At 40.4% G+C, this 72,089-nt stretch overlaps 1 protein-coding gene across 1 annotated transcript; it reads left to right on the top strand.

Moving 5' to 3' along the window:
• Positions 1–32,671: 32,671 nt before the first annotated feature.
• Positions 32,672–46,322, top strand: LOC147634132 (uncharacterized). Its single transcript, XM_086805626.1, has 8 exons — positions 32,672–32,879; positions 32,921–33,005; positions 33,092–33,316; positions 33,413–33,541; positions 45,574–45,682; positions 45,774–45,854; positions 45,996–46,097; positions 46,206–46,322. Exons 1-8 carry the CDS (start codon positions 32,672–32,674, stop codon positions 46,320–46,322), a joined length of 1,056 nt encoding a protein of 351 aa, XP_086661752.1.
• The last annotated feature ends 25,767 nt before the right edge of the window (positions 46,323–72,089 follow it).

Here is a 72,089-nt window from a genome sequence, read left to right on the forward strand (position 1 = left end):
GAGGGACGAGGTGGATGTCCTGGCCAAGAGGGTTGCTGAAAAGTTTGCTGCAGGCTTAGGCAAACACTCCTGCATATCAAACTACAGACTTGGTGTGTTTTGTCCGATGATCTGCAAAAATGAGGGGCATCTGAAAGACGAATGCAAGATGCTACCATCTGTCAGACTTTCACGCATCTCATAGAGAATTATAGATATAATAGAAGAAGTTGCGTGCAGTAGTAGCGGTGAATGCAGTTGATGGAGTGGATCCAATGGCTGCTATGTTGACACACTACAGAGGTCCTACTATGGCCGAGGTTTCGACAAAGGAAGGGGCGGTGGACAACAGCAGAATGCATTTCAGTGCTACTACTGTCGGAAGCCAGGACATAGGAAAACTGAATGTCCGTTGTACTTAAAACATCAGCAGGAGTTTCAGGGAAGCTCTAGAGATTTAGCAAAAGCGGCAGCACCTACCGTGAACATGGTGGAAATTAAACAATTGGATGATGAGTCAGCTCTGATTCAATATGCTAGGAATTCTCATCTAAATGATGGAATTCCAAATGTCATAGGAATTCCTCTTTTAACATTTAAATATTTCTCATAGATAAAATAAATTTATCTATATATAATTCTCAATAATTTTGAAAACATAACGTTTAGTAATATCATATGATAGAATAACCATTAATTGGATCAACATCCAATTATGGACTTGATTCCTAATTTTTCCATGAATTAAATAGCATAAAAGCATTAAAAAGCCACTTATTTGGCCTCAATTTGACAAGCATAGAAATTACTTTTAGATTAGAGAATTGCTTCATGAGAAGCTTCATTTGAATATAGAATAGGTCATAGGAATGAACATTCTTTGGGGGAGAGAGAGACATGCTTAAAAAAAATTTAATTTAAGCATAAATGGAAATTTTTGTGTTTTATCACTACAATTCATTAAAGAACTTGAATTGTATTAAAAAGCCATTCAATTGAATGCTTCTCAAGATTGAGAGGGGTTGAGAAGAGAGAAACATTTGGAGATTTAAAAAAAAGACCATAAACCACAGTTTACCTCCTAAATTGCTTGATTCTTTAATCAAAGTAGAGGCCCCAACCAATCAATTGGTTTGGTATGTTGATGAAGACTCCAAGGAAGATTAAAGAGAGAGAGAAGCTCCAATCTCTTCAATTTGTAGAATAACAGAAAATATCATTATTTCAGTATAATACTGGCATGGTATAGTTTTTATATTTTTTTACAAAGGGCTAAGGATCTATTTATAGGTGAGAGAGGCCTCTAACCAAGTCCAACTAGTTTCTAGAATTTTCTAGGTTCAGTTTGGTTGAATTTGGACAAGATTTGGACCTAGTTTGGCTCCCTTTTGATTTGGTTTGATCCAAGAGAGAGGAGGGATAAAAATATCACAATATTTTTGAGTTTAAAACTCCACCACACATGTGAAACAGGCACCACCTCGAAGAGCCCCTTTCTCCTTACCAAGGTGTCAAAATTGAATCATTATACCCAAAATATCTCATTTTTTTAGTAATATACATAGTTTTTTTACTAATAAACCTTGTACTTAGTCAACTCTTCATCTTAAGTGGGCATTTACTCATTTTTGGGTATTTTTCTTCTATAAATTGGATTTATCTCCTCCCCACACTTGGATTGATCCTATTGGCCCATAGGAACCTTAATTGGACCATAATCTAAAAATTTCTGAAAATCTAGAACCTTAGGCTAAGGTCCTTTATACTTATTTTCAATTAATTTCAAATGCACATTGGAAAGTTCTTTTTGAATTTCTGTTTCAAGGGAAACCATTTTAGACACTAGGAGGATTTTTATATCCAAAAATATCTCAATTTTGGATTATCTCTCTCTAGAAATTTTCTCTCTCTAAGTTAAAAGAAGGTAAAATAGAATCTTTCTTTTATTTCAAAGAGGGGAATAATTACAAGATCAGAAGGGGAGGTTCTTACACCTGTACACCTCAAAAACTAGAGGGAGGAATCTTACATCCTACCCCACTTAAAAAACACGAGATGTCCTCATCTTTTAGGTGGGGTATGATCTCTTTCATCTTCTTATTCTTCTTCAATCACTTCCAGCATTACTGCCTTGGAAGTGGACGGCCGATTTGGGAACATCTCTCTTTGACTTCCCCTATTCTGAGGCGGAGGTCTTGCATTACTTTGGATTAAAACTGCGAGTTGGTTAGAGGGTCTACCTCTGGGATTTCTGTGATTTTGGCGGAAAGAAACCTGATTACTCTGGAAGGAAGGAGCTGGAGTCTGGAATCTTGATCCCTGATCTTCCTGCCATGAAAATCTTGTTCCAAAAGGAGTTGGGCAATCCATACTGCGATGTCCAAATCCTTGTGACAGTTATAGCATTTCACTCTCTTGTTCAAGGGCTGAACTTCTGAAGTTGAATTCCAAGGGATTGAGTTCCGGGAAAAAGACATTTCTTCCATTTTGGAACTTCCCATATGCTGGGCTTGACCCTTATATCTCTTAGACAGTGGAAGGTTGGAAACACCTTCTGGAGCTAGAAACTTTTTGAAAGGTGACGATGCTGGCTTCGGCGGGACCTTGACATCAAAGGCCTTGGCGAAATCCTTTGCCATCCACACTGCTTCGGCCATGGAAACTGGCTTGGCATTCTTTACTAGGATATTCAAAGGTTCGTTCAGTCCCCGAATGAACCTGGCCACTAGTAGCTGTTCTTCATCCAGCGGTGGCGAGTATTTGAGGAGGAGAGCGAACACTTGGTGATATACTTCAATAGTTCTACTCCCCTGGGTTACCTCTAAGAATTTGTTCATCTTTGTTTCCAAAAATCGAGGAGGAATCCAGGAGGATAGAATCTCTTTCTTAGGTAAATTTTGAGATCATTCCATGTCTGAGTATTTCGATCCACATGGTTTGTCTTGCAAAGGTTTCTCCATGCTACTCTGGCTGTTTCTACTATCTTCAGCCTTGCAAGAGCCATTTTGCTCTTCTCATTGTACCCGATGACATATCGAAGTACTCTTCCATTGCTTCGATCCACTTCTCCATAGTCTCGCCCAAGTTCTCCCCTTCACCCTTGAAAGGTCCAGGCTGTGATCTATGAAGGGTTTTACGACGAACATCCAAGTCGAGCTCTTCCTCATCGAGTTGGGGTTATCATTCCTACCACGACGACCTCGATCCATTATCCTATCAATACAAAAATTCTTGTTAAGTCCTTTTATTTATAATTCAAATCCGCCTTTAGATCCAACTGATTCTAGGGTTCTTTAGATTGGTCAGCTCTCCACAGAATCATGGGATAAAGATCCCTTATTATTCTTAACACAATAATGGTCCATCAGACCAAAAATTCCATCTGAACGTTCCTCCATGGACATTTCAGTTATGCAGGTTTTTAATTTGTCATCCCTTAACTAGATCCACTAGGTCAAGTTTTAACAGTAGCAATTTATCAGCACAATCCACTAATCTCGTAGTAGTGATTTGCTGAAGTCATTATTGTCATTCCAATTACGAACATCATCACAGGGACTCGTCCCATTCATCCTCATTGTGGCTTTTTTCAACTGATCGCTTTTCAACCAAAATTCAGGAGATCTTTTTTCAATCAGAATCCAAATCAACTCATCAATTCTCAACCAGAATTTTAAAATCATATCAACCACATTCGAATTCATCATCAGGATAGCCATTTTATTTATAATTTCAAGGTCTTAGATTTACTCGTATATACTGCAAGTAAAGAGCAGTTATACCCTCAGTATATACCGGTAGTCACAATCCTTGGAATTTCAAGGTATTAGATTTACTCGTATATACTGCCAGTAAAGAGCTACAGTTATACCCTCGGTATATACGGGTAGTCACAATCCTTGGAATTATAAGATAAATACCATCATGACTAGGCCTCAAGCAAGTCAGGGATTTCCATACAATTGCGGTACTTCGTTTGAAGACCCACTTTCAATCTTATGAATCTTCATTTTTTGAATATAAATTTGTATGATTTTTATCACAAAATTACATCCTTTTACCGTTACTTCACAAATTTTTGACATTTTTGGCTTTTTAGTTGATCCACTTTAGTTAATTCGCTCTGATACTAGCTGAAAGATCCCTGCCCCCTCCGCGCAATGAACTCGGGGGTGCAGGCAGCAGCGGAAGTAGCACTTCTTGCACGGGGCAGGGCCTCTCACTCGGGGCCTCGCCCACAAATATCCGGACAAGAAACTAATCCCTCGGTTCTTCCAAAACCAAATTCGAAAAAACTTCCCTCGCCGCCCAAAAAGCACGGGCAATTCCTCTAGGATATTCTTACTCTAACGTAGTGAGGGTCATTACTGACCAAATTGATCCGACCAAACCTATGAGTCACATGGTCAGATGAAGGAAGAAACTTGTACTTGGATCATAGAAACCAACACTTTTTTTCCCATCGAGAGGCACAACCGTTGATTCTTTTTCCATAGAACAATTACTATCTGGGATTTACTTCATCTATCGTACTATAATAGAATTGAGTCTCATTTTACGGATCCATCAGTCCAACCTAATCCCATCGAGTCCAACCTAATCCCATCCAGTCCCATGGGTTAGCCAACCGCTGTAGTGATGGGATCCAATTAGGAATGTGGTTAGGTTTTGTCCCGGGTACCAGGGAAAAGAGTTCCCAGGCTCCTTAGCCGGATATTCATGCATATTTAACGCGAGTCATACCACTTACACACCCAATATGAAATTACCTTTTTCACAGATTCAGCTATCTTTAAAACAATCATTTAATGAAACCATAGTATCACTGATCATAATCCTCCAAAATATCCGGTTGAATCCTAATTTCCAATCATTCCTTCATCGGTAAACCTTTGGCATCATTGGTAAACCAGAACGCTCACCACCTGTCCCTCAGGGGCCTTTTCGATAGTTCCTAGTTCATAGTACCCGACAATATAATCACTTATAAAAATCAATATGGAATCTCTGTTGAAGATCAGCAAGATCAACCAACAGATTCATATAAAAGAGCCATGGACTCATCCGTTGAGGACCAGCAAGGTCAATCAACCAGATCCATGCCCGAATTCAGAAAACAACTCTTACTTCTTGTTCCAATATCTTCCTTGACACACGTGTGGGTATCTTCCGCGACCCAAAGCTCGAGCACCGTATGGTCAGCACCCTCTAGGATCCTTCGGAGGTCACCTAGCGCTTCACTCATAGGCTGCTTCCTTGGTCCCTCATCCACCGTACCGGAAGCTCACCATTTAAATCGAACCGAGGTTGGTCAAGACCTTGGCCGACCTTGCTACGCGAGACGTTTATCAGTTAGGTCTTCACGACCTCATTCTCAAGATGGTCAAAATGCTTTCCCAGCATTATTGACATAAAATAGTCACTTAAAAACAGGTCATAAATACAGTTTCTAAAATGAACTCTCCTCTTTCACATTGTTCCACATTTGTCCACATTACTTAATCCACATCCAATCATATGTATTACTATTCTCATCCAATCACATCATTTTTCATCTCATCACATTTTTCCTCATTTATCCTCATCACATCTCATCCACTCGTATCTACCCATATTCACATCCCATCACACCTCATTCATTTACATCACATATCATTCATTCACATCTATCTCAATTTACATCACATCTCATCACATTCATTTCACATCTCATCTCATTCATTCTTATCCTGATTCACATCTCATCCATTCACATCCCATATTTACATCCGATTTACATGACATCACATCTTATTCATTCACATCCTGATTCGCATCACATTACATCTTGCTCTCCATTCACTCACATCGACATCACATCCTTTCACATACACATCCACATCCATTCTTTCACATACACATCCACATCCATTCATCCACATACACATCCACATCCATTCTTTCACATACACATCCACATCCACATCCATTACATCACATCTTATCACATCTTATCACATCCATTCACATCCTATCACATCTCATATACACATCTTATCGCATCCCATTACATCTTATTGCATCCTATTTACATCCTTTCACATCTTATCGCATCCTATTTACATCTTATCACATCCATTTCACATGCTATTCCCATTTAGTAGCTTTTTCTAGTTTGATTTCGATAATGGGACTTTCTCTAAATTTTCACCAATTGCTTGGCCTAAATAAAGGTTCCTTTTCTCGAATGACTATTTCTATTTTCTTCTCAATTCCTCAATTAAATTATATTCAATATTCCTCTTTTGAATAAAAGAATTCATGGGATTTACAAAATTCAATTATACCCATATTTTTCCTTTTGATAAATAATCATAAATCAATTGATAACAGCAAATAACAGCACCCTTATGTAGCAAATATGTCAGATCATGATAGCTGGCCATGAACACAAGACCTATGTGCTCATCGGACAACACTGGATGTGAAGGATGCTCGGGGGAGAGGACTGTCTGTATCCATGCATCTACCATCCTCTCAATGCACAATGTGACCAATCACCATCCATACATGCCCCATAAAAGCATGCAAACCATCGTGTGTAAATTATGGGGGCCATCATGCATGTGCTTCTGATGGAATGTAAGCCCAAGGTGCCAAGTACTGTGTCACAATCATGGGAGGCTCTACGGTCAATCATGCCACCATCCACATGCCAAAAAGTTCTCCTGACAATCCGAGCATCACGTTTGGGATATGATGATGCTGCACTCCCACACAAATATTGGGAGCACCACTCGACCATGTGGCTCGCATCTCTGAACCACTCAGCATCCTGCCCGTAGAAGGTGATGATGCCTCAGGGCACGTTTCACACGCGCACCCGCACCATCATGCTCTCCCTTCTCGTGAGACCAGTCTCAAAGAATGACCAAATCACTGGGATACTAGACTGCACATGCCACCTATAAATCCATAAAACAAAGTCTTAGTTATTATTTTCTTTAAGATGTTCTAGTGAATTTAGTTTAATTGCGAATATAAGAGAACCATAAGTACTACCTGTAGAGCCAATAGAATTGTCATAATAACGACTTGAACTGTGCGCCACAACCATCCAACCAAACCCATCACTGGCCATGTGTGATCCCATAATCTTGTAAAAAATCATCATGGAGACGAAAACAGTGTTGCACAAAATGTGCATCATGTGAACGATCATCTCACTGATATAGAAATGGTACTCTCGAATAATGACACGGGCCTCGGGGGTACTCGTCGCTATCCCATCTACATGGGCCTCTACATGTCGATAGCTAATGTGGACCATAATAGCAACTTGGTGAGGTAAGCAAGAGAGAAGATTAGGACACAAAAAATAAAATAAGTAATATAGCTCAAACACAAAATAAATTTTATGAAATATAACCATTACCTGCTCCGAGAAGTAATACTTAGATTGTATCTCTTGAAAAGGTGTGAAGGTGTAGTTCTCTGCAAAATCAATCACAGAGATGACCACACCAATAGGAAACTCTACCAGGCATGCTCGAAATTGATGATCCTACCACTTGGCACAATGATTGTGCCATATATAGGGGTAGATCTGCTCCCTAAATGTGGCTGTGAAGTGACAACATGGTGTATGTTTGTCCACGAGTTGCAACTTCCTAGACTACCCATCACTCTAGAGCTGGTGTGTCACATACTCATAACATTGCCATGGCGCTATCTCTTGGTCACTTGCATCAAGATCTACCATCTATAGATGTGCAAGTGAACCACATGATGTGCAATTGCGCTCCACACAAGGCATCCTCCGTGCATGCACACAAAAGAGAGTGGATGAAATCACGAGGACTACGAGGCAACTCTATATGCCCACTAAGAGAACGAAATACATCATACAAAAGTTTGAACTCAACATGGTAGCGAGACAACAACATGTGTCATGTTGTTGTGAGAGTACCTCACAAACCAAGGCTTACACCCCCCTCAAATGACCTTTGCCCAATTTTAAGCTCTGGATATAATGCCACAAACTGAGAATACAACTCTGTTTGGGTCATTTCAAGAACGCAAGCACCGTGCTCAATGAACACTCCTCTTGTCACTCTCTTATGCAAAGCTTTCTTGAAAATTGGTGAGGCATGACAATTCTTCTCACAAAAACTTTCTATCAAGGCTCTAGTGGTTTCATAGTAGGCGATCATGCCTAGCTACCACTACTCGCCCACAAAGCACCAACCTCATTGGCATCTAAACTTTGTCGTCTAATAGACCCAAATCTAAGTGCGTATGGCTCTATGGAAAGGATGTGAGATATGGCACTCACGTTACCCTTCATTTGGGAGCCATTTATGGCTGCCTCACAATAGCCCATTGAGCAGCCACAATGTCCGTAGAGTTCCTCTTCTTGTTGTTAACTGTATAGAAATGACCAACACTTTGTAGCACTGCCATGCCATCTCTCCTCTCTCTTCGACCTCCAATGTCAGAAAGTGCCCTGCAGTTGGCCATGTTGGGCAAATTGATCAAAGCATCAAGCACGCATGCCTGTGACAAAGGCGTGAGGTCTTTGAAATAGGAATAGAAGAGAAGGGGGCTCATGAAGGATGGGTTCATGTGGATTATCTAAACTAAGGGCTAGTGGGGGGGAAGAGGGTGGAGGGAGAGGAAGTGGAAGAGGAGGAGCAAGGCTTGGATCATCGCCAACGGAAGGTGTTGCTCGTTGACGTTCTCTCCACTGTCTTTCTCTCACAAGCTACCCTTTTTCTCTCCTCCTCTTGAAGTCGGTGGACGGGGGAAGTCTAGTCCTATCACGTTTCCAACTCCTACTACTTTAAGAACCCATTCTCAAGGAAGCTAAGAGAGTAAAAATTATGAAGGCTTAATGATGGGATAATACTAGAGATAAGTGTGGGATAGTACTAGAGATGTGTGATTATATAGGAAAAATAGGTTATCCACTTCAAATCTCATTGGATTTCGAGAAAAATCTTTCATTTAGATTTCTATTAAGATAAGAGTTTTGTATATAATTTCTTTTAGGGTTAAGATTAGGATTACTAATACTTTTTTTCTTTATTTGGTTTGATTTTGTAGGTTATCCACACATACAAGCCCCATAAGGTAAGAGATCTCTCCCTTTTATGTTTCCTCTCTTATCCTTTTACAAGTTATAGGGTTTGTAAGTTTTAGGATTTGATATTTTTTCTCCCCTACATGGATAGCATAGCTTCTCTCTAGAGGTGGCCATATGCCTTAGCCTCATGTATGAGGCTAGTGCATAAGCTTATGCATAAGCCTCATACATAAGGGTATAAACCTTATGCACAAGACTTATGCATTACCAAATGTATAAGCCTCATGCATGAGGCTTATACATAAGGTTTATGCATGAGACTTTTGCATAAAGCCTCATGCATAAGCCTCATATATAAAGCTTATGCATTAGCAATAAGCCTCTATGTATAGCCTTATACATAAGCTTATGCATGAGGATTATGTATTAGCCGTATGCATAAGCATCATGTATAAAGCCATATGAATAAGCCATGTATAAAGCCATATGCATAAGTCTTATGTATAAACCTTTTCATATCACAAATTCAAATAACATAGAGCTTAACTTGATTTATCGAGTAATTTTTGATGTGTTCTACTATTTTCTATTATATTTAAAAGGCATTAGAATTGTTAAAAAACATACTATTTTGCCCTCCCACCACATCTACCATTTAAAATGCTCAATTTGTATGGATCTAGTGATTATTATATTGGGGAAGATTAGTAGAATGTGGGTATAAGGTAAAATTATAAATCTAACGGTTAGATGCTTATAGATTTACTTTGAAAATTTGTTATGATTGTTAGAGGCCCATTAAATCAATTATAATTTAATTCTAGAAAATCAAATATTGAATCTTTCAATCTAAAAACTCTAGGGATCAATATACTTGTTCCCATGAATTTATTAAAAAATATTTGGCTTAATTTGAGTATGGGAAGGTCCATTTTCAATCCTCCCAAGTGAAAATTTCCATATTGTGTCCACTCTCTTCTTTTCAAGTCTAAAACCAATCCTAGTTATGTTTGGAAATCTAGGCTTGGTAAAATTCAAAGCCTAGATATCATTCCATATGTGAGGCTTGGGTAGGCACAAATCTTATATATGCATGCCACCTTATGTCCACATCAGCTTTGAGAGGATCCACATAAGCAGCTTGCCACCTCCACTCTCCATGTCAACATGGTCAACCTAGTTGACTCCCCACCTCATCATCTTAGTCATCATTAATGCCATATCTTCTTGCCACCTCACACTTGGTGACATGGCATGCTACATCAACCATAATAGTGCCACATGTTAAGAAAATGCCACGTGTCATGCATGCATGTGACACATGGCACCTCCTTCTCACCTCTCCATTTTTTTAAAAAATATTTTTAAAAAAAAGTTAATTTAGTAATTTAGAGAAATAAAATATAAATTTTTAATAATAAAATATATATAATGTATTAATATAAAAGAATTTAAAATCACTAATTTTAAAGGATTATATTTTGAAATCAGATAAATAATATTATTTTTAAAGTTCATGTTATTTAATTTTAAAAAATTAATTTTTTAAATTTAATATTTCTTGAAAATATTTTATGTGTAGGATAAATCTTTGAATAAAATTTAAAAAAAATACATTATAAAAGATAATATAATTATATAATTATAAAATAAAAGATATATTTATATATCTAGTAATGATAAATATTTAGACTTGTTAATAAATATTATTAATAATATTTATTTTTAAGTGGATAATAGTTTATCTTTAATTATCTTTATGTTTATCTTAATTATCCAATCAATCTTAGATAGAACTTATTGAATCTTTCTCTTTCCCTTCTCATTATAGCTTAACCCTAACCCTAGCTTCTAAATAGAGAACATAATAGAGAGCTTTGATGGAGAGTTCTCCATCAAATCTCTTTATTAGGGTTTCTATGTAGAAACTAGGGTTAGGGTCAAGCTTCAATGAGAAGGAAAAAAGAAGAAAAGAAAAACTTAAAAGAGAAGAAAGAGAAGGGAAATACTCACACGAAAGCTTTAATGGAAAGCTTGTTTTGCAGAGGAAATGAAGGAAAACAGTAGACATACCTTACTTGAGCTTAAGCAGGATAGGATAAGAGAGGTAGAAGTGATAGACAAGGCAAAAACCTGCAAAAAAAAACTCAGAGTACAAGTTTATTGTATTCAAAAAAGATAAAACTACACGGGGCAAAACGTGTGGCAAAAAGTGGGATATTTTTACAGTGGAGCAGCATTTTTTCGCTGCTATAGACGTTGCTGAGCAAGGAAAAAGTGCTGCTAATAGTGTTGCACAGAGCAGTGATATATCGCTACTACTGAGCATTGTGAAAATCCCCAATATTTTCATTCCAAAAACGTTGCTATGCTCCCGATGTGTCATAGTGTTACCTTTTGCTAAGTAGAACCTTCTTATGGCTATCCTTCCACTTGACTAAACACTCCTATCATACAGAGTGTCGAGTCCTTTTCTCTTGGAAATCTTAGACTTTTTCTAGTTTGTGTGGTAAGGATGGGGGTTTAATAAGTTTTACTAGGATCTCTTGACTGACAAGATTATCGTCATCACCCAATTTCTTTTTCAATCTTCGCGAAAAATTGGATGAACTTTAGAGCTTTCTGGTAAAGCTATCTTATAAGCAACACTAGGCTACTTTTTTAAGTATTATGAATGGACCACAAAACCTTGGAGATAGCTTCGGACTTATCCCTATTTTCAAAGATTTGGAGTGTTTGGGAACCTTTAAAAATACTTTGTCACCTTCTTCAAAGATGATTTATCTATGATCTTTCTCTTCATAATGTTTAGCACGGCATGTGCTCTCTTAATATTATCTTTCTTGCGATTTTTTTCATCTCCTGGAGATCTTGAAGAAAATATTTAACCTTTTGTATCTTTTCTTTCTCGAGTCCAACGGCCACTAGGGCTGTTGAAAACCATACATCAACATGACTGGACTAAGTCTTGTTGTTGAATGTTTGGCACTATTATAAGAAAATTCCAATATGGGTAAATATTATTCTCAATTGGTTTGCTTTTTGCTTACATATGTAGCATGTCTTCTAGGACTTGGTTGAATCTCTTGGTTTTACTATCAGTTTGAGGATGATCAGCCATACTCATACTTAGCATGGTGTCCAATCTCTTGAACACAGCACACTAGAAATGACTATTAAACTTTGCATCTCTATCATTAACTTTATCGGTAGGTGACCCATATAGTCGATAGATATTGTCAATGAACATTCGTGCTAACCCATGTGTAGTCACTGTCATTTTTGTTGGAATAAACCCACACATTTTTGTCAACCTATCCACGACCACCCAAACCGAATTGTGGCCTTTTTGTTGGAATAAACTGACATATTTTTGTCAACCTATCCACAACCACCCAAACTGAATTGTGGCCTCTATTTGTTTTAGATAATCCAACTCTCCCACTTACCATTTTGGATCTCTAGTGGACTTAGTAAACCACCTACCTTTAGGCATTCTACATGCTTTGATTAACCTTTTTATTGTTAACATGCTTTTATTGAAAAGAAGTCATGTAATCACTGTGCTCACTCAAACGACTTATGTTTTCACATGCAGAAAAAAATGACATCATCAAGAATCATGCAACATAAAAAGATGTTTTCTACTTTATCTAAGCTATAGAAGGCGATTGAGTTCCATAGAGCTTATGAGCGGTGAGGAGGGTACATCATGTTCACCTTGCAAACACACTTTCTTACCATGTACTTCAAACTCAAAAAAATAATGCAAATAACTTCTAGACAAAGATGGACCAATGTTATATAACCACTCACGACCTAGAATAACATCTGCTTGAGTGATATGCATAACTTGAAAATCCAAATGAATCTCATGACCTTGAATGACTAATGGGATATCACAAACTACTATATCCCATACATCTTTATCATAACCCTTAATCAAAGAAACCACATACTTATAATCACTTGAGCTTTCTAGAAACTTTAATTTCTTGACTAAAGTATAGTTCAAGAAATTGTGTGTGGCACTATCATCAATCATAACTTGTACTTTGTGGCCCCCTTAACGTGACCATACATTCAAACCAACTCATGTGGTCCAAATGTTGACACCCACATCGATGACGTGACACAACACTCATGAGTAGAATGAGCATGGTAAACCTGAACCTCTTTAAACACACAAGAAGTCTCTAGAGGGAGTGACTTTCATGCTGCCCCCTTGGGTGGGAGCTACTAGCATCCCTCCCATTGAAGCACTTACAATGGTAGAAGCTTGCATATTATTCTTTAACTCTTGAATAAAGAAAAGTATCTTATCGTACTTGGCCTTAATGTCCAAAGTACGGGACTCTAAAGCCGTAAACTATTTAGTACTGACCAAATTATCATCAAGAAGGTCATCTTCTATCATCGTGACATTAGCTTGCATATTATTCTTTAACTCTTGAATAAAGAAAAGTATCTTATCGTACTTGGCCTTAATGTCCAAAGTACGGGACTCTAGCATCCCAAAAGTTGGTGGAAACTCATAGATACAGTCACCATTGTACTCCCTTGGCAGCTCATCGCTTCTTCTATCCTTTGAATTTGTCCAATGAGTTTTCTAATGACTGTAGATGAGTTCATCTTTCTAACAATAGGAAGGAAGCTTGAAGGAGGACAATAGTTTCTAGCAGGGCACTCCTGAGGTCTCAAAGGCACCTCTTCATCCACACCTTAGTACCATCATCATCTAGGTCAAAGTCAATATTGATTCCGTAATCTTTTTCTTTACCATCTTTCATTACTGTTTGATACTTTAAATCATCTTCTGATGCAGAATCCTCCACAACTATATGCTCAGAACCTTTCTTTGATGTGCTGGGATTGTCCCCATCTTGCAAATGGTAGGAAACAACGTTATATGCCAAGGATATGCTTGAGTCCAAGATGTATTGGATACTCCCGTCAATGTCTATGTGTTCACTTAAAGATGCTCTGAAGAGGCATTATCTATTACAGCACTCAAGTTTACAAAAACATGGCCATGTTGAAGCTTTCTCTCAAGGAACCTCCTACTAATAACTCCTTTCCCATCAACCAAAGGAACATAAAGGCTATGTCCAAAGGCATCTCCAAAGGCCACAGTGGCATTCATAGCAGCGAGGAGAGAAAATGTTACAAGGAATAGTAGAAAAGTACTTAAAGACTCATTCACTTACTATCTCTGTAAGCCTGAATGGACCTTGTGCCTAAGTGCTTCTCTCCAAGCCAAAATGAGCCTTGCGTTTGGTGCATATGTACATGATAACAGTGCATATGTGCATATGTACATGCATAATATTATCATGACATCAACCAACCTTGGATTAGTGGCCATGTAACCTTCTATGGAGGACATGATGCAGCTGGGACAATGGGTAGGGGCTAAGGAACTCTTGATTTGCACATAAAATTAATCATTCATTGATCTTGTGATTATATTATTACTTGTTGTTTTGTGTGGTAACTGCAAGAGGTGCTTGCGGATATGGCAACCTGTACAGTCAAGGCTACGGTGGTGTAGCAATGATGACAGTAAGCACTTCCGTGTTTGACAATGGGAAGAGTTGTGGTGCTTGCTGGAATGACCCCACAGGCTGTTTGGCAAGGGAGCCCTCCATCGTGGTGACTGCCACAAACTTATGCCCTCCAAACTACGCCGTGTCTGGTAGCAGCAACGACGGCGGCTGGGGCAACCCCCCCTTGCAACATTTTGACTTGGCGGAGCCCATATTCCTCAAGATCTCTTGTTCCTCCGCCGGCATTGTGCTCGTTCTATTCAGGAGGAACTTTGATCGCTCATCGCTCCCACGCCTCCCAGAAGCTCCGGGCCTGCAGGTTTGATCTTCGCCAAACCCTTAGGTTTGCCCTTGCACCGCTCGGCACAAGCTGCGCAAGGACAAGTGAGGTTGACCTTCAGAATATTTTTCAATTTGAGTCTCACTTGCCCTTGTTGATACGTGATGATATTTTTTGAAAGCCTCACTTGCCCTTGCGCAGCTTGCGCCCGACGCAAGCCCTTGATTGGTGCTCGTCCCTTGCACAGCTTGCGCCCGGTGCAACCTATCCTTCACTGGCCTTGCGCCTGACGCAAGCCCTTGATCGGTGCTTGTCCTCGTGTGCTGATTTTTCCCTTACGCCCGACGCAAGCCATTGATTGGGGTCCTCCAGGGTGTGTGTATCTGCATATTCTCTAGGGTGGGGTTGTTGAGCAAAAGGCACTTAGGCCTAGGCGATACTTGCCCGCACAGAATTCTCCATTAGGCTAAGCTAGCCACCTTAAGTTTTAACTCCTATACAAAAGGAGTTTAAATTTCTTCTAGGAGAAGCCTTCAATCTTTATGTTCTTCCCCGACCTTAGATTTTCAAAATAAACTGAACAAAACCTGGAATCAGATGTGTTTGGAGAGAAAAACTCCTCCCGGACAAAAAAAAAATTTGCCCCCCAGGGCGGTCCGGCACGCAAATCCAGGCGGGCGTCCCAAATTTGGGTACCCCGTCCCAAATTTGGGTCGTACACACTTACTAGGATGCCCGTACAATGGCCGTCCAAGAACCAAAGGACGACCACCCACTGTGTGATCCACACGTACCGTTACGTGGACACCCATGCTGCCCCAGACCAGATAAGGTACATGCGTACCACTCTTTTCCCTGACAACCGACACCGTACCTTTTCCCTAGACCCATGCAGGCCACTGATCCGTAGCCTTTGAAGGTACACCGTCCTTTCGTCCTTGCTTTGTGCAGCGCCCGTACCCATACCCCTCAGCTATATAAACCCCCGGGGTGCTCCACAGGCAACACGCATTTCTTGCCCTTAAGGACATCTCACAACCCCCCCCATTTGCGTAGACTTTAATAAGGGTTTTTTGCCTTAAGAAAGGGTTTGTGCGCCATACTCTTTTGCTCATACGGTGAGCAAACGAACTCAGAATTCAGATCCGAATGAAGCGTTTCGATCGCAGCAGCGAGCTCTACAAGGCGACGCCTAAGATGGCCTCTTCTCGAAGACGTCAAAATATTACCTCCAGAGGAGCGCGCAATAACGAGATTAGGGAAGGTGCTCCCAATGCGGCTCCAGCCCTCCCTTTTCAAGCTCCTCAAGGAAATGGTGGCCAGGTTAGCTTGGTTAATTTTTAAAAGAAGAGATTTTTCTTAAAGTAGTGTTAATGAATGGTATCTTTTCCTTTTAAAACGACGACATAAAAATTATATAAAGTTACGAATTATGTGATGCTGTATTCGATAAATTCCGTTGAAATTGTTATCTTCACGAATTGTGAATGCTATATTTAATAAATTGCATTGAAGTTGTTATCTTTAGAATTCAAGATTTTTTTTGGCTTCAACGCTAACTCCGTTCCGTGCTTGTGTACCCCGGCGACGTCGTTAGCAAAGCCCGGGAATGGCCCAAGGTATCCCTCATACCATTGGGAGAATAAGGATCGCCGATTGAGGCGAGAGATTATGAGGCTGCCTAGTTCTGAGGGCCCAGGCTAGTGCGGTAAATAAGCCCACCCTAGTGTGCAGACATCCCTCTGAGGGGCGGGAGGATCCAGCGATGGAGAGCCTGAGAGGGCGACAGGCCGGCTTGAGTCCTCGCGAGCGGCCAACGATGAGGTGTATGGTCCCGTAGGGTTTTGCCCAGCATGTAGAGGCTGGAAGGCCAAATTCTAGATCATCGGCAGTATAAGAATAAGAGAGCCGGTTTGGCTTGTATGGAATTGATTCATGTATAAACTTTTTATATAAATCTTGTCTTTGGCATGATTGTATTGTGAAAAAAGGCTGTTTTAACAAACCTTGTGAAAAAGGGCCTTAATTAAGGAATATGTTTATTTATGTCAAACAGTGTGGTAGGATTAATTAGAAAACAAATTGATGTGTGAGTAGGGTGGAAAGTGGGAAGATGGAATGCCCCGACGGCACCATTCTACGGACGGGTGGACCCGATTAGTCGGGTAGCTTTCCAACAGATTAAGTGAAAGCCCTATGCTAGATAATTAGGTTCTTGGGCAACTCTATTCTAGAAGACTAGGCCAGTGGCTGTGCCTTGCATAAGATGAGGAAAAAAGCGTTGTCTCTAGAAATCAAGTCTAGTAGTTGCCCAATTTATGATCAATTGCCCTATGGGTGATTTGATATTTAGAAAATCACGCTCCCCCTGCAAGATAGAGCTAGGTCATACCTATGAATCGTATCCTTGAATCTCTACAGGGTCAAGGTGTCGATGAATAGGAAATTTTTCCCAAGATAAGACTTACTGGACTATCTTAAGTGTTTCCCCCAAATTAGAAGGGAGGAACCTTACACGCAGACTGTCCTTTACTGTCCTTGTGATTGGTGCTTGTGCCCTTGATTGGTGCTCATGGTGGTCATGCTACTGATTTTTCACTTACGCTTGGCGCAAGCCATTGACTAGGGTCCATGTGGGCCATGGCTCGTATTAGAGAGTATGAAGTTCAGTCTTTGTGTTATGCCCAAAACTGCCCAGCCTACTTCTTTACCGCCGTGGTCTTCCAATCATAGAGCATCCCTCGCGCATGTGATTATTTGTTTCTCATGATTGATTTGTAAAACCCTCAATGATAGAAGAGGCATTTCCTATCACCATCGAATGCTTGCAATTATTCTCTGCTATTCTCTGCACACCTGCTATTCTTGCAAATAATCACACATGACCTTGAAGTAATTCTTCTAGCCACTATTGGGCTTATGCTATTGCTAATAATTTCAGTGGGCAACATGCGCAAGTAGCAACACAAAACTATCTTTGTGCAACCATTGAATTTTTGACTTTATTTTCACCATCTCCCGTGATGACTTGCATTTGTAATCGCTTATGTATGTCTAACAACATATCTATTTTATGTGTTTAATATTTAATGTATGTTTAACAGCATCTATTTTGATATACAATGTGCATGTCTCGGGCTTCAACACATTAAGATGAAAACATTGTAGTTGTGTAATGACAAGACTTGAGAGTGCGGCTAATGTTCAACAAGGTGAAGTAGGCCTCAATCCTGAAGTCGGTGCAAACAAGGATGATGATGTAGCTGCTGTAGGAAAAGATATGGATCTCAATAGGTATGGCAAAGAGATCAAACTTAACATTCTGCAAGATGTGTTGCAAACTGTGTCAATGAAGAAAAGAAGGGCTCCACCGCCGATCCCTCTTTGTAGGCTTCTTGTCAACCAATGAGGCAATAAGAACCGTGAGTGGTAATATCAATGAGCTTGCCACAAAGTTTGATACTATGGGCTATTGTGCTTCCACGGGAAACTTCTTGGTATCTATGAGTAGGCCTAGGGAGCTTGATCTTGAGGTGAATGATGCTGATCATGCATTGTGGGCCCAATGTGGAATCTGGTCAATAAAGAATTTGAGGCACATAGATTCAAGATGATCCAGAGTGGAGCATATTGAGCAATAAAAGGTTTCTTGTTTGGTATGGAAACCATAGATGTAAGGCATTAATGGAACGCATCAAGCAAGGTAATCTATCGACTCAACTTTGATCCCTCCCTCTACTCTAATTGATATCTCTCTGTATAATACATTGAGTAAACATTGTAGTGTACTCGGCATCTCGATCTCGACATGTTTGTGTTTATTGTTAGTTTTTGAAGTTTGAAAGATCTCAAGAAGGTGAAATATTGCTTGAACTTGCTGAAGTTAATAGGTAAGATACATGTGAGCACCCTTTTCTTCGTAGACTCTTGTGGAATAGAAATACATGAGTATTTGAATGTATTTTTCTTTTAGGCTTACCTGGGCCATGTGCCTCATACACTTGCACATGATATATTTCTTATGCTAAAGTTTGGAATGTCTGACAACGGTACTTTAATAAGGTAATTCTCCAATGATGAGCAAAAACTCCTTGCTCTCATGATGAGAAAAGAGATGAAGGGGAAAAATAAACCTTGGTATAATTGTCCCATGAATGGCAGTTCTCTGAGAGTTTATTTTCAAGGTATCTATGAGCTCATTCTTGCTTTTTCTTTTGCTCAATCATTGTTGTTTAGTCTTTGACTCTATTTTCCTTTATTGATTGAATAAGAATAAGTTTACAAATAAGTATGAGGAGGAGATGAATAAAGTAAGCCGAGATACCATGACACTTGAGGAGTCTGAGGAGGCACATGGACCAGCAATAAAGAAGGTAGAGGAATTGGTGAAAGGTAAAGGATATAAGCTTGCTGCCATTGAAAATCCTATACATGGTGAAGGATTCTTTCGAGTGTTTCTCTCCATTAACTTTGAGCAAAAGGGGAAACAAGTAACTGAAGACAAGTTTACTAGGGTACCTATGCGCAAGCAAAATTGGATCCGAGAAGTAAATGATCTTTTCCCTTACTCTTATGTAAATCACTTTCTTGCTTTTTGTTTTGCACATAGCATTGTCTTGTACATGCTATGATCATTGTTTTGCATGCAACAACATGTATCATTGTTTAATGGACTATATAGGAAGAAAGAGGTGTTGAAGCTCCTTGCTTCACATTCGGACACATGGGAAGCTCATGACATGAAGGCTGACAATAAGTCATTTCACAAGTACATCTCCAAGGAGACATATTGGAGTCAAATGATTGATCTTGCAACAGAGATGGTTTCTATTATGACTCTCAATCTTAGAGAGGATCAAGTACCGAGATGAACTTATCTATTTCTTAAGTTGTCGACAAATCCATTTCAAGGGTGCATTCTTTGACATTGAGGATGACATGAGACACCATGTTCTTCATGAAAAACAACCATTCATGACTATGTCTGTTCGTCATCTTGTTTACAGGTGACTTGTTAAGATGATAATTTAACAAGGTCAATAGTATGCATGTCTAATGCATACTTACGTAAAAGTAAACTTGGATATTTCAGGTGGGTTATGCACCCACTCCGAGGACAATATATCTCAAATATTCCCATGGAGTGTCATGATTGGGTGATTAAAGATGGAACCTCTACCATGTATCCACCAAGTCTTGTGGCTCGGATCGACACAAAATGGGAGTTGGATGTGTGTCCTTGGTGGATCGATTATCCATCGAGAAAGAGACACCCTTGTTTGCAGGTAAAAACCATGTCTTATCTTTAGCTTCCATTGTACCACATGCTTGATGGGCAATCCATGTATTATCTTTACCACTTTGAATAATAAAATGGTTGAGATGGAAAGAGCGGGGTATGAAGGCTCCTGAACAAGGTTCAGCTTCCAAGAAAAAGGAGTTAAGAACCAAGAGAGGAGCTAACTACTTGAGTAGTAAGAAGAACTTCTTTGATTCAATCCATTTAGACACGGACCAGCCAAAGGTTGATGTGGGAGGCACGCACGACCATGGAAAGAAGATTGGAGAAATGCAAGGTAAGAAATATTTGGCATGAATACAAGGTAAAGTTCAATATATGGATATGTAATTCCTAACCATGTTCCCAGGAAAAGGAGGAGGTTCTTTATCTAAAGATGTGTACCATCGTGTCATCAAGGTGACATTGTGATGGTTGCAGATGCCATTGGAACAATAGATGGCCACAGGTTAGTAGTATCTCTATGTGAGCATCATCATGTGATGTATAAACCATTCTATTGTTGACCACGTGTACATATGATTCTCTTTCAAACTTCTTAATTTTGAATAGTCCTCAAGAGTTGTCATTGCAAAGCACAAGTAGTGATCAGGTGGTTATGATGATGTGGGCAGACTTTCTGACATCCCTTCCAATTGCACAATGTGGGATGGGCCAACAAATTCTCGAATGGAATATCTTTAGCAAAAGCTATTTTCAAGTTTCCAAGGGAGTTTGTGGTAGATAAGGGATGGATGGTCACAACACGTCTACCAGAGCACCTTCCTCTGATCCATAAGGAAGCTGCTACTCATGGGTTTACTTTCTATCGTACATTGATGGTATACATCAACTCTTCCTACATGTACAAGGATCCAAAAGAGGTGGTAAGTCAACATAAGCATAAAAGATATAATGTATTTCATTATTTTAATGGAATTTGTAAATGTTTATGAGTTAAGTTATGTTCCCACATAACTTTAGTGTCTTTCCATTCTTGCAGGTTGAATGGCTAGTGCTATCCTCTTTCTTTCTTAACTATTGTAAGCCACTCATATACAACAAGGCAGAAGCATTTAAGAAATATCCTAAACTTTGCATTGCTGGTACCAATTGGATGAGGGAGAAAGCTTGGAGAGGAAAAAATATCAACTTTCCAAAATGCCATTGTTCGAGGAGGTGCAGAGAGGAATAAAATCTTGAGTGGGTAAGTTATCTATATGAGGTCCCTATGTGAAGTGTGTGCTTTATTGAGATGTAATTCTATGAATGTTTTATTTAACTCTCAATGCTTTGCAGGTTTCTCATACATTGCTTTACAAGGCTAAGAGACACGATCATTGATGCATTTGCAAGGACAAGAAACATGGCCAATGCATGCAAAGAGTTGGGCCATGAAAGATCCCTGCCTCCTCCGTGCAACAAATTCGGGGGTGCTAGCACTGGAGGTAGCACTTCTTGCGTAGAGCAGAGCCTCTCACTCGGGGCCTCGCCCATGGATATCCGGACAAGAGACTAATCCCTTGGTTCTTCCAAAATCGAACCTGGAAAAAACTTCGCTCGCCCAGAAAGCACAGGCGATTCCTCCAGGATATTTTTATTCTAACGTAGTCAAGAGCCTTAAATAACCAAACTGATCTGACCAAACCCGTAAGTCACATGGTCAAATCTAGGAAAAGACGCACTTGGATCATAGAGACCAACGTTTTTTTCCTCATCGAGAAGCACAACCATTGATTCTTTTCCATAGAACAAAGACTATCTAGGATTTACTTCATCTATCGTAATATAATAGAATTGAGTCTCATTTTAAGGATGCATCAGTCCAGCTAACCCCATCCAGTCCCATGGGACCACTGTAGTGATAGGATCCATTTAGGAATTTGGTTATGTTTTGTCCCGAGTACTAGGGAAGAGAGTTCCCCCTAGCCGGCTCTTCATGCAAACTTCAAGATAGTCACACCACTTATACACCCAATATGAAATTGCCTTTTTCACAGATTCAGCTATCTATAAAACAATCTTTTAATGAAACCATAGTATCACTGATCATAATTCTCCAAAATATCGGGTTGAATTCTAATTTTCAATCATTCCTTCATCGGTGTACCTATGGCATCATTGGCAACATGAACGCTCACCACCTGTCCACTCAGGGGCCTTTTCAATAGTTCCTAGCTCATAGTACCCAGAAATATAATCACATAAGAAGATGTAGATGGACTATCTGTTGATGATAAGTAAGATCAACCAGCAGCTCCATATAAAAGAGCCATGGACTCATCCATTGAGGACCAGCAAGGTCAATCAACCAGATCCATGCCCGAGTTCAGAAAACAACTCTAACACCTTGTTCCATTTTTCTTGCTCGTCGCACGCGTGGGTATCTTGACCGCTCGTCCTCCGTTGACTCTCCGTCAGCAACAGCTGCTGTTGCAACTTTATCACTTAGGTCTTCACGACCTCATGCACAAGATGGTCAAAATGCTTCTCTAGCATTCTTGACATAAAATAATCATTTAAAAACAGGTCATAAATATAGTTTCTAATGAACTCTCATCTTTTCACATTGTTCCACATCATTTCCCGTTATTTCACATTCTTCTACATCAGTTCACATTGCTTAATCCACATCCAATCATATGTATTACCATCGTCCTTCATCCATTCTCATCCAGTCACATCATATTACATCTCATCACATCTCATCCATTCTCATCTACCCATATCCACATCACATCCATTCACATCTCATCTCATCCATTCACATCTACCCCGATCCACATCACATCACATCCATTCACATCTATCCCGAATTCACATCACATCACATTACATCCATTCACATCACATCTCATCTATTCACATCTATCCCGCTTCACATCACTATTAAACGAGCCATTTTCACTTAGAATCTTCAAATTCCAAGTCCAAATTTAGAATCTACACGTGATTTTACCCTAATATAGGATTTTATAGTATGCAAAATAGACACCGGATCAAGCTTATACGCGAATTTTAGTTATTTTTAGTTTAAAAAATGACTACCTTTAAACCTTAATAAATGCATGCCCATGCGTCCGATTGACGGACGGCGGACGGTCTACAACCTAATGACCAAGGGAATATCTTGGACATTTGTACTGAAAAAGAAAAGTTCACCCCCGGTCGCTTCGGCATGTAAATTGAGGCCCAGGTCCCAAATTTGGGGACCATACACACTCAGTAGGGCGCCCATACAATGGCCGCATAAGGACCAAAGGCCGACCACCCATTGTATGGTCCACACGTACCGCCATGTGGACGTCCATGCTGCCTCTCGCCAAGGGGCCTCTCGCCAAGGTATATCAGAGCCGATCTTAGCTCCTAGGACTTGCCATTTAAGGACTCTTTTACAATGTATGTTTTACCTAACATAGTGCTAATTAATAAAGATGCCTTACTAAGAACAAATTGAATTGATGTTTGAATGATTATAGGAAGAGGGAGATGCCTACTCGAGATTTCTAGTTTTCCAGTGTCACTCCTCAAATTTCGAGTTCTGTGACACCATGGTGCAGATATACTAGAGAAGATGTCCCTCCCCCATTTCTCTCATATCGAAACAGGATGGGGTAGAGATTTGTGAAGTCACGGGCCGAGATATTTCTTCATCTGAACGGATCGAGTTGGGAACCTTACCACCGATCTAAAGCAGATTCGTTGGATTGAAAAGTTGAAGATGGTCCATTTATTTTGGTTCGTGGGTACTCCCAAGTCCGACACCTCTATGAGTATAGATGGGAATCGCACACTGCAGGACCGGTGGGTGTATGATCAAGTGATGCAAGTCTTACCAGCCGACAAAGTAGCCGTGATGGGACATAGACCAATTAGAGTCTACCACACTTACCATCAGTTTTTTGAGTCTTACAAACTACAATGGAATCCCCATATTTCACCTATGTGGATCGCTCTAGCCTTATGTCATAGTTGATCTTAGGATTTTCCTTCATGAGACAAATTTATAAGACTAATTATGTTAGTCTCAAATCTTTGTAATAAAACTTGTCCTTGTAAATATTTGAGAAATAAAATGATTTCAATGTTTTACTTTAAAAAAATCTTAAGCGTTATGCAAAGTATGAATCTCGTAATCTTAAAAGTTTAATCTTATAATGGTGGGCACGACGATCAGCCTCCACTTCCCAATTCTCTACACACTGATGTCCAGAGGAGAAGAAGCTTGTGCTCAAGCAAATGTAACCTCCCTCCTTTAAGGGGGAAGCACTACAAGCATGGTCTATACATAGCGACCCTCATATAAATATGAAGAAAATAGCGGGGGTCGCTTTTGTGGATGCTTATGCGACGTTTAAATTACAGTTGTGTATGCCACCATTGTAGCGACCCTTGCAAACTGGAAATGAGTGGTTTATGCATCGGACTTGCGATGCATAAGCCACCTTTTTTTTTGGGTCGTTTATGCATCGCGAATTTTTAAAAAAACTAAAATGTGTTCATTTTCTTCGCCCGTTTCGTGCCAGGTAAGGTGTCTTGACTTTTGCCCCTCCTCTGGCTGAATCAACTTGGAGATATGTTTTACAAGAATGGTGCTGTTGCGTAGGTGCTTTCGGGCATGTATGGTGATGTGCCTACATCATGCAGTGCCCCATCCAGCCGGGGCGGAGCTACCTCTACAATTTCACTGTCACTGGCCAGCGCGGCACCCTCTTCTGGCACGCCCACATCTCTTGGATGCGCTCTACTGTGCACGGGGCCTTCATCATCCTACCAAAGGCACAGCGCAGCTATCCATTCCCCCAGCCTGCCCAAGAGATCCCTATTGTCCTCGGTACGCTGCCCCCCATCGAATAGATAAGTTGGCCATCCTGTAGGGGTGGCACTGGTCATCGATCATGTAGTAACACGTTGAGAGTTTTGCAACTTACAATTTCAGGTGAGTGGAGGAATTCGGATACGGAAGTTGTGATAAAGCAAGCGCTGCAGTCTGGAGCCGGCCCCAACGTCTCCGATGCCTACACGATCAATGGGCAGCCGGGAGCCCTCTACAATTGCTCCGCTAAGGGTAATCATTACTGTTGAGGCACGGACAGCTTGTTGTCTGTACACAATTTGGTTGGTGTAAAAATCAGCGTATTAAATTGCAGATATGTTTAAGCTCGTGAGTCGTGGGTGCTGTTACATCCAGCCGACAGGATGCTACTTCAGCCGACCAACATTTATGCTATTTTTGGCATAATATATTCAGTCGTGGGCTTTTGCATCTGCCAGGCTGGCCGACCAGACCCCCTCACCCATATATATAGAGACCTCAGCATTCAGTTCAGCACATCATCATCATTTGTCATCAGCGCATCTCAACGCATCTCAGATAGCAGCATTCAGCAGGGTGTTCTCCAATGCATCTCAGATAGCAGCATTCAGCAGGGTGTTCTCCAGCCAACAGCCTTCTGGACTGGCCGACCAGCTCCCTTCCTCACATTGTGGCAGCCTTGCAAGTAGATCACGTGGCCTTGAGGCACACAATTGAAATCTCCAAGAAGATGATAGGTAATCTAGATATCAATATCTTTTAATTCCTTTTACCACTATATCTCCCTATAAAACTCTAATTTTATAAAGAGCACTTCCTGCAAGTTTTTGAGGATGGATTCATTGTTAGCCCTAGATACCCTCATCGGAAGATCACATGCCATATTATCATCGGCCAATAAAGAGTATCATCCCACTATGTGTAGATTGAATCAGATTGAATTTGGTAGAGCAAAGGGAATTACTTGAGAGGCATAGTTATGCAAGGTACACAGTTAGGGAGCAGGGATTTCACTGACGTAAACGAAAACATGTGAACATGTTAATAACATATGTTAATAACACAAAAAATCTTGTGATCACATGTTATATTCACAAAGCTTTCACAAGGGCCTAAAAAAATTATCTTTGTCGGGCATAAAAAATCTTCTTAGGTGGCCACTGACATCCTATTATGTGAAGATGGTAACATGAGAACATGTGAATAGCTTATTCCCATGTGTAGTCAAGCTTTTAAGGGGTTCCCAAATGGCAAGTGACCTGCTATTTTGTGAACGGTAACATGAGAACATGTGAATAACTTGTTCACATGTGTTATTATCACAAAAAATCTTGTGATCACGTGAATATTAAATCCCTGTTAGGGAGGTGCAGATTGAGAAGCATTATATGTTCAGATGCCCACCCTATTATTTGATTCAAGGGAGATTCCATTATCTCAAGATGGATTCAACCCTCTCTCATAGGTTATACACTATAAGGAAAAGATGTGCTTGGGTCTGTACTTATTAGAGATTTAACACCATCATGAGGTTGTGCTAGGATAGTACCTATGGAGTTAGATCCAATGAGATGCTTCTCATGTTTCCATTACATACGTCTTTCGATTATATATGCTTTGTCATTGGTTGTCAACCAGGCTCCATAAGGATAAAGGAGTCATAGAGATCAACTACATACTCGATCGTAGACTCCTTTAGCCTCCACTTGTGCAGGTAGTTCTTACTCCTCTTTTGGCACCACTAACAATGTCGCACCATAAGAGGCTCAATATGTTTTTGATACTCTAAAAGAGGACTTCCATCAATCTCGCCAGGATTGGAGCAAGCCTATTCCTCAGGTTACTTATAAATTGCAGCTACCATCTCTAGTACACCAGTCTATCCTTGGTGGCTCTTTTGTGGAGGGGGTGTACTTTGCCTCCCGTGGGTTTTATGAAGCTCACCTCACCGATGCCTTGCAGAAGCAGCGTGTGCTTGAATTTTCTCCTTTATTTTATGGCAAGAAAATGGTACATGCTATGCCATGGTTCCCCAATAAGGACTATCAAAGTCCCATACGACATCATTGTCCTGTGTGGGTGGAGGTGGTTAATTTCCCAGACTATATGCAAGAAGAATTGCCAGGATTGGCCGCTGCACTGGGCCAAGTTATCTACCCCCCTCGCCCTGCTGGGAATCGTAATAGATTTTGTTTTGTGGGACACAGATACCCCTACCCTCCCCTCCATTGCAGTCAGGTTGAAGGTTTGCCAATGGGCCAAAAGTACTTTGAATTGAAATGGGAAATTTTTGCAGGTGCTTGTTTTCATGCCATAAGTACGGGCATCTGGCCTCTGAATGCCCTACTGTCTTGCATCCCCCTCCAGCCACCACTGCTATACCTTCTCCCCTGCTGGTTCAGCCCACTCATAAGCAAGAGACTACTGGGTCCAAGAATTTGGATAAAAATGCCTCCAAAGTTGGGGAAGTGGCTTCGCAAATGCTAGCCATAGCTAAAGGCAAGGACAAAGGTAAAGAGAAAGAGAAGGCCCCTGATAATGATGGTTTTTTACAGCCCAAGAGGGTGGTGAGGCAAAGACCCCTTCAATCTCGCCACTAGGATGCATCTACTCGTACTCCAGGCCAAGCCTCTACCTCAGCCACTCCCCGGTTCTTCTCAATTGGGTTGGAGTTCTCAAAAAACACATTCCTTTTTGTGATTCTGAGGAAGGGCTATCCTTTGACCCAGGGAAGGAAGGGCTGCAGCCCATGATGGCTAATGCTTAAGCACTCTTTGGTTGTATATTCTTGGTCTCCTCCTTTGTATATATCCTCATGCTTGACAAACTCCATTGTGTCACTCTTAATGTACAGGGCCTTTGCAATCCTTCTAAAGTGGAGGCTAGTGTGGAATTATGTTTTAACTAGGCAGCCGGACATTCTCTGTTTGCAAGAACATAACCAACATTCTATGGCTGGCTAGGCTGGCTATTTTGGGGACTATGATATCCACTATGCAGGTACTAAGCATTTCTCGGGTCTTTGCATATTGGTCAGACATGAACTACAGCCCCAACTTGCCTTCAATGATTATGATGGCAGATGGATGGTGATTCAATGTGATGTCAATCGTGATATTTGGGAATTTGCCTCTATTTATGCCTTGCAAACTTCTGCTTCCAGAGCTTCCATGTGGCATGCCATTGCTTCTTACCCATGGCGATCTTGTGCTCTTCTTGGCGGAGACTTTAATAACTCTCCCATGCCATCAGACAACACTACTCATAGATCTCATATGATCCCTTCTGAAAAGCGATCATGGGAGGAGTTACTTACCAGGACACATGCACAAGATTTATGGACAGCCATGCACACTGGAATAGTGGGCTACACCTATCATCATAATGCCTTTACTAACTACTGGGCTCACTTGGATAGATGGTATTTACTGCATGCTCAACAATATATAGATTTCAGTCTTCATATTGAGGTTGATCACTCTCTTGGTCTCTTTGACCATGCTCCTTTATGGCTGAATATTCAGTTTGGCAGCCCTGGGATGACATGCCTTTACATTCCATTCGGATGAAACATAACAATAAAGGATACCTGCAGCATGCACAATTTCAACAATTGATCCGATATGCCATAATTCCTCTTACAGCCCATGTCCATTATGACTGTAATTTTTCATGGCAACGCCTTGTGGACAGGCTTCAGCATGCTATTCATGAATATGGGAGTAATTTCATGCCTGACTGGAGAGCTAAAGTTCAGCATGCCAAAGCAGTAGTTCAGTCCTTGACTGTACATTCCCAATTGTAGCCCCTCTCCTCTCAACAAATGGACACTCTCTCTCAGTCACAACAGCTCTCTTGCAAGCTAATGACCGATGGAAATTGGCCAAGTGACTCAATTCATGGTGGATAAAGGCTACTCTTCAAAATCTTTCTTTCAAGGGTTACATGCTTCCAGGAGGAAGACCTCTTGCCTCAGAGTCCGTAAATGGATGGTGAATGGACTCGGTCTTTCTCAGGGCTCCAACATGAATGCTTTTCTTATTTTCATAAACTGTTTGCACCCCCTGCTCCTACCACTTCTTTGCACAAATTACAAGCTCGGGATACTCTTTTACAGCATGTTCTTCCCATTCTCAACCCACAGGAAGCTCTCAAACTTGATATGCCTTTCACTGATGTGGAGCTTGATGATGCCTTGTCCCATCTCAGCACTGGCAAGGCACCAGGGTATGATGGCCTCACGGTGGAATTTTTCTTACACTTTTGGGAAGACCTTAAAGGTGTTATCCTGCAAATGATTAATGAGGCTTGGCATACAGGAGTACTCTCCCAATCATGGAAGCATGGCATAGTTAAACTCATCCCCAAGCGAAATTTGTGTGAGCATCTCATGGATTGGAGGCCCATCACATTGATGCCTGTTGTGCTTTATGAGGGTCTGCATCCCTTGCAATATGGCTTTGTTCCTAGGCGGCAGATCCATGATAATATTGGCAATGCTCTCATGGCTATTGAATATGCAAAATATTCTGACCAAGATGTTTTTATTATGCAAGTGGACTTTGCTAAAGCTTTTGACACGGTCAACTGGGATTTTATCTCACAGACAATGGCTCAGATGGGATTTTATCTCACAGACAATGGCTCAGATGGGATTTTCCCTTAGGTATGCATTAGTAACCCATCCATCTGCATTCTTGCACAGCATATAGGGTTGCACATGGTTTGCATAGCAGATATCTTAGCAGTCATCTTAGCAGTCCATCTTGCATCCTGCAAGGCATACATGTTTGCCCATGAACTCTCTAGGAAAGAATGACATCCATCATCAAAGGAGGACATAAGTTTTGGGCTTCAACTGGCAGCAGCAGGGGGTTTCTCTTCCACAGAAGACGGAAGTTTGCTCCAACATCGCCTCAAGAGGTTCAGAGCTTCAGGAATGACGGAGATGGTAGGTGAAAGGTTTCCACAGGCAGGTCAGGGGTGACTCAGGTATTTCCAAGCAGTTTTAGCAGCATTTGCTATTCAAGTCTCGCAGTATATAGAGTCTTGGCTCAAAGGATTTCACTCTTGCAGACGACCTCAGTCCCGGCAAGCAGAAGACAGAAGGGGGCAGCGGTTCGGAGGAGAAGGATCACAGAGGAGTCGAAGGTTGCCAGGTATACCACCCAGCAACAGTTTAGCAGCGGGCGGGGAATGTCACGTGCACACCATTGTACAGTGAAATGGCATTATTTTATGGCATGGCATCATCAGGCATTTAATCAGGATTTATGAGGCATTTTATGGACATTTAAATGAATGTTTTCAGCATGTACCACATGGTATGGGTTGGATTCAGCATTGTAGCATCGTATTAACCATCTAGACAAAAGCATTGGGGCTTGTGGAGGCAACCGACAGCATTCAAGTTAGCCGACCAGCCTTTAAAGCATTTATGGCATTTAAATGGCAGTCGTGAGCATATTCAGAGCTAGCCGACTGCAGCCAAGCTGGTCGACCAGCACCAATTCCCCATATATAAACAAACGCATCATTTCAGCATAGACATCTGGATCTCTTCAGCGTTTTCCTTCCTAGGAGCAAAGGGGGATACAGTTCAGCATCCAGTGTGTTCCTTCAGCGTTTCTACACCAAGAGGGCTGGGGACAGCAGCGCATCCACGCATCAGCATATTCAGCCATCTTTCCAACTCCTACATAGAGGGATACCAGCATACAAGTGGTGGAACTCAGCATTGGAGTCAGGATAGCCATCTTTCAGCCATCCTTCATCATTATTCAGCATGTTTCCCTCTCTTCTAGGGGTAGACATCATCTAGGACAGCATAGATGCCTTTGAATGACATCCATCATCAAAGGAGGAGTTTTGGGCTTCAACTTGATGCAGGGGGTTTCTATTCCACAGAAGACGGAAGTTTGCTCCAACATTGCCTTAGGAGGTTCAGAGCTTCAGGAACGACAGAGATGGTAGATGAAAGGTTTCCAGAGACAGGTCAGCGGTGACTCAGGTATTTCCAGGCAGTTTAGCAGCATTTGTCATTCAGTTCCCGCAGTACATAGAGTCTTGGCTCGAAGGATTTCACTCCTGCAGACGACCTCAGTCCGGGTAGCAGAAGACAGAAGGGGGCAGTGGTTCGGAGGAGAAGGATCACAGAGGAGTCGAAGGTTGCCAGGTATATCACCCAGCAACAGTTTAGCAGCGGGGAATGTCACGTGCACACCATTCAGGTGTACAGTGACATGGCATCATTTTAGCATCATAAGTATCATCAGGATTTATCAGGCATTATTCAGGCATTTAAATGAATGTTTTCAGCATGTACCACATGGTATGAGTTGGATTCAGCATGGTAGCATCACATTAGCCATATAGACCAGTATTTAGGGCTTGTGGAGGCAGCCGACAGCTTGTTTACATCAGCCGACAGGATGCTACTTCAGCCGACCAGCATTTATGCTATTTTTGGCATAATGTATTCAGTCGTGGGCTTTTGCATCTGGCCGATTGCAGCCAAGCTGGCCGACCAGCCCCCCTCACCCATATATATAGAGACCTCAGCATTCAGTTCAGCACATCATTATCATCTGTCATCAGCGCATCTCAACGCATCTCAGATAGCAGCATTCAGCAAGGTGTTCTCCAACGCATCTCCTCCAGGAAGCTTTGGGAGCAGCATATCCAACCAACGCATCAGCACATTCAGCAACGCATCATCATCAGCATTCAGTACTTCATCTTCAGCAAACGCATCTATTCTCCTCAGCGTTTCCTTCCCAGGTAACAGGAGCACATCTGCGTTTCATCATCAGGTCAGCATAGCATCTGTTCCAAAGCGTCCCTTCAGCATTTCCTTCCCAGGAGACAAGGGAAAGATAGTGGACAACAGTTCATTCATCATATCAGAATATTCAGCATATAGGCAGCATATTCAGCAGTATAGATCCATTTGGATCTCATTGTAACCGCATTCATCATATAATATAGCTGCATTGCATTGACACATATTTGTCTATCTCTTAAACATCATTAAGTACAGTTTAGTTAGACTAAGGTTGTGATTACTACGGTCGAAGACCTTTACATGTCACATTAGGAGCTTCTGGTGTCCATCCATGGTTCTTCTGGTAATTGTCCTTAATGTATGTATTAAATTTGATTAATACAGGTTGGTGACATCTTTTATACAGGATGAAGGGCCAGCACACATGGAACTGAGAGAGAGCATGTACACATGGTGCATCTTGCACAATTGGAACCTAGAGCAGCTATAGTGCTGGAGCGCGAGGAAGAAGACCATGTACTTCTTGGACATGGTAAACATGAAGTCTATGTACATCATGTACATGATGAGCATCAGGCTCAACCATGGCAGCTGGGGATCTAAAGAGTTGCGTTTTTTTTAGAATACATGCTTGTTATTTTTAGAGCATATTGTAAACAAAAGCGGGAGTAGCAGGGGAACATAAAAGGGGCAGTCCACGCATCACTTGAGCATAACCTGGGGGCAGAGTAGCTTTTGGCTGGCCTATGTGCACCTTGGTTTCACGACTTTTCCTCCGAGAAAAAGTTGACGTGTACTTGCTTGCTTTTTTAGCACTTCCTTAGTTCTTGCCCAAGCACATAACTGTGTTGTCCTTTACGCATGATCTCTATTGGCTCTCTCTTTCTCATGAGTTGACTACAATTTTTTTTCCTTGAAATAGCTATGGCTGAGCAAGAAAAGGCTCCCCTCTTGATGGTCATCAAGAGGATCTTGAGACAAATGGCGGTAGACAGAGAGTCCATCCAGGAGGATGTGATTGAGTACGCTGCCATGACTGTACCCCACCTTGAGTTAATCATCACTCACCTCTCGACACTAGTACGGCCAGTAGCCTTTGGGGAGGGCTCTTCGAGGGATCCTATTCTCGGAGGTAGCGGCACACCCCAACCCGTGCATACGCTTTTGGTGCAGACGCAGGTGCAGCAGAGACGCCGGGCCCCAGTGTTTTGACACAGGCTGAGGGCACTCCCTTGGCACAGAGGCGCCGCCGTTCGAGGTGTGCATTAATCTACTCCATGTCTAGGTGTAATTTTCATGAAACCATCCAAAATGAATCTTAAAAATTATGTGTTTTTTGTGCAGTAGTAGTAGTCAGCCATCACCATCACCAGTCTCTTCACCATGTGTGCCTCCTTCTGCACCTCCACCTGCCACCTCGGAGCTTCGCATGCTATCGGGCACGATGCCCATTAGCATTCAGGTGGATCAGAGTGGGCGAGTGCAGTATGTAGACGGTGGGGCACTTTTCCGTCGCCGCTTGAGAGAGCTCGTGCACACATACATGCCCAAGATACACATCCACTGGCGGTAAGTCCAATTCTTTCATGTATTTTTTAAAATCTCTGTATACATTGATATCAAATGATAAATCTAACTAAAGTGACTTTTTTTTTCAAATTGTAGGGATCAAGATGATAATGACAAGAAATATGTGTTGGCAATCCTCGCGCAGGAGTTCGGCGTTGGTTGGGACGAGACCGCTGTATTGCATGAGATGCAAACGCTTCTAAAGCATCGACGGAACAATGCACGGTACAATTATTTGCTTTGCTATGTTATTCAAGTCTACTTCTTTCTTTGAGTAATATGGTTGAATTATTGTTAAATTAAATAAAGAAAGTTTGGAACGTCAAACACCTGAAACGTTCTCTAGAAAGTTCACATACTCCCGCACTTACACACACACGCATAGTACATGGACTCATGACTATAGAACACGAGCCTAAGGGGAATCGAACCCCTAAGTAGCAGCATAAGGCCACTCTAAGACCAAGAGGCTCCCCCTACCACCCCACCCTATAGTTAGTATCATGTACAATCAAAACAAGCAATGAAAAAAAAGGATATCCAGGTAGAAACACATTACCATTTTCTTTTGAATTGATGAGCCAAGCTGTTTATGAACAATTGGAAACTATGCCTTGCCAAAGATATCAATCTCTAAGAACACCTCGTCATTGTCAGCCATAGCCTCTTGAAGTTCCATCTCTGTTAGGCATATGCCGAGTCCATCAGGGAGTGGAGCATTGTTCGAGGTGGATTCTGAGATTTGCTCAATGTCAGCCTCTAGTAGATCTTCTCCTAGATCATCCGATAAATCTTTACCCAGATCATCCCCTTCATCATCCGTTGAGGGTGGTGTGACATTTGTTTGTGAAATCAAATTTGCTTCTCTAATGCGAAGAATTGTATCTCCTTGCCCATGTGATATAGAGGTCATTGTTGTGTCTGGTGTATTATCGGGCTCTATAGAGGTCATTGTTGTGTGTGGTGTATTTTCACGCTCAGTAGAAAAGGTGGTATGAAACAATCTTTGGCTTCTAGGGTTCACATGAACAATTTGCCACCATGGATTGCCATTTGGATTTTTGTAAAAGAAAGCTTGTTGCACATGCATCGGGAAGAGATAGGGCTCTTTGATTGCTCGTAGGAGCTTCGATGAGTCAACGGACCAGAAGCCGCTTTGTTCGTGCCTCAAGGTGGCCCTTTTTCCTTTGTACTCCGCTCGAAACCAACGCACCTTCAAAATTACCTGCAATATTATAATGTATATAAACTTGTTACTCAAAGATGCTGAATATTTCAATCATTTGGTTTGCATAATATTTTGAAACGAATCATGCGTACCTGTTTCATAACACGATAGTTAATTTCGTATATGCCCTCCAGATCCCCTACGTAGCCGAGCTCATCCTCAATCAAATTTGTGTCACAAGCACTTGCACGAGAGAGTTGATGAAAGGACGCAACGATGCAAGAGTCGTGAGTAACACGAAGATCATCAATCCTCTTGACGCGGAGATGCTGACCACACACCCACATGTTACTGTGAGCTCGGACCTAAAACCACATGGGAACCACATGAACATGTATGGTTAGAATCCAGAAAAACATGTAGTATTATTCAAATTAAAATATAACATTGGAGTAACTTACCATGGTGTCGCATCCTAGGCTAAGCTCAAACTCTTCTCGTGAGATTTCAAACCCCTGCCCTCGCATCTCTCTGATATGTGTATTCAACCATTCTAGGCTCATCGTTGGAGGTGCACTCCGACCCTTTTTGGATGCCCTACTTCTCCTGTTTCTCTCTTTGCATTCTTTGTCATGCTTGTCAATCCATTTTTGCATGCAATCTGAGTTATACACCACAAAAGTACTAAGCGCTTCCCTCTCCTCAGCACTTATCTTTAGTGGGACCCCTTGCCCACATAACATCTCTGTGGTTTCGTTGTCTGATTGTTCTTCTCTCCAACCAGGAGGAGCTTCGTTATCCACATGTTGCAAGTACTCAAATAGATAATACATGCACTCGTGAAGTAACCATCCCTCTGCCATGGATCCCTCGGGTCTTGCTTGAAAAGATGCAGGGGGGAAGAGAGCTTGAGCTCTTGCAAGCACACACACACACTCACAAAACCCTAATAGAGAACACACAAGGTGAGAGGCTGAAAATCTTCTTCTTCTCTACTCAACACTCAACACACCATATACAAGAATAAGAGTACACACCATATGAAAGGTACTCAAACAAATACATACACGGGTTCTCTATAGTGTGAACCCGACTAAATGAGCTGGCGCTATAACTATGCCAGTCTCTAGAGTGGCTGTCATACAGCGTGTCATCCCACTGGCCGCATATCACCCAAGATCTCACCAACCATGCCAGTGGTGTAAGTGTGGGGCCTATCCCCCAGGCGGGTCATCAGTGTCCACCGCCTCACTAGAGCTCGATATCTCAACACTCCCCCTCGAGCTCAACTCCATCTCATGTACACCAAGCGAAGCCCTGAATCTGCGGAGCTTCTCTGTACCCAATGCTTTGGTGAAGATGTCAGCTACCTGATCCTGTGTGCTGACATAAACAAGGTCAAGGTCTCCTGCCAAGACCTTCTCTCTGACGAAGTGGTAGTGGACCTCTATGTGCTTCGTACGAGCATGGAAGACTGGGTTCCTGGCCAACTGTATACTGCTAATGTTGTCACAAAAAATGACAACTTGTCTATCCACTGATAGACCCAAATCTCCAAGTAGCTTTCTCAACCAAGCTACCTCACATGCTGCCATAGCAGCTCCTCTGTACACTCGGCCTCTGTACTCGATAGAGCAACCGTAGGCTGCTTCTTGCTGCTCCAAGTCACAGCAGCACTCCCCAAAGAAAACATGAATCCACTGGTAGATCTTCTATCTGAGATACTACCAGCCCAATCAGCATCCGTGTACCCATGTACACATATCTCTGTCCCAGTCTCATAGAACAGTCCACAATGCAAAGTAGACTTCACATACCTCAGTATGCGTCTCACTGCATCCAAATGCGGTTTCCGTGGAACCTTCATAAACTGACTCACCAACCCAACAGCATAGCTCAAATCTGGTCTAGTGATCGTCATGTAGATCAAACTTCCTACTATGCTCCTGTACATAGTAGGATCCTCCAAGATCTCTCCTGAATCTGCACTCAACTTGCCATTCTGATCCAATGGCATAGAAATAGACTTACAGCCTGTCATACCATACTTGGACAACATGTCCAAGCCATACTGTCTCTGCAGTAATCCAATACCATGTGGTGACCTAATCACCTCAATGCCCAAGAAATATCTGAGCTCCCCCAGATCCTTCATCTCAAACTTCTATCTTAGCAAGATCTTTACATCAAAGATCTCTGCATCATGGTCCCCCGTAATGATCAAGTCATCTACATAGATGACAACAAGCACAACCCCTCTATCACCATGTCTCACATACAATGAGAAATCTGCACTGGCTACATGAAAGCCAATAGTGACAAGATATTCAGAAATCTTGTCAGACCATGCTCTTGGTGCTTGCTTTAAGCCATACAAGGCTTTCTTCAACCTGCAAACATGCTCGGGGTGACCCACATCCTCATATCCAGGTGGCTGCAACATATACACCTCTTCTTGCAAATCCCCATGCAAGAATGCATTCTTTACATCCATCTGATGTAAAGACCATTGCTTTGACGCAGCCACTGCTATCACAACTCTCACCGTTGCCATCTTGGCAACTGGGCTGAAAGTTTCCTCATAATCAATCCCATATGTCTGTGCATATCCTTTGGCTACCAATCTAGCCTTGTACCTGTTTATGCTTCCATCACTGTTATGTTTAACTTTGTACACCCACTTTCATCTAATGGCTTTCTTGCCTTCTGGCAGTTGCACTAAATCCCAAGTTTCATTTCCATATAGTGCATCCATCTCCTCATCCATAGCTTTCTCCCAACACACATTTCCAACAGCCTCATCAATGCATGTGGGTTCAACAACCTGCACAACCTTTGCCATATATGCATAGTGATGTGCCACATAACCATCATATGTAAATCTCTGCACAGGGTTCTTCACTCTCCCTGATCTTCGCAGCTTTTCATTCATGGCCTCCATAGCCTTCTTTACACCAGGTGTTCTCATAGCTGGGATCCCAAGCTCCTCATCAAGGCTCATATCTGAGCCACTAGACTCTCCATCAACATGAGAATGCCCTGCAGAAATGTCAAGCATACCAAGGGGCCCAACCACTTTCTCTTTTCCTTTACGGGATGTAGTAATCACATTTGCAGGGCTGGTATTATGACGCAGCCTGCCACTCCATGGTCTATCAACAGACCCACTAGATGAGGACTCTCCTGGTCCACTCAAAGACTGTGATTGCTGACCTGCATTCTGTGCAACCACACTTCCACTCACATCAGCCCCAACAGCTTCTTTTTCAGCAGCATACCAGCTGCTCATCTCATCAAAGACAACATCCCTGCTTACCCTCAACTCACGTGTAGCAGGGTTATAACATCTGTATCCCTTTTGCTCAAGGGAATATCCAATAAACACACATTTTTCAGCTTTCGGATCCAGCTTGGTTCTCAGCTCATCTGGCACATGCACATATGCAATGCATCCAAAGACTTTCAGATGAGACAAATCTGGTTTTCTGCCAGTAAACCTCTCCTCTGGAGTTACATCATGTATGGCTGCAGTTGGAGTCCTGTTCATGATGTATACTACTGTAGAAACAGCCTCAGCCCAATAGCAATGCGGCATATTCCTCTCTTCCATCAATGCTCGCGCAATCTCAGCAATGTGCCTGTTTTTTTGCTCAGCAACTCCATTTTGCTGCGGAGTGTATCTGCATGTATACTGTCTCCGAATACCATTCTTCTTCAAAAATTCAGAGAACTCATTGGAGAAGTACTCTCCCCCTCCATCTGACCTTAGGCACTTTACATATTTCCCTGTTTGCTTTTCAACCAAAACTCTGAAATTCTGAAAGTGAGTGAACACCTCACTCTTCTCCTTCATGAAGTATACCCACACTTTCCTTATGTGGTCATCAATGAAAGTGACATAGTACCTGCAGCCTCCCATAGACACGGTCTTCGTAGGACCCCATACATCTGAATGCACAACATCTAGTGCATTTCTGCTCACATATCTGTTACGTGGAAACACATGCTTTGTTTGCTTCCCAAATTGGCATGCTTCACATATTTTCTGCAAACCTTCCACTTTAAATTTTGGCAGCCCTGTCACAATTCCTTTTGTCTGCATAGACTTCAATCTCTGCACATTTACATGTCCAATTCTTTTATGCCATATGTCTGTGTTTGCAACAACTCCTGAACCATTTGCAAACATCGCAGCACTCATTTCAGGCATGTCTACATCCAACGTAAACATTCTGCCCACTCTGTTTCCTTTTGCAACCAACCTGCACTTGTCTTTAAAATCTTCAACATAACATCCATCAGGGTTAAACTGAACCTGCAAACCCTGCTCAATCATCTGGCCAACTGAAACCAGATTCTTTGTTATGTTCGGTACATGAAGTACATCTGCAAGGTACTTCACTTTGCCATCCTGCATAGATAATGGCACATCTCCAACGTGGGCAATTGGATGAGCAGTGTCATCCCCTGTTTCCACAAAACCTGGTCTTTCCGGGTTCTTCATCTCCTTGAACCACTCCCCATGACTCGTCATATGGTTTGAAGCGCCTGAATCCACATACCATACATTATCTTTTTGTGCTGCATCAACATTTTCAGACATGGCATTCACAACATGTTGCATAACAAACAACCTTTCATTGTCCTCATTATTTCTGTTTGAGGATGCATAGTTGTTTTGCTGCACTTTCCCATTTTGCATGTCAGCCTGCTTCTTATAACATTCTGACTGCACATGTCCTGGCTTACCACAATAGTAGCATTCACGTGCATCATTATATTGCCTTTGCCAATTTCCACGGCCTCTTTGACTCCCCCTGCCTCTGAATTTGCCTCTTCCACCTGCGTGTTGTTGTTGTTGTTGATTCTGGGACTGTTGTTGTTGCTGATGCTGCTGGCCATAATTCTGATTACCTGTTCGGCCACCTCCTTGACCGCGTCCACGGCCTCCTCTACCTCGTCCTCTTCATGAACTCGTGTAGAAGGCCTGTTGCTCTGAACTGTTTTTGCTTTGTGAAGACTGTTGGTCTTCACCCAAGTTCTTCTCTTCGATAATCAGCATAGACACCAAATCTGTAAAGTTGGGAATGTTTTCCCGAGTCGGAATAGACGTCTTGAACGCCTTGTATTGTGGCCCGAGACCACGTAGACAGACTTCCACCTTGTCATCATCATCTACTGACACACCAATAGATGCAAGGGATTCCACAATACCCTTTATCTTCAGCGCATAGTCATTCACAGACATGCTCTTTTTCTCCACAGTATGAAGTTCATTCTTCAACTGTATCTTACGTGCCTTGGTGTTTGTTTCATAAAGCTTTACCAAGGTGTCCCACGCCTCCTTGGGGGACTTGGCATCCTGAATGTGCCCAATCATGGTGTCCTGTATACTAATGGAAAGCCAATACATAACCTTCCTGGCTCCTTGGTTCCAGTCTTTAAACTCTTTCACATCTGCAGCAGTCGGATTTATATCCGGTATCTCCGGTGCCTCTTCATGCTCACCTTCTATGTAGTCCCAATAACCTTTTCCCATCAGGAAATTTGTCAACCTGAACCTCCAAGCATGGAAGTTATTCTTATCCAGCTTCTCAGCCACAATCTGTGTTATGCCATCATTAGACATCTTGCCAAACACACAATTTTACCAGAACCTGCCCTCTGGTTTTTCTGTACAAATGCTGTATTTTCTGCACAGCGGTACTGCAGTACTCTCAAATGTCACAACCAGTGACTTCAATGCACATACATACACCCAATGGCAACTGTAGACCTCTTTGCAGCACCCACAGTGTCTGCATAGTCAATCTGTCTTCCTGCAGTTCTTAAAACAGAGTTCTGCAGAGAATCGATGACTTACCCGCAGTGCTCGAAATCGCCTGCTTTCTGAAAAACGGAGGTCCAGACGCGCCCGAAACGCGTTTTCGGCCCGAATTTTTAGTCCAAAGGACTGAAGTCCAAAGGACTGTATAGTTGCCCTGTAGCTTCACTCCCGCGAAGAAAGCTCCTCAATCGGAGATCGTTTGCCGGTGCCTCCCGTAGAGCTCCCGACAAGGGTGTAGTCACCAACACAATAGGGAAGAGTAGTTGAAGCTCTTACCCTCGTACCGCTTCCTGTGGTTCTCTTTCTTGTAGCTCAGCCCTTAGCACGAACCAGGCTCTGATACCATGAAAAGATGCAGGGGGGAAGAGAGCTTGAGCTCTTGCAAGCACACACACACACTCACAAAACCCTAATAGAGAACACACAAGGTGAGAGGCTGAAAATCTTCTTCTTCTCTACTCAACACTCAACACACCATATACAAGAATAAGAGTACACACCATATGAAAGGTACTCAAACAAATACATACACGGGTTCTCTATAGTGTGAACCCGACTAAATGAGCTGGCGCTATAACTATGCCAGTCTCTAGAGTGGCTGTCATACAGCCTGTCATCCCACTGGCCGCATATCACCCAAGATCTCACCAACCATGCCAGTGGTGTAAGTGTGGGGCCTATCCCCCAGGCGGGTCATCAGTGTCCACCGCCTCACTAGAGCTCGATATCTCAACATTGCTCGCTGGCGCACAAATCCTTTCAATACCCCCATGTACCTTTCAACCCAGAACATCCATCGTGTACTGACGGTCCCAGCAATCTCTATCTCTTCAACGAGATGGATCATAACATGGACTTGAATGTCAAAAAAGAAGGTAGGTAACTCCTTCTCCATCAGACAAAGGAGCTCAATACACTCTAGCTTTCGTTGCGGGATATCACGTGAGTCGATCTCTTTGGATGTAATCCATCTATAAAGAGAAACAATGTGATTAGCATAAGATTTTTGTGACAAAGAAGTAAGAACAATATGATGTTCCACTGTCAATACCTTGTCAATGATCCCAATCGATATATAACATCCCTAATACCCTCAGTCAAACAACCGTCGATAACAAGTGGCAAGATGTGCTGCACACAGATTAGCTCTAGTGTTAACAAATGATAATGTAATGGCACCTTCATTAGAAATTGACGATACATGTTAGAGAGGCACCATACCTTAATGAAGTTATGCCAGTCGTGTGTCTTTAGACCCCAAAGAGAGTTATCATCCATGGTAAACATGTTTTGCAATGAAGCACCATAGCCCGTAGGAGTATGTATGCATCGTATCCGCTCATTGATGATGCTTATCTCTTGCTTTGTGAGTACCCATGGTGCCTGTGAATAAGTAATATTTCCTGTCTCCTCATTGATTATAGGCCATAGTGATCGTTTGCAGTTGCAAATCTTTAGGTCTGCCCTTGCAGCCTCTGTATCCTTGAAGCCCATAAGATGATTCCAAAGCGAGTGTGCAACATTTTTAAATATGTGCATGGGATCAAGCAAATGAGTTATTTTTAGATCTTTCCAATACTCCAACGTATACCATATGGATGAATTTTGTGTCATTGATTTCTTGCCTCTCGACGACTGCCGCAAATCATATTCGTCATCATTATCGCTTGCAAGTTCTGCCTCCGGATCTATTAGAGGTCCGTTTGTCCACTTGACGTACCAATCTCTTGGAGTCATTCGCGTTGGACAACGTCCATTCTCCACTTTGCCATTAAAATGTCTCGCATTCGCTTTGGAACGTAGCACATGATCTGGAGGCAGAAATTGTCGATGTCGAAGGTATATATTTTTACTCAAACTTCGACTATATTTGGAGCGTAGCCAATCACCGCATGGTGGACATGCTTTGTAACCCTTTGTTGATAGGCTTGAGAGAAACAAAAACTGTTTTTATGTTTTCAACATCCAAATTTTTTTATTGTATAAACAAACAAACAACTAAAGAGCCCTGCTATACCTGATGCAAAGCCATAGGCAGGATAGTCATGTATTGTCCATGCTAAAATGCCACGAACCTTGAAACTTCTATTACCCACAGGTTTTGACATATCAATAACATTTCCTCCTTTCCATATTTGTTGCAAGTCATCAATGAGCGGTGCAAGATATACGTTGATGTCTTTAACTTTCCGCTTCCCTACATTGATGCATCGTTTAAATTTGACATTTTTCAAATAGAAATGAGTGTGCTATTTAGAAATGAGAATATTTGTCACATACTAGGAATCAACAAAGACAATATTAAATGCTCTTTCTTAATTGACATGAATGGTGGGATGTTGTAGTTGATAAGAACTACGGGCCAAGTTGACCACTTGCTCGATCGCATGGAAAAGGGATTGATTCCATCCAAGCCAACTCCAAATTTTATATGGCGAGGCTCCCAATGAAACTCTGGCCATGTAGCATCGATATGCTTAAATGCTTTGCTATCGCTTGGAATCCTCATGACTTCGTCTATACTTGCATTTCTCGAACTCCAATCCATAAGCTTGGCTATTTCGGGGCTGCGGAAGATGTGTTCAACTCGTGGTGCCAAGGGAAAGTGTCGCAGAACTTTCATAGGGACATTCAAGGTTCCTGCCTTGAAATGAGCAATACCGCATTTGGGACAAGTGGTTGCATTTTCATACTCTCCACGATACAAAATGCAATCATTGACACATGCATGAATTGTGTTGTATTCGAGTCCAAGGGATGCGATCATTTTCTTTGCCTCGTCCCTCGACTTTGGGATCACATTGTTTGATGGTAGAATCTTGTTCGAAAGAAGCCTACCACTCAATTGTAAATATTTAATGAGCACAAAAGTGATTGAGAGCCATTATTTTTATGCAAACAAAACACAAATATAACTTACGATAGTAATGCAGAAACTGATGTATTACTCCATTGGTAGCGTGTTTGGAGATTCAAGATGAGTAAGTTCACACTCAATCTTGATATGGATGCACCATCGTAGATGGGCCTTGAAGCTTCTTCTCGTAGAAATTTTTCATGCGGACAAGTTTCTTCTTCACTACTTGCTTGGAACCAATCGTCGATAAACTCATTGATGTCATCATCAACATGTCCCTCATTGGTCGCTTTTTCTCTGCATTTTGCATTGTACTCATCTCTAAGTCGTTGATATGTACTTGGATCTTGTGTACGTAAAAGCCTCATGTACTCCTCTCGCAAGATATGGTGACTTCGGTGAGAGCTAGATACACCCTCAACATCTGGACACTGCATGTATAAACATAGTCTACATGAAGAAATGATTTAAAGTAACAACAATCGAATTATTAAGTGATATAATCATAACATTAAAACCCTTTTTACAACACAATTCAAGCATATTAGCAGCAAAAATCTATACTCAAGATAACCTTAGACAAGACACTAAAATACCCTTAGTTGTATTACTGACGAGACAATGAAATATATCATCAAATATCTGTCAAAATTAAATGCTGATTGGGCTACAAAGCTGGATACATTATTTGAAACATACATAATTTAAGAGGCCGACACTTTATCTCAAATTTCATTCTCAAAGAGGGGCTGGTGATGGCCGACGCCATCCATAATTTACAAATAATTCCTCGCCAGCTTGTAATGATCTTGTAGCACACACTACTATATATATGGGTACATCTCTAATCATATAACATGGCTCGTGACTATTCTCACACTCCATAAAGTTACAATTTGTTATCTCATTTCTCCCTCTACTACTATTGATTAGCCCTGCTATATTTCCTTGAGCATAGGGTCTTCCATCAATATAAAGCCGCGATCCACAATTATATCTAATGTTTCTTTCGGCGAGTGAGGCCACATTAGCACAAAGCCCATATGTTGTCATACTTCTGATAAAGCGAACAAGTGCATGCCATGCGCCCCAACCATAAATGGGCCCACAAAATGACATAAGAGTCACCTCTGAGTTTGCGGGCACGCGTAAATCCTGTGCAATAAAGAGACCTCGTCCACCATTGGGAATGGTAGATGGTGCAATCACATATCGAGCACCCCAAAAGCTGAAAACCTCTCCGTCTGCTGGAAGGGCTGCTCCCAACCATCCTCCATAGCGTCTACGATCGTACGTTTGAATGAGAGATAGAAGACGATCAGGCAATGGATGATCACCCAATGTCTCTGATTGGGCACCGAGGGGCAAAGAAGTTGATGATGCCTCCATTTGCAACTGAAAAACGGCTTGACCATATCGTGTGCGTGGAAGGAATGAAGGATCAATTCTATGGTCTTCACAATCCTCATGAAATCGAGGATGTAGAACTGGTACGTGCTGAATAATGCATCATTGTTGATTATATGAAGGGTGAGACACACATGGAACACGATTAATAGTGCGGAGTAAACTTGGATATGAATTTATACATAGTTCTAAAATGACATCACTTACCATGGGATGCTCCCGTTCCTCTTGTGGTGGCATATCAGGACATGGACCATACTGCTCCATATTGGCAAAACATATGCGTCGCATTCGTCGATGAGTGCCATGGCATGCTGCACACCAACATGAGATTCTTTCAACGTAATATGTTTGTGAGTCACCTAGTGTCGTAGATGATGTGGAAGAAGAGGAACCATCTCCTCTCGCAACTACAGATGGACGCACAGGAAGAGTGGGAGGAGGCGGTGTCCCAGAGGATGATCCGGAATCTGCATTCATAAAATATTAATGTCATATTAATATCATTAAAAATCAAAGAAAACTTGAACAAAAATAATACACATACAAAATCATCCTAGAAGTGTTTGTAAATGCTATGGTAGCGCACAATGCATATTTGCTTATCCCCAGGTTAGGAATAATGTTCTTCCCTCAGCAAAAACTAGTTAATTTGTAATCATACCTTCTTACTGTTCTTATGTCCATATTAGAGGCTTATAGTAACCTTGCACAAAATAGTTCTTCAAGGTGTAATTAACATGCACCCAAATGCGTTAGCATAGCATATACGGACCGTCAGCCGGTCCGTATGCACTATGGATGTGCAATTGGTCCATTCGGAGAGCTAGTACGCTCTCCAAATGCACCCAATTGAGCATCCATAGCGCATACTGACCGCTACATTTATCTATTTATCTATCCACCTACCTATGTATACGTGTTTATATATCCATCTATATGTTTATTGATCGTAAATTGTGAAACCTTGTAATAACACACTGTTGTTAAATGCTTAGGAAATTTGCGGTCGTCCCTGAGCATACACGCCCACCTGCGATGTGCAAAGATTCTTGGCGGCACTTCAGGAAAGAGATTCGCTTGAGAGTGACATGGCCTCAACAGAAGGTACACAAAGTTAATTCACTCAATGCATATGATAGGTACTTCTCGAATAGCATTAATTATATATTCATATAAAAGCGCATTTAATTTGCAGGAGGCAACACAGGCTCGTGTCCAGTCAGGGCACACCTCTCGGCTTGGCCGGATGGGCTCTAATGGCTTTCGAGCACTCTTTGTAAGTGCACAAATTTTTTGTTTGACTATCTATAGGTATTTGTATATACATACATATATATATATATATATCCATGTATCTATGATCTCATATGCATTCAATTCACTTCTTACTTATATATATGCAATGTTTAAATGACAGAGAAAGGATTATGGTCGAGCACCATCTGCAGACGAGATACGGAGAGCCACAATTTACGGCTACAGAGCGCTACAGAAGGAGATGCCGACACCCGATGCTTTTGTAAGTAATTCTATCAAATATTATTTTATGCCAATCAAGATCTGCATGTGTTATATGTTATATGGTTTTTTTTATACTCAAATAGCCAATAGACATTTTTAATTGCAGGAGCAACATGGTGAGAACGACATGGACGAGGTTGCTCGACAGGTAGCAGCAGGGTTATCATCGCAACCACCCAAGAATGTACAAGAGGAGGACTCTTTCTCCGATGACTCCGATTAATGATAGAGCCATTTGGTGCTGAGTTTGTAGACATAATTTTTTGATACATATAGTCGCTCATTCAGAATGATGGCGCTCTTTCATTAACATTTTCTTTATGTATGTGTGTTTTTGGCCATGATGCACATGTGTTATATCTATCAAGAGTTTCTTGAAGTGTCTACCTCCCAAATCTACAGATTTAAATGTTAATTGATTGCAAAATTTAATTTATACTTACCGTAATCGATGTCGGCCATTGCTTTTTCAAAAGTCGATGTATGTCGATTCTTGGGTCTTTTGTCATACACGAATGCGCGTGCGTGTGTGTGTGTGTGAGAGAGAGAGAGAGAGAGAGAAAGAGAGATTTTTTATGATGTTTGTATACGTACGATGTGTGTGTGATAAAGAGGCAAGTGTGTATGAGAGAGAGAGAGAGAGAGAGAGAGAGAGAGAGAGAGAGAGAGAGAGAGAGACCAATGTTTATGTGAAGTGTGTGTGTGAGAGAGAGAGAGAGAGAGGGAGAAAGAGAGAGAGAGAGAGAGACTAATGTTTATGTGAAGTGTGTGTGTGAGAGAGAGAGAGAGAGAGGGAGAAAAAGAGAGAGAATGTGTGTGCAAGAGACACAAGTGGAGATAATGTGTATGAGAGAGAGAGCGAGAGAGAATGCGCATCGGCTAAAAAAAACGTTCAGAACAAAGGTCTTTTAAGCGACCCCAACGGCTAAAAAAAATAATACAAATAGGGTCACTTATGCCACCTTCGTAACGTCGTTTATGCCACCCAAACAGGGTCGTTTATGCCACATTCGTAAGGTCGTTTATGCCACCCAAACAGGGTCGTTTATGCCACCCAAAATAAGGTCGTTTATGCCACCTTCGTAGGGTCGTTTATGCCACCCAAACAGGGTCGTTTATGCCACCCAAAATAGGGTCGTTTATGCCACCTTTGTAGGGTCATTTATGCCACTCAAAAAAGGTCGCTTATGCCACCCAAACTTAGGTGTTTATGCCACTCAATTTGCGTCGTTTATGCCACCAAACAACGTGGTTTATGCCACCCTCGAAACGTCGTTTATGCCACGCAAATGTGATGCATATGCCACCCTAAAAACGTGGTTTATGCCACCCAAATAGCGTCGTTTATGCATCGCAAAAACGTCGCTATAGAGGTCGTTTAAACGATGTTCAAAAGCGACCTTTGGAACGACTTCTGTAGCGACCCCCGTAAGGGTCGCTACAGGCTTCTACTCTTGTAGTGAAGGTTCAAAGATTGAGAAGGATTCTGAAGTTTGGATTGAAGCGATGGACGATTGTTTCTCAGTTGTTGTTGCCGATACTAGAGCAGCAAACTAGTCCATGCCTGCATGGTTTCGCCTCACCGGAGATGCTAAACTCTGGTGGAAACAATGGTGTCATGACAAGGGAGTCACGAGCATTCTTAAAAATTGGAAGACATCAAGCAAGCTGTGAAGGAAAGATATCTTCCCCCATCCCATGAATCCATAAAGATGAATGAGTTTTTTAGACTTAGGCAGTGCAGCTTAACTCTCAAAGACTACTATTCCAAACAATGGTGTCATGACAAGGGAGTCACCAAGCATTCTCAACAAACATCGAAAGACATCAAGGAAGCCGTGAAGGAAAGATATCTTCCCCCGTCCCATGAATCCATAAAGATGAATGAGTTTTTTAGTCTTAGGCAGTGCAGCTTAGCCATCATAGGTGGGTTTGATGGTGGTGGTGGTGGTTGTGAATCTGGATCTATGGGAAGATTCACACGATTGTCGAGCATTAATATGATTGCCTTTGATCTCACCCACCAAATGTAGGTGTCTGTATAACACGAAGTTGTGAACTACAAACAATTAGGACCAAAACCTTAGTATATATTAGGATATAAAAATTTAAAGAAAATATTTGATTTTTTTACAACTCTTTTTGATGTGTGTGTCAATCAAAAATACTCACATTTACTCTTTTTTATATGCGTACTGGAAATTTTGATTACATATATCTCCATGTGTTTTTGCGACCGACCACTCTCCATCCACATGAGCTTCCATCAATTTGTAATGGAACCTATAGCAATGATAGTCCTTGTTTAGACTTTTAACTAAAGCTTTCTGACAAACTTAAAAGTTATCATTTATGTTATTATAAATTACAAGAAAAATAAAAAACTGATATGGAGTTTTATTTTCGAGGAGTGGAGGATGGCATGTTCATGCTTGTTATGCATTTAGATGCCCTACAAAATAACAAACCACATAAATTATTCAATCTAAAACACATTGAATCTTAAACACAATCTCTATTAAAATTAAAAACTTACAATTTGGCTTCTCCATGTATACCAAGCGTGGAATTCCAGAAAAATGTATTTTTTTTCTTGATATCAATTATAATTACACTCCAATGGCTCCTACAAAATAGAGAAAAGAAATAACAATAGATAAAGATGTATAAAAAGACATAAAACAAAGTAAAACATATTTAAAATAAAATAGTTACTTTTCATTATAAGGTACAATTACATATTCCACCTTTTCAATGTCACATATCCTCAACCATTCTTCTAGCCTTGAAAAATTTGTGCTTGTTTCTCTTACATAAATAGAGACTATGGGGTCTAGCAAAAAGATAGCAAAATAGGTCTTTGGGGGTAGGGTAGACAAAAGAATCCCACAAAAAACAAAAAAGAGGATAAATTAAGTAGTTATCTTGAAAAGAAACCTACTCTTGACTAGGTGGCTGGGTCCCTGCTTTAGGCAGCGGTAGAGTCCTGAGTGTTTGGTGAAGGCTCTCCACTCAGTGTGATGGCATAGGACCATATCCCTGGTCGACTCTTGCTGTTTGGATTGAGCTTGTGCCATAGTTGTAACATGTGACTGGTGGAGAGAACAAGCAGTGGTGTATGAGGCATAACCTAGAATGGAAAGACCGCTCGATAAATGGTATCGTGCGTGCTACCGTTTTTTCATATCTGTGTCATCTTTCCCATCGCGTCGTCGCAGAGCTACTGGTTGGCTGACATGTGTCATATATGTGCTAAAGCTATATGTGCTACTTTTATCCCTGTCCTCCTGTAAACGTGGCTAAAACCTTACACATGCTTACACATATCATCGGTTGTCCTTCCCTGGCCTTGTCCCTCCTCCTCCTCTCTCGCTCTACTGTTCAACACTATAAGTCAGCTGATCATGGCAGTCTCGGCGCTTATAACACCGCCCTTTTTTTGCATTCGTGTCCCTCCAACTCCTCTTGCAACAATAATAATATTATCATCATTGATTGGTTGCACTTCTTCTCCTTAATCAGATGTTTCCACCCCTCCAGCTCTGATTCCTCTTCTCCTCCTACTGCTCCCCCTCCCTTGTAGCCTCTTACTGGCCACCATCACCCTTTAGCATATGCCAATCCTTGTCTTTTCAAGCTAAACACTTAAAATTTTATTTAAAAAACTGAGCCTCGTGTATCACATGTTTCAAGAAATGCCAAAACAAATATTTCTGCAGATGAAAAAAAAAGAATCTGCAGATGGCATAGCCAATTTGCCTAAATGGAAGCGATTTATTTACAGATTATCTAAATTAAACACATGAAACTTCAAAATTTGTTCACAATAAGCACACCTCTATGGTTGTTACATGTTGAGGGATTTCAGATATGATCACTACTCCTAGTTTTCATAACATTCCTAGCAGCATTTGTGTAGACCAAGTTATTGTGATTGAGCAGTCAAGCATAGTGCATGAGAGTAGTGATGAGTTCGTAGAGGTGAGACATCGTAGGAGTATGCATATCGATCATATTTTTAGCATATCCTATGACATTGACCTTGAGAGATTAACATTTGATCTAGGTATTTTCTTAGGCTCAATGTTATTGGAGATTGATTTATCATGGGATTTAGGTCATATAGGGACATCGGTGATAGAGTTTGTCTATACCTTTGGGGATGACCTTAGTGGCCTTGGAGATTCCATTGATAGTGAGTTGGTTGATACCACTTATCTCTCTTGTGTAGACACTTTATTAGTACTTTTAGTGATGATGATCTTTGATGAACCAACTTTTATTTTAGAGGGACACACACATATAGATTGTCTTGCACATGGAGATATTATGCATGGGTCGGATCATACTCATACATTGGTATGGTGGATCATGACTTTGACTTTTCATGTGCTACATGTGATGGTGGCATGAGTTCTACATGAGGCCGACCTTGAGATATGTTCTTTTGGCTTCTATAGATGTTGACACGAGCCTATGTTCTTTGGAGCCAGGAAATTTTCCTTTGGATGCATTCTTTGTCATCTGAGGAGCATAGTTTTTGGATATGTGGCTCAACATTCAATGCATCTATGACATATTCCACTCTTGGCCTACACAATGATTCTTTTGTGCTAGGACCATTTGACATTCTCGCTAGGATTTTTGAGCTTCTTCGGTGGATACCTTACGTGCCAGATTCACACTGTGGTCATGAAGATGGGTTTATGAGTTTTCCTTTTGATCCAGGAGCTACCAGTACTCTGGCTTCAGAGTTTAACTTTCCTTTTGACCCAGGAGCTATTACCATTTCAGCTTCGATGGTTCGGCATGTATACCATAAATATTCCTTTAATCTTGGAGGATACTTGACTAGCATCATCATCAACAGTGGTTTCTTTTCCTCTCCCTTTGCACTAAATTATTATGGGATCATTGCCTTAGATTTTGCATGGGTTTCCTTTTGATCCAGGTGGTTGCATAGATAGCCTCATCATCGACGAAAGCCCTTTATCCTTTCCATTTGACCCTGAGTGTCATATGATTCATCTATGGGTCTTCCGCTACATTGACATTCCGCCATGGATGTGATTTTTTTTTTTGCTTTTGTACATAGCCACTTGTATATGTCTTTTCTTTGGGCATGACCACCCTTTGATTTTGAGGATGAAATCATTATAAGAGAGGATGGTTTGTAATGAAGAAACACCTTTAGCTTAGGTCTAGGACCTTGGTCATGGGCTCAAGTATAAAAGGGGGATCATGGACTATCGTTGTACCTTTTTTACATATTTTGATACCTTTTGACATTAGTCATCTCATGACTCTTGGAGAAACATGGCTTTCAACCTAGGCCTACGGAAGGCTGTTTCCATCCTCTTGGTGTGGGAGGTTAACTCACTTATCATGGCTATTGTATGAGATTATCCTTTATCTTGTATTAATCCATGATGATTTGTCGCTAACTTGAGCTTTATGATCACTCCATTTCACTCAAACAATCTCAACATGGGACTCCTGCTCGCACTTGGATAATTGTATTCACCAAGACTAGTTGCACTTAATTATGCAACTTTGAATGATTTTGGCTCGTAAAATTGATGCAATTTTTAATGATTTTGGCTCATTATCAAAAAAAAGTCACACTCGTATTGCCAAATTAGTCAAATTGGAAGAAGAGTTTGATTGCCCTACATTGCATATGAAAGGTATTCATAAAGTTCGTTGGCTAAATCGGCATAGGGTGATGTGTACTACAATAATTTGAGGTTTTCGAGTCTTTGCTAGAATTTCTCAAGGTTGAGAACTTTGCTCTTTTTCAGAGAGTATGCTCATTTGAGTTCATATATTGTTTCCACTTTCTTTGCGACTTGCTAGAGCATGTTACACATTCGAGTCTTGCTTTTCAAAATGATTTTGTTGATGTCACAGTAGTTTCTAGTTTGGTAACTGTAACAATTGGTGCTATGGAACTCGAATTTATTGTGGATCCTTTGATTGACATGAATGCATGGCAACATGATAGCAAGGGTTTTCCCTTGATCCCCAAATCTGGATCAAAGAATGGTCAACTTGCGGCACTTAGTGCATCCACCAAAGTTGATCATTTCAGAGGAGTTAAAATCGTGAGGTGTGCTATAGGTTTTGACCTTGTAATTGCAATAGGGTTTCAAAAAGAGTATTGCACATTGCTAATGGATTCCTTAAAGCAATGATTTGTGGACAATGAGGTCTTGGCGAACTTGAAGATTTTATGTCCATCTCATTCCCAAGTGGGAAGCTTTTGAAAGCATATGGGGTTGAAGAAATGAATGCGTTGGTTGACTTTTATGCATGGCTAAAAGAGACAGTTAATGGAGAAATTTGTGTAAACCTTGTGGATGAGAGATACATAAAGAAAGAATTTCAAGCGTTCAAAGTGCAAGTAGCTTTGGATTGGAAAAATCGGAGTTCATTTGCCAGTGCCTCTCGAAGAGCTCCTGATGACAAGGGTGTAGTAGCCAACACAAAGGGGGAAGAGTAGATGTAGCTCTTACCCTGCTATCGCTTCTTGTGCTTCTCTTGCTTGGCGATCAGCCCTTAGCATGAACCAGACTGTGATACCATGAAAAGATGCAAGGGAGAAGAGATCTTGAGCTCTTGCAAGCACACACACACTCACAAAAACCCTAGAAGAGAGAACACACAAGGTGAGCGGCTGAAAATTCTTCTTCTTCTTCACACAACAAAAAAGGTCTACAAAGAGGATAAAGTGACACACATATAATAGAGTATATACAACAGGTCCATAATGTGAACACGCTAAGAGGCATGGGTAGATGTGGACTAGTAGATGTAGTCCAGCTGTAGAATCTCTAGCGAAGATATGTCGGTGTCAGCTACCAAACCCGCGAGTGATGTAAATGTCAAACGGTCATGTAGGCGCCTCGTGAGTGTCAACTCATATTGAGCTTGACATCTCAACACATGTAGGTTTCCCTATCGAATGAAAAGAACCTTTTAGATGCAAAAGCAAATGGGTCAATTCCTAGAGTGGATGGCAACTTCGACGAGAGGCCATTGATATCATCAAAAAGATGATCCATCTCCATGTTGTCACTAGAGGCGTCATCGTTGTCCTCGTTATACTCACTTAAGGACTCATGCAAAGTGAAATAGCTCTCCTCAACTGTTGTACGAGTAGAAGGGAGACAAGGATCACAATGTTTTGAATCCCCAATACTTTCCAATAAGAAATCATCACACGGGGACTGGCTATGTGTAAGCTGATTCAAATCATCACACGGGGACTGGCTATGTGTAAGCTAATTCAAATCCTAGTGATGGTCCCCTGCGTTCTTTCCCGACTCCCCATTCTCACTCATCATTACCTGATTGCCTATTTGGATAGTGGTTTAGAGTCCCCATCTTTACAAAGTGGATCTGTGCAGCCTGGGGCATATAAGCATGGGGTGAGGGAAAGGGGGAGAGAGAGAGAGAGAGAGAAGAAAAGCATTGTATACCCCCTACAAACCTACCATAGGGACCTGCACAAATTGTTGGCCCGTCACCATGCCCAGGTTTACGTTTGCGCGCTAGTCACATAGGGTACCATCCAAATTTGGCAATTCAAATTTGGCATGAGTTGGCGCATGCATCGTTCCATATGGTGGGCGAGATTAATCCAGCTAGTTGTTTGCTCCTTCAACTCAGGACTATTTAAACTGTGATCGCCGTCGTCCACGTGTCAAGGTTGGCATTTCTCAAGGACCACCTCGCCACGCAGCACTTTGTGGCACACACCCGAGCCGCTACCTGGGTTTACCGTTTTTGTAAACCTAGGCCAAATTCCAGTTCCGTGCCGTTGATCCCTTCACCTCCCATATTAAAGGTGATGTGAAGATAGTCTTGAGGGCTACCGTTGCTTTCACCATTTCTCTATAAATACTCTCCCTCCTTCGGACTCCGTCTGTAACCCAAACCACATTGTGCACTACATAATTCAATGCTTGGAGCAGGTGCGTGATGAAATTGTTGTGAAGGTACTATGGCGATTCTAGCCGCCGCTGTTTATATCTAATATAGCTACATGTGAGTACCGAGCTAGTTGTAATGTTTAGAGAGCATGTGATCAAAGTCGAGATAATGCTTGGAGCAGGTGCGTGATGAAATTGTTGTGAAGGTTGCTATTTATATGTAATATAGCTGCAAGTGAGTACCCAGCCACCTGTAGCACATGATCAAAGTGGAGATGAGCACATAATGTAATTATGTATATACATCATTTGAACAGTCCCAAGGGTACGGGAGATGTCGTTACCTTTGATAGGTATGGACAAGAACTAATAGTGCATGGACGGCATTAAGTGATCTTAGAATGGGAAGAGATGAATATGTGTTATTTCAAGTAGGGGAAGGATGAAATCTTAGGCTCCAAGTCAAGCGAATGAGTGGTTGACTCAAAAAGGCACCATGGTTGCTCTAAATAAGGAGCAAGGTTTAATGAGCCACCACAAACTTAAACAGAAAATAACAGAATGTTTGAAAATGTTGTTCAGTGTGTAGGGAGGAGTATATGTAGCCATGTCAACTTTGTCTTAAGATCTAATGACTGATTAGTATGCAACCAGTGCTCGTCTTTTTCATTTAAACTTTCTACCGCCTTCTATTGGTGGTATTTTAACACTTGTGTGGAAACAACCTGGCTTTCTCTCTGTGCTGTATTGTTTAGTGTCTAATTTGAAAGTACAATTTTCAAAACTTGGTTATTGAAACCTGTAACTGGGTAGGCACATGATGAAATTGTTGCGAGGGTACTCAACGCCAAAATTTGACGCCTGTTTTTCCTGCGAGGGGAGGCCATTTTGCCCGCCAAAAAAGGTTTAAAAAAACTCAACATGTCAAAAGACATGTCATGACTTAGAGTTTTCTTTTCACTTTGAAATATAAGGCTTTATAGTGCCCTTTAATTGACATACTATTTTTATGTATTGCTTTTCAATTTTCTTGGTAAGAGATGTTTGTATACACAATACTAGAGCTAGAGCTAGTATCATAGTACCCATTGTTTTTTTGACATATGGAAAGCTAAAAACTATAATGTTGGCAAAAAAATTACTCTCGCCCATGAATGCAAATATGCATTACACCTTGTTGTTACAAGTGCCTATAAGTCCTCTCACATTTCCGTTATTTTTGGCTAAGCATTGGGCTATAAGGTTGCCATCGTGGGCTATAAGGTTGCACTCTATGTTAGCTCTTCTTTGGTTTTGTTTTTGAAATCTTTGTTTTTCATTGTCATGGCATATTTGGTTGCTCAATAGTCTTGTGATTGGTCTTCCATATGGGGTCAATGGCAATGCTAACGGTGTTGCAAAAATGGTTTGACATTCCCCTCACATTTGTGAGCTCGCTGATGCCTTGGATACTACAAGCTACACAATAAGAAGTATATGGAAAGTATTTTTTATATCAGTCCATTCCACTTGGAGTCACTTATTTTGCTACCTCATGCAAACATTGTATTAAGCAATATCTTGTTACGAGCATCACCATCTTGTTCTTGAATATGGCCACCATCGTGTTAATCTTGAATATGATTAGTTTTCCAAACTTGTTTTTGTTGTGTTGTTTCTCACATAGATCTTACTTTATCTACTTGTTACGATATCTCCTCTCACATGGATCCAATGCAAAACCTGAATGGGGTAGCCACCATATAGCTTGACACTCCATGCCATGTCAAAAGCTGGATCTAGATATAGTTTCTTCCTTCTTGTCATGCTTGAACTTTGATAGAAATGATATATGTTCCTATTCATGGTTCTTGATTGGCCAACTCTTTTCGATCCATTCTTAAATTACGAAACTTATTATCATCCCACCTAAAGATGATAGGCAATTAAACCCTACGAACAAGAAAAAACAATCATGGAGCATGCAAGGACATATATAATCTACAATTGGTGAGACTAATGTCTAATGGCACACAAAGTTTGCCACAATGCATGCAAGTTTATTTGAGCAAGGATATGAACTTTAAAGAAAAATGCATCAAGAGTGTCACAAATTATTACAATCATGATGTGTGATCTTGTAAATAAACAAAGAAATTATGGAGTCATGCTTTATTTTGATGTGCGAGTTATAATAAGGCATGTACATACAAGTTCTCATGTTTGATATGATAGTAATCTAAATACTTGGTATGCACATTTATATGAACTAGCTACAAGTATGTAGTCCCTTAGCACTCAAATCCCACAATACATCACATTGTTAGGGAGGATCTAAGAAAATATATATAAGGTCACTCCACATTGAGAAAGAGTGTACACCCAAGGATAGCTATATATCTTTCAAGAAGTTTGTAGATTAGTATGCGAGACAACCAATCGAGCCTCAACTTGATTTGACACGATAGGAGGATAGTGGGATCGATGGTGCAAGGGGGGAATTAGGGCTGGAGGGCGGTTCGATCTGTGATGGTCGGGGGCACAAGCGATCGGCCAGTGGTGGATGGTCACCAGTGATCCCGAGTGGCAAGTAATCTTGGGTGGTCGGAATTAGGTGGGTGTATGTTATGGTTGTCGGCAATCTTTCTTGAGAGGAACACGATTCAAAATGTATCATCCATTGTGGGTTAAATGTGGTAGTAAAATAGCACATGAGGGCTGCACATTGAGAGCTAATAACAAGTGAGATATTTTTTCAAATTTGAGCTACCCACACAAGGCTAACATGCATGAAAGAAATCTTGAGAAATAAGTAAATTCCAAAAAATGCGGATGGTGGATTTATGGTTACGCAATTCATATTCCATCCACACTCTTCCTCTATGACCCTGCCCATCTCCCTTTGTCTTTATCCCCCCCTCTCCTTGGAGGGTGTTGATAAAAAATGGATCATTGTTTGGTATTTCATTTGATTATCAAGGTATTTCTATCTCTTCTCTTTCTCACAACATTGCATTGATTCATAATTTAATAAATTCAAGTCAGAAAAAGAACACTTTGCCAGTGAACACATAACAAGTAAGTGCTCATTATGTATGTGGTGTTCCTTATACACAGGGTCTTGCACAAGGATGGATTTCCTCATTGGTGATGTGTTTGAAGAGTACTCCAATACCAATACAAGTGATAGCACAAGCAATGAGGGTCTAGATGTCAAAGAGACATTCATTGATGATGAAAACAAACAACAATGAAAGCTACAAGGTCTCACTTGATCCAATTCACCGTACTTTTTCTCCTGTGATTAGGATAGCTATAACATGATGATGAGAGTGATACAATATGATGTCACCATGACATTAGAGATGTTAAAAGGGTGTGATAGTAGAGGGGTGCTTGATTTGAAGAGCTGGCAAAGATTAAAGATGGACTATACTTGGGAGAGGGAGAGGAAGGTTCCTGTTGTCGTTGTTTGAAGGAGACATCGAAGTTAAGAATCACATGTCTCAAAGGATTCGGAATGCATTGTCAAAGCTGGTCATCGCACTGATGATGGCAAATAACCTCATCAAGGTGTAAATGACACACTTGAATCAATAAATTCAACATGGAGCATTCACATTAGAAAGCAGGGAATGCCTACATCATCTTACATCAAGGAGTTCATCAATGCATGTGGGTGCACGAGCATCAAGAACCAACTTGCCCTTCCAACTTGGCACCACAAACTAGATCTAAAAAAGGAGCTAGCAAATGTAATGAGAATAGATAAAAATAGTGATTGAGCACAAGGTAAGACTAGTGATGGTGCATTCATTGAACAAATATGGCCCACCAAAGAGTTTGGTGGACTATATATGCCATAAAGGAGGAAGAGCCAGACGAAGTGGAAAGGTAAAGAGATTGAGAACATATGAGAAATGCAATTTCCCCTTTGGAGTGCAAGGGGAATACATGGATGGGAAGGATGAGGCTTTCATTACTTTAAACCCAATCCATGAAGGGCTTGTATTGGGTACAAGGAGTGATTTGTATCTCTTGCCAGAACACCTATCCATTATGGTATTTAGTATTTTCCCAAGTTTACTAATTTGGATTGGTTTACTCATTTGGCCAAGTTTACTCTTTGTTGGCAAGTCTACTAAAATCAGAATCACGTTTCGGAGTCGATTGTCAGAGTCATCTTCAGCTATATCGAAATCCAAAGGCAGAGGTTGGTGTCTACTCTACAGACTCAATGGAACCCAACTTGAGTATCCTACACTTCGAGGGAGATAAAAAACTCAATAGTACAAACTATCCAACTTGGAAGCTAAAGAATGAGTAATTATCATTCTTCCAAGACTATTGGGAGATGGTTTCTATGGAGAGACCAACTGATAGGACTACTAAAGTTCTAGCAAAATGGGACAAGAAGGCAATGCTTGCTATCCACATGATAAAGCTGAGTGTGAAGGATGACATCCTCAACCATTTAAGGGAGGTGCGGACTCCCAAAGTAGCCATGGTTTTATCCTTGAGGATGGTTTCTAAGGGAGGTGCTGACTCCCAAAGTAGCCATGGTTTTAGCCTCAAGGATGGTTTATAGATTGACTTGCATTGATGGATTGAATTTTTGACATGATGTAGGTAGATTCTCAAATGATGATTGGGCATCTATGTGCATGGAGGATTTAGTTTAACAACAACAAAAAAGGTAGCATGGATTACCTTAGCTGTTGAAATATACAAGTGAATAGGGTGTGTGTGGGAACAAGCTCTTGGATAGAGGCTGTAAAAGAGGAGATGTAATTGTGAAAGAACCTGTGAAAAGGTGAGAAGAATCTACTGGGAGAGAATAATGGGTAGCATGAGGGAATTTAGGAGTGTGGAGTTATTCTGGGAGATAATCAGGGAAAAGAGAAGAGGTGGAGAGAATCAGGCAAAAGGTGGAGATATTCAGGGAGTGAATCATGGAGAAATCAATGGGATTTGATGCTTGATGTAAACACTATAAATTGAGGCATAGCCCTAATGAGAATTTGCTGGTTTTTGAGTATCCATGCCTACATTAATCTATGTGCTAATTATTCACTAATTACGTCTTAATCACTTGCTAATCACTTTGTTAATTATGCTGATTCTAGTGTTTGATCCACCATAGCTCATCATTTTTGCTCAAATTTCAACATGGTATCAAAGCCATGCCTAGAATCAACCAGATTTATGAGCCCATTAGTGAATTAATCAGGATTAGTAAAATAATTAGCAAAAAAAATCAGTTTTTAGTAAGCTTTCACTCTTCCCCTTCACCCCCAGCCAGTGGAGGGTCTCTAGCACCTAGCACACATAAAATTAGGTCTTGTGCTTCTAGCCATAGCTAGCTAAGCTCCTTAGCTTCAAGCCTATTTACTCCACGCAGCAAACCGCCGGCGGAAGCAGGAGATTTTCGCAGATTTCTAGGCGCCGTTTTTCTGCAGAAGAATTAAGATTTCTCTTTGCTCAGTTCAAATGTCTTCAATTCCTCTTAGCACAAAGGGTAATCAAGCATGCTCTACAAGCTGGTGAAGACAGAAATCAATTTCATCAAGTCTACAGGGAGATCAAAGCTCTTCATCAAATCTGCAGGTGACTTTGGTAAAACAGAGATTAAGCTTTCATTATTTGGTCAAATCTTGTGTTTCTTGGCTTAATCCTCTACTAGACTCATTGCTATTGATGCCTTTGAAAGCATTTGAGCTCATTTGAAGTGGAAGGCACCAGATCTGAGCTCCCCGCATACTCTGTTTTCTGCACACAAACCAGAGCATTAATTTGCTAATCAGTGATTAATCAGTGCTAATCACTGTACTTTGGTACAATTGAGGGTTCAAATTAACCATTAGGTATCTGATACAGATCCCTAAAGCTTCAGATTGCAAATCGGAGTTGGTTTGATACTCCAACCATCCCGTACAAATTGGTTACTCTCAATTTAATGTAATTTCTCGTGATTTTATGCTGATAAAATTGTTGTAATCATCTATTAAACACCAGATTGAGTTGTAAAAGGGTAGACACTGCCCTTGAATCTTGAATTTGGATCAAGAGGTAAGACCCCCTTCACATCACCATGAATTCAGCACAGGAAATAGCCAAATTTAATGGAGAACAGTTTTATACATGGCAAACAAAAACCATGTATTTGCTGATGAGGAAAAATCTGTGGGGATTAGTTGAAGGGAGAGATGAATGCCCAGAGAGAGGGGAAAATGAGTGGAAGAGTAGGAATGAAAAAGCATTGGGGCTTATTGCACTCAGTTTAAATGATGAGATCATTCATCATATCACAGGGATACAGTGGGCAAAAGATGCATGGGATGAACTCAATAAATTATTTGGTACACAAGCAAAAAATTCCAAGATAAATTTGTTAATGCAATTCTACAAACTGGACATGAAGGAAAGTGAACCTTTAATCACACACTTGAACAAATATAAAAGCATTAAGCAACAGCTGGCAGCTATTGGCAAAAAGATAGAAGATGATGAAGCATTAGCTGTACTTTTGAAGAGTGTGGACAAAGGAGATTATGAAAACATTGTAGCAACACTAAAGAATGTACCTGAACTGAAGATACACGAGATAGAAGCAGCTCTACTGGAGCAAGAGAGCAGAGGCAAAGAGAAGAAAGAGCTCGACTCAACAGCAGGAGAGGAAAAAGCATTCTTCACCCGAGGAGGATTCTCTCGAGGACGAGGACGAGGAAGAGGCAGAGTAGGAGGGAGGACCTTCACTTGCCACAAATGTGGAAAGCCAGGACACATGGCGAGAGACTGCTACAGCAAACCCAGTGAAGAAGGAACGACATCGGCAAACTTCATGGAGGCTCCAAGAGAAGTGGAGTCGGATCATCTTTTCTGAGAGAGAGAGAGAGAGAGAACCCACAACCCAATGTAACCTGCCCCAATAAAGTAAAACCACCTCTGAGCCACCGATGATGTAGGCCAAGTGGTAGATGTATGTGTGAACACTTTAGTCAAGGTCGCGGGCACTTATAGTAGCCTTGGACACATAGAGAGAGAGAGTGTCAAGGACTATGGAGTTTAGGGACTTGAGGCACTGGTCGCGGGCTATCAAGTAAGAGGGAAACTTGATACAGGGTCCAGGTGTGTTAGGATTATTCACTTGAGGGGAGGTGTTGAAATATACAAGTGAATAGGGTGTGTGTGGGAACAAGCTCTTGGATAGAGGCTGTAAAAGAGGAGATGTAATTGTGAAAGAACCTGTGAAAAGGTGAGAAGAATCTACTGGGAGAGAATAATGGGTAGCATGAGGGAATTTAGGAGTGTGGAGTTATTCTGGGAGATAATCAGGGAAAAGAGAAGAGGTGGAGAGAATCAGGCAAAAGGTGGAGATATTCAGGGAGTGAATCATGGAGAAATCAATGGGATTTGATGCTTGATGTAAACACTATAAATTGAGGCATAGCCCTAATGAGAATTTGCTGGTTTTTGAGTATCCATGCCTACATTAATCTATGTGCTAATTATTCACTAATTACGTCTTAATCACTTGCTAATCACTTTGTTAATTATGCTGATTCTAGTGTTTGATCCACCATAGCTCATCATTTTTGCTCAAATTTCAACATTAGCCAGGCTTGAAACATATACAATCTCTCTTATCTCACCCATTATGCCATGTAGGTGTCATACTGTCAGCCATATAAACCTAATGCAGAGGAGGAAAAAGATAGGCCATTCATCTTAATTATTGAAGATTAATGGATTCTTGGAATATCCATATGTTTCTCTCGAAACAATTCTTGGGCCATAGACAACACCTTCAAGATAATTATCTTTGGATTACCCTTGTATGTTGAGGTGCTACCAAATCAACTTGGTGTGGGCATACCAATATGGTTCAAGATGTGCACATGTAATCTAGGGACCCATCAAGAGGTCATCTCCTTGGATCTAAATCTTAGACTTATTTTCTCTACATTAGGTTATGTCCATCCTATAGCTCTTGTGATTTACAAGTCGCAAATGGAATTAGAAGCCATACTATATATGGTCAATGAAGAGCCAAATTGTTGGGTTCTTGAGGAGAGCAAAACTCAATGCCAATTTTCATGCCACATTCTATTGTGTTGGTTCCATGCTAAGAAGGCGTGGGTCAAGAATCTTCTTCCACAAGTCTTTGGCATTTCAGTGTTTTTCAATCCAACATTGTGATGATTGTGTACTTTGATTCTAGGGGATAAGAGTATTATTGGCATTGTGGTACTTCAGGTTCCAAAAGACATGTTCAACTCTTCATCTTGTGTGAGCATTTACTCATTTTTGGATACCCAAAATATCTCATATTTTTTATATTACTTATAGTTTCTTACTGATAAACCTTGTACATAGTCAACTCTTCATCTTATGTGAGCATTTACTCATTTTTGGGTATCTTCTTTTACAAAATTGGATTTATCTCCTCCCTACACATGGATTGATGCTATTGGCCCATAGGAACCTTAATTGGATCATAATCTAATTTTTTTTGAAAATCTAGACCCTTAGGCTAAGGTCCTTCATACTCATTTCCAATTAATTCCAATTGCACATTGGAAAGTTCTTTTTGAATTTATGTTTCAGGGGAACTTATTTTAATAAGATGAGAAATTTTTCTATCTACAAATATTCAAAATCTGAATATTCTCTCTCTAAAATATTTTCTCTCTCTATGCCAAAACAGTTAGAGACAAGATCTCTTATATTTCTGAAGAGGGAATTGATTACAGGGGAATATGCTGGACATTTTGAGAGGCTGGGGAGGAATCTTACATTCTCTCCCACTTGAAAAACGTGAGATGTCCTCATCTCGCAAACTTGGGATAATTTCGCAAAATGTACGAACATGAGACTTAGAGAAAAATTTAATTAAGATTAACCACTAATTAAAAAAGTCTCAAAGAGAGTAAGGATCAAGACAAGAACAAGATTTAAACTTTATTCATTCTTGGAACATATACAGTAAAGATAGAAGAACTCTTTACACTTCCATAAGTCCGTCCATCATATGATCACAAAAGCAGCACTCACAAGCTGCGCACATATAAGGTAACTCATTTATAGGAATAATTCTGTTGGTTATTGCCGCACCTATCTCAGTGGTATGAGGTGATCTAGCAAAAGGACCTCTGAGAGGCAAGCCAAAAACGGGGTAAAGGCATATCTTCTGATGAGGAAGAAAACACGCCAGTAAGAAGACCCGCTCAGAAAACCCAAGATGTCTTGATCTCATGATGCAGTAGTATCGGGGACCCAAACCCAAAGCTTCAATAACCATGGCCAAGCGGACATTGTTACGAAAGTGCTGCTGACCCCAGGGTGTTACCGTAGTTATGTCCTGATAGGTCCGCCATTTGGTCTGAGCTACAGAAGTTCCTAGGTGAGGAAAAAGTGAGCGCTCATACTGTTCTATAAAATCCTTCTTCACAGACTCGCTTGCGTCTTGAAGGTGAGAAATCATCATGGATAAAACTAATTCCTCTTGCCAAGCCATGAAGGAGATTAAGAAGAAGGGAGATCGATGGAAGTAAGATTACTGTGAGCGACAGGAAAAATTTATGACTTATATAAAGGAAGGAACTAGCGTAACTTAGAAGCCAAAGGTATCTTGCCATTGAATTTTTACCGTCTTTCCATGATTTGGGTTTGGCACATAATTTTATGAAATACATTAAGAACTTTGAGATGAGGAGGTAAAAGAAGCTTGTAGGCTAAGTCACCTACTTTCATTGAATTCAAATATAAGACTCACAATATCTGGGGGATAACTTCTTATACTCCCCAAGAGATAAAGAACTTCTTTTGGGCCGTACTCGAATGAAAACCAAAACCTTGGTATCCAAAACACCGATTTTCACTTTTGAACTCATTGTTCTGAATCCTTAAAACAGGCGTGACTCTTGAGAAGTATTCTAGGGAGAGGGTCTTCCTTTTTTAAATAGAATCTTTCTTTTATTTTAGAGAGGGAATAATTATAAGATCAAAAAGGGAGATTCTTACTCCTGTATACCTCGAAGGCTGGGGAGGAATCTTACATTCTACCCCACTTAAAAAAGTGCGAGATGTCCTCATCTCGCATGGTAGAGGACAACTCTTTTTCTTAAGATCCAATTTTATTCTGGGGTTCCTTATATTCTGGTCAACCCAACAGAATACTGGGATAAATATCCCTTAGAACTCATCATTAAATAACAATTCATTCAGATCATATCATTCATATCTTTAACGTGATAATGGTCCATTAGACAGAAAAATTTCCTTCTGAACATTCCTCCACGGGAATTTCAGTCAAGTAAGTTCTCAATTTGTCATCCCTTAACTTGATCTAACGATCAAGTGTTGACAGTAGCAATTTGACAGCACAATCCACTAATCTCATAGTGATTTACTGAAATCATTATCATCATTTATCATCACAGGGACTCATCCCAGTCATCCTCATTGTAGTTTTGCTCAGGTTATTATATTTCAACTAAATTTTAGAAATCATCATTTTTCAATCAGAATCCAAATCAATTCATCAGTTCTCAAACAAAATTAAAATCATATCAACCACATTCAAAATCATCATCTGGATAGCATTAATGCTTATAATTTCAAGTCTTGGATTTACTCGTATATACTGCCAGTAAGGAGCTGCAGTTATACCCTCGGTATATACGGGTCGTCATAATACTTGGAACTATAAGGTAAATACCATCATGTCTAGGCCTTAAGCAAGTCAGGGTTCCATACAATTGCGGTACTTCCATTTGCAGACCCAATTACTAATTTATGAATTTTCAGATTGAATATCAATTTGAATGAATTATATCACACAATTACAACTTTTTTATGTTTCTTGATAAATTTTTGACATATTTGTCTTCTCAGTTGATCTTTAAAGGCTCTGATACCAACTGTGAGATCCCTGTTTCCACCGCGCAACGGATTCGGGGTGCTAGCAGCGGAAGTAGCCTTTCTTGCGCGGGCCAGGGTCCCACACTCGGGGCCTCGTCCACGGATATCCGGACAAAAGACTAATCCGTCGGTTTTTCCAAAACTAAACCCGAAAAAACTTCCTTTATCCGGAAAACACGGGCGATTCCACTAGGATAACTTTTTACTCTAACGTAGTCAAGACCATTACTGATCAAACTGATCCGATTGCACCTTTAAAGGTACTTGGTCAATCAAGGACGAAACTTGCACTTGGATCATTGGGATCAATGCTTTTTTCCCCATCAAGAGGCACAGCCGTTGATTCCTATCCATAGAACAATTACTATCCGGGATTTACTTCATCTATCGTAATAACAGAAATTGAGTCTTGATTTACGGATCCATCAGTCCAGCCTAACGCCATCCAGTCCCATGGGTTAGCCAACCTCCCAACCACTGTAGTGATGGGATCCAATTAGAAATTTGGTTAGGTTTTGTCCCGGGTACCAGGGAAAAGAGTTCCTAGGCCCCCTAGCCGGAAGTTCATACAAACATAAAACTAGTCACACGACTTACACACCCAATATGAAATTGCCCTTTTTCTCAGCATCAATTAACTTTCAAATGAAACCATTATGTCACTGATGACAATCCTCAAAGTCTCTGGTGGGAATCCTTATTTCCCGTCTTCCTTCATCGGTGTACTTATGACATCATTGGCAACCAGAACACTCACCACCTGTTCACTCAGGGGCCTTTTCCATAGTTCCTAGCTCATAGTAACCGGCAATATATTCATATAATAGAATGGAATCTCCGTGGAAGATCAGCAAGATCAACCCACAGATCCATATAAAAGAGCCATGGACTCATCCGTTGAGGACCAGCAAGGTCAATCAACCAGATCCATGCCCGGTTTCAGAAAACAACTCTTACTCCTTGTTCCAATATCTTCCTCGACGCACGTGTGGGTATCTTCGGTGACCAAAGCCTGAGCACCATATGGTCAGCACCCTCTAGGATCCTTCGCAGGTGACCTAGCGCTTCACTCATAGGCCGCTTCCTTGGTCCCTCATCCACCATACCGGAAGCTCACCATTTAAATTGAACCGAGGCTGGTGAAGACCTCGATCGACCTTGCTACGCGAGACGTCCTCCATTGACTCTCCGTCAGCAGTTGCAACTTTATCAGTTCGGTCTTCATGACCTTCATCCTCAAGACAGTCAAAATGCTTCCCCAGCATTCTTGACATAAAACAGTCATTTATAAACAGTCACAAAATACAGTTTCTATAACGAACTCTCGTCTTTCCACATTATCCACTCTCGGACCACATTACTTATTCCACATTCCATTCAATGTGTACTCATTCTCATCCATTCACTCATATAGACTACACATTATTTCACATACACCTTCACATTCGTTATTCTACATACATATCCATGTTCGTACGTCCACATCATACTTCCAATTTCGCATTCATACATATGCATCTACATGCATACATCCACATCCACATTCATACATCCACCATACTTCCATTTCCACTTCCACACATCCACATTCACATTCATACATCCACATTCACATGCATACATCCATTTTCACATCCTCATTCATACATCCACATTCACATACATACATCCACATCCGTATCTACATCCACATCTTCATTCACATTCACATCCATACATCCACATCTACATACATACATCCATTTTCACATCCTCATTCATACATCCACATCCACATACATACATACACATCCGTATCTACATCCATACATCCACATCCACATCCACATCCACATTCACATTCATACACACACATCTACATGCATACATCCACATCCACACTTCCATTTCCACATCCACACATCCATATTCACATTCATACATCCATATCTACATTCATACATCCATATTACATCCATTCTCGCCCAAACACATCCTATATACATCTTATCCCATCAGATACACTCTCTACCTCATCCCATTCATACATCCATATCTACATTCATACATCCATATTACATCCATTCTCGCCCTAACACATCCCATATACATCTTATCCCATCAGATACACTCTCTACCTCATCCCATACACATCTTAACACATCCCATATACATCTTATCCCATCAGATACACTCTCTACCTCATCCCATACACATCTTAACACATCCTAACTCATCTTAACACATTCTATCACATCTCATACACCTCTTATCATATCTTATCACATCTCATACACATCTTTTCACATCTCATACACCTCTTATCACATCCTATCACTTCCCTTACGCATCTTATCGAATCTAATCACATCTCATACACCTCTTATCACATCCTATCACTTCCCATATGCATCTTTTCACATATTATCACATCTCATACACCTCTTATCACATCTTATCATATTTCATATCTTTTTATAGAAATTAGAATACAAGAGAATTCTTATATTTGATATAAAATTTCTCTACACATTTATTTATGCATAAATTCCATTTAAGGAGACTAACACTTTCGAAATAAAAATCAATCTTTTATGCATCTTCCTATGCATAAATTCATTTTAAATGAAAATGACACTTTTGAATTAAAATTCAATCTTTTATGCATCTTCCTATGCATAAACTCAATTTAGATGAGAATTGACACTTTTGAATTAAAAATCCGTCTTTTATGCATCTTCCTATGCATAAATTCAATTTGGATGAGAATAACACTTTTGAATTGAAATTCCATTCTTTTATGCATCTTCCTATGCATAAATTCAATTTAGATGAGAATGACAATTTGAATTAAGAATCAATCTTTTATGCATCTTCTTATGCAAAAATTCAATTTGGTAGGAATTACACTTTTAGAATAAAAGAATTTCTCTTATGCATCTAAGTTATGCATAAAATCCATTTATGATGAAAATCACACTTTTAGTATAAAAAGAATATCTTTTATGCATACCTCTATACATGAAATCCAATATGATAAAAGTAACACTTTTACAATAAAAAAAATCAACTTTTATGCATACCTCTATGCATGAAATTCAAATATGATAAAAGTAACACTTTTATAATAAAATAATCAACTTTTATGCATACCTCTATACATGAAATTCAATTATGATAAAAGTCACACTTTTATAATAAAATAATCAACTTTTATGCATACCTCTATGCATGAAATTCAAATATGATAAAAGTCACACTTTTATAATAAAATAATCAACTTTTATGCATACCTCTATGCATGAAATTCAAATATGATAAAAGTAACACTTTTATAATAAAATAATCAACTTTTATGCATACCTCTATGCATGATGATAAAAGTAACACTTTTATAATAAAATAATCATCAATTATGCATAACATAAAAATTAATTTCTCCATGATTACAATAAAATTCTTTCAATTAATCTAGGATGATAATTCCTAGAATATGGTAGGAAGTTCTCTTTTCATGCTTTGAATGAAATTATTTTATGTGTAATTTTTATAAAAATTTTGCCATAGCTCCGCTACTATGACTGATAAATCTCAATTTATTTTGAAGGATAAAGCTTATCATTAAGGAAATGATTAGAATGATCCCTAATTGGATTATTAACCCAATAATGGATTGAATCATCAATATTCATGAAATACATAAACTAAAAGCATAGAAAAAAGCTATTAATTTGGCCTCAAGCATAGATTAATCTTGGATTAAGAAAAAGCTTTATGAAAAGCTTCATTTGGATTGAGAATGGGTCATGAGTATGACCATCTCTTGAGTGAGAGAGAGAAATTACATAAAAACCATTAGAATTAAGTATAAATGGAAATTTATGTAATTCTTTACTAACATTAATCAATTAACTTCAATAGCATTCATCAAATTATGTAACTCTTCACTACCATTCATCAATTAACTTCAATAGCATTCAAAGACCATTCCAATTAAGCTTCTCAAGCTTGAGAGGAGTTGAGAAGAGAGAAGCATTGAGAAATTATAGAAAATGATCAAAAATTCACTAATTATCTTACAAATTGCTTGATTCTTTGTTCACGGAAGAGGCCTCCAACCAATCAATTGGTTAAGTATGTTGATGGAGCCACCAATGGGGATTGAAGAAAGAGGGAAGGTCCAATTTCTTCAATTTGGAGAGAATTTTAGAGAATAGTAGAAATTAGCATTATTTCAGCATAACTCTAGTATAGTAAAATTCTTCTATATTTTTCAAAGGACTCATATTCTATTTATAGGAGAGGGAAGCTCTAACCAAAGCTAACTGAATTCTAGAATTTTCTAGATTCAGTTTGGTTGAATTTGGACTAGATTTGGATCTAGTTTGGTTACTTTTTTATTCGGTTTGGTTCCATTTTGATTTGGTTTGGTTCAAGAGAGAGGAGAGATAAAAATATCACATTATTTTTTAGTTTAAAACTCACTCAAGCATGTGAAATATGCACCTCCTTTAAAGAACTCCCCTTCCTTACATATGTGTCAAAATGGAATTATTATATCCAAAATATCTCATATTTTTAATATTGCTCATAGTTTTTTACTAATAAACCTTGTACATTTTCAACTCTTCATCTTGTGTGAGCATTTACTCATTTTTGGATACCCAAAATATCTCATATTTTTTATATTACTTATAGTTTCTTCTTAATAAACCTTGTATATAGTCAACTCTTCATCTTATGTGAGCATTTACTCATTTTTGGGTATCTTCTTTTACAAAATTGGATTTATCTCCTCCCTACACATGGATTAATGCTATTGGCCCATAGGAACCTTAATTGGACCATAATCCAAAAAATTTTGAAAATGTAGACCCTTAGGCTAAGGTCCTTCATACTCATTTCCAATTAATTCCAATTGCACATTGGAAAGTTCTTTTTGAATTTCTGTTTCAGGGGAACTTATTTTAATAAGATGAGAAAATTTTCTATCTACAAATATTCAAAATCTGAATATTCTCTCTCTAGAATAATTTCTCTCTCTATGCCAAAACAGTCAGAGACAAGATCTCCTATATTTCTGAAGAGGGAATTGATTACAGGGGAATATGCTGGACATTTTGAGAGGCTGGGGAGGAATCTTACATTCTCTCCCACTTGAAAAATGCGAGATGTCCTTATCTCGCAAACTTGGGATAATTTCGCAAAATGTACGAACATGAGACTTAGAGAAAAATTTAATTAAGATTAACCACTAATTAAAAAAGTCTCAAAGAGAGTAAGGATCAAGACAAGAACAAGATTTAAACTTTATTCATTCTTGAAACATATACAGTAAAGATAGAAGAACTCTTTACACTTCCATAAGTCCATCCATCATATGATCACAAAAGCAGCACTCACAAGCTGCGCACGTATAAGGTAACTCATTTATAGGAATAATTTTATTGGTTATTGCCGCACCTATCTCAGTGGTATGAGGTGATCTAGCAAAAGGACCTCTGAGAGGCAAGCCAAAAACGGGGTAAAGGCATATCTTCTGATGAGGAAGAAAACACGCCAGTAAGAAGACCCGCTCAGAAAACCCAAGATGTCTTGATCTCATGATGCAGTAGTATCGGGGACCCAAACCCAAAGCTTCAATAACCATGGCCAAGCGGACATTGTTACGAAAGTGCTGCTGACCCCAGGGTGTTACCGTAGTTATGTCCTGATAGGTCCGCCATTTGGTCTGAGCTACAGAAGTTCCTAGGTGAGGAAAAAGTGAGCGCTCATACTGTTCTATAAAATCCTTCTTCACAGACTCGCTTGCGTCTTGAAGGTGAGAAATCATCATGGATAAAACTAATTCCTCTTGCCAAGCCATGAAGGAGATTAAGAAGAAGGGAGATCGATGGAAGTAAGATTACTGTGAGCGACAGGAAAAATTTATGACTTATATAAAGGAAGGAACTAGCGTAACTTAGAAGCCAAAGGTATCTTGCCATTGAATTTTTACCGTCTTTCCATGATTTGGGTTTGGCACATAATTTTATGAAATACATTAAGAACTTTGAGATGAGGAGGTAAAAGAAGCTTGTAGGCTAAGTCACCTACTTTCATTGAATTCAAATATAAGACTCACAATATCTGGGGGATAACTTCTTATACTCCCCAAGAGATAAAGAACTTCTTTTGGGCCGTACTCGAATGAAAACCAAAACCTTGGTATCCAAAACACCGATTTTCACTTTTGAACTCATTGTTCTGAATCCTTAAAACAGGCGTGACTCTTGAGAAGTATTCTAGGGAGAGGGTCTTCCTTTTTTAAATAGAATCTTTCTTTTATTTTAGAGAGGGAATAATTATAAGATCAAAAAGGGAGATTCTTACTCCTGTATACCTCGAAGGCTGGGGAGGAATCTTACATTCTACCCCACTTAAAAAAGTGCGAGATGTCCTCATCTCGCATGGTAGAGGACAACTCTTTTTCTTAAGATCCAATTTTATTCTGGGGTTCCTTATATTCTGGTCAACCCAACAGAATACTGGGATAAATATCCCTTAGAACTCATCATTAAATAACAATTCATTCAGATCATATCATTCATATCTTTAACATGATAATGGTCCATTAGACAGAAAAATTTCCTTCTGAACATTCCTCCACGGGAATTTCAGTCAAGTAAGTTCTCAATTTGTCATCCCTTAACTTGATCTAACGGTCAAGTGTTGACAGTAGCAATTTGATAGCACAATCCACTAATCTCATAGTGATTTATTGAAATCAGTATCATCATTTATCATCACAGGGACTCATCCCATTCATCCTCATTGTAGTTTTGCTCAGGTTATTATATTTCAACTAAATTTCAGAAATCATCATTTTTCAATCAGAATCCAAATCAATTCATCAGTTCTCAAACAAAATTAAAATCATATCAACCACATTCAAAATCATCATCTGGATAGCATTAATGCTTATAATTTCAAGTCTTGGATTTACTCGTATATACTGCCGGTAAGGAGCTGCAGTTATACCCTCGGTATATACGAGTCGTCATAATACTTGGAACTATAAGGTAAATACCATCATGTCTAGGCCTCAAGCAAGTCAGGTTCCATACAATTGCGGTACTTCCATTTGCAGACCCAATTACTAATTTATGAATTTTCAGATTGAATATCAATTTGTA

This window comes from Cibotium barometz, chromosome 11 (assembly GCF_041138505.1).
Source record: "Cibotium barometz isolate CiBa-2024 chromosome 11, ASM4113850v1, whole genome shotgun sequence".
Taxonomy (NCBI): domain Eukaryota; kingdom Viridiplantae; phylum Streptophyta; class Polypodiopsida; order Cyatheales; family Cibotiaceae; genus Cibotium; species Cibotium barometz.

Bases quoted from the DNA above. Each gene is read 5' to 3' on its own strand.
- LOC147634132 (XM_086805626.1), top strand. From the start codon at position 32,672: ATGGCTGAGCAAGAAAAGGCTCCCCTCTTGATGGTCATCAAGAGGATC. The intron at 32,880-32,920 runs GTAGCGGCACAC...CTTTTGGTGCAG, and splicing joins GAGGGATCCTATTCTCGGAG to ACGCAGGTGCAGCAGAGACG. The intron at 33,006-33,091 runs GTGTGCATTAAT...TTTTTTGTGCAG, and splicing joins CAGAGGCGCCGCCGTTCGAG to TAGTAGTAGTCAGCCATCAC.